The sequence below is a fragment of the Ornithorhynchus anatinus genome, chromosome X3 (assembly GCF_004115215.2).
Source record: "Ornithorhynchus anatinus isolate Pmale09 chromosome X3, mOrnAna1.pri.v4, whole genome shotgun sequence".
NCBI lineage: Eukaryota > Metazoa > Chordata > Mammalia > Monotremata > Ornithorhynchidae > Ornithorhynchus > Ornithorhynchus anatinus.
The window spans coordinates 3,478,449-3,545,399 of record NC_041751.1 but is presented as its reverse complement, the minus strand read 5'-3'; the positions used below and the strand labels follow the sequence as shown (position 1 = coordinate 3,545,399).

The 66,951-nt window shown below is 47.5% G+C and overlaps 1 protein-coding gene across 1 annotated transcript; it reads right to left on the bottom strand.

Annotated features, from left to right (window-relative positions):
* Nucleotides 1–6,231: 6,231 nt before the first annotated feature.
* Nucleotides 6,232–32,589, bottom strand: MOCOS (molybdenum cofactor sulfurase). Its single transcript, XM_029054058.2, has 16 exons — nucleotides 31,846–32,589; nucleotides 31,280–31,507; nucleotides 28,974–29,063; nucleotides 26,364–26,430; nucleotides 19,644–20,285; nucleotides 18,279–18,355; nucleotides 16,771–16,970; nucleotides 16,455–16,571; nucleotides 15,074–15,517; nucleotides 13,837–13,999; nucleotides 12,628–12,709; nucleotides 11,509–11,633; nucleotides 9,689–9,794; nucleotides 8,939–9,077; nucleotides 7,411–7,515; nucleotides 6,232–6,489 (listed from the first exon to the last, which is right to left on the bottom strand). The coding sequence occupies exons 2-16, from the start codon at nucleotides 31,470–31,472 to the stop codon at nucleotides 6,265–6,267; spliced, it is 2,775 nt and encodes a 924-aa protein (XP_028909891.1). The 5' UTR covers nucleotides 31,473–31,507; nucleotides 31,846–32,589; the 3' UTR covers nucleotides 6,232–6,264.
* Between the last annotated feature and the right edge of the window lie 34,362 nt (nucleotides 32,590–66,951).

Below are 66,951 nucleotides of genomic sequence, written 5' to 3'. Positions count from 1 at the left end.
CCAACCCTCCGCCAGCATTATCCTGCCGATGCCACGGCACTTAGACACGTCTACGGACACACCTGGGTTCCAGACACATCTTAGACCCATCTGGGAGACAGGGGATGTGCGTTCTAATCCTGGCTCTGCCATATGTCTGCTGTGTGACCTTGGACAAATCACTTCACTTCTCTGGGCCTCAGTGGCCTCATCTGTAAAATGGGGATGAAGACTGGGAGACCCCTATGGTTCGGGGTCCGACCTGATTACCTTGTATCGACCCCAGTTCTAACATAGTAAACACATAGTAAGCGCTTAACAAATACCACAGTTATCATGTGGTTTCAGCTCTGGGATCGAGCCCTCTTCTGCCCCTCCTCCCCTCCTCATCGCCCCAACTCCCTCCCTCTGCTCTACCCCCCTCCCCACAGCCCTTGAATATATGTACGTATTTTTCTATTCATTTTATTCATGATGTATCTATACCTATAATTCTATTTATTTATTTGGATGTTATTGATGCCTACTTGTTTTGTTGCCTGTCTCCCCTCTTCTAGACTGTGAACCCGTTGTTGGACTGTCTCTATCTGTTACCAAATTGTACTTTCCAAGTGCTCCGCACACAATAAGCACTCAATAAATACGACTGAGTGAACGAATCTAAGGTGGAGACCCAAAAGGTTTAGGAAGGGGAAGTGCGATTCCTTCTTACCTGGTCTGCTTCTAGCCCCGGCTCTGATTCCCAACTCTTCAGAGTGAAGAGATGCAGCAAGAATGGTGGGAAGCAATGGACCTTCCGCGTTGACGCTCCCCTCACCTGTTTCCCCTCTCCACCTGCAGAGTCTTTTCAACGCTAGACAGAAGAAGCCCCGTCCCCAGCTGAGGAGCAGAGAACCTTGAGAATTTGGCCACATTTGTCTCAGCTTCTATACTCTTGTTGATGTGGGGGAGGGTAAGATGAACAAACTCAATCCAGGTGTAGCTTTCCAATGAACTATCTAAAATAAAGATATCTTGACTGTGTATGACGCTTTTACTTTTCCAGAGGGTGTTTTTCCTCCTTCCCTGAGATAGCGCAGGAAAGGGAGGCACAGAGTGGTTAAGAGACTTGTCCTTGGACACACAGCAGTCAGTGGCAGACTGCCTCCCACCCCTGACTCCCAGTCATGCTCCTTCTCCTAGACCAAGCTGTTTCCCAAAAGAGACCTGAGGAAAGACAAATGAGATTAAACCTTTTAACTCAACCAAGCGTCCCTAATTCCTGCAACCACTGCAATCCAAGAGGACTCCTTCCTTTCCTCTTCTTGGTGAGGTTGGAATCAAACCAAGCTCATTTTGGGTAGGAAAGCGTCTGCTATATTGTATACTTTCCCAAGCTCTTAGGACAGTGCTCACCACACATTAGCGCTCAATAAATATGACCGACTAAATGACTACTAAATCGATAAATAATCCATTCCTGTCCATGCCTCAAACTCTGTACTCCTGAATTTCTGACATCCTCTCACTGTTTCCCACCCCTTCAATTCTGCTGTAGATAAGAGTAGAAGGAGAATCTGCCAGGGTTTGATTTTTGTTATTCATTTCCTTTGTCATATTATTTCACGTTCTCATAATCATAACTCCATGATGATATGTCAGCCCAAGAGTTTTATATGATGATTTTAAACTGTTTTACCACCGAACGGTCTTCTCCTCATCGGATGGCAGAGTTGGCTTTTATGTGACTTAGGAGTAAAGGACACTTCATGCCTGAGTCATGTCCAGAGATCTTAAAAGACCCCAGACCTTCCTGTGCGATCATATCATTCCAGGAAATGGACCCATCAATTACTGGCAAAGTGCTTTAATCCCAATATGATATAGTCAATAATGCTTTGCATCTGTATTTTGTTTGCTTGCATTATTGATGAAAATTAAAGGCTAGAATTCCTTCTTTTGCTCTTTTAGTTGGTTGTGTGTGTCTGTGGATCTGTGTGTGTGGATCTGTGAGTTTGTGTGTAGGTCCGTGACTGTGTGAGTGAAGACGTCCTTCGTGTCTGAAGGTGAGGCTGCTGATGGTGAAATTTTTCATTTTTGGGAGGGCATGCTGAGACCTTAAGAAATATCTGATTTCATCCACAGATCATTGGTTTGTGCAATGAAACCTGCATTGAATTATTAAAGAAAAATAGTAAACCTTTATAATTGCCCTAAATCAATCACTAATGCTTCTTTTGGTTTTGGAAACTCTTTTTCTTGTTCTGCCCTCCTCCCTCATCTCCAAATGACTGAATGAAACTAAGCCTGGATGAAAGCAAGGAACAACTTCATTCCTTTGGAGGTAAAAATTTTGAAAATTACCCTCAATTCCCCCTCACCACCTCCGCACTGCAACATTCTTTTAGGGTACATGAGCCATTAAGGCAATAGAAGTGACCTGGATTTTACTCTTATATATTTTAATGGTATTTGTTAAGCATTTACTATGTAGCAAGCACTGTTTAAGTGCTGGGGCAGATACAACATAAGTTGGGACACAGTCCAGGTCCCACATGGGGCTCACAGTCTTAATCCCCATTTTATAGATGAGGTAAATGAGGCACAAAGAAGTGATTTGCCCAAGGACACATAGGCCGGATGTCCTTTTCCTGACCTCCTTGACCAAGAGTTGTCTCCTAGCTGCCCACCCTCTCCCCCGCCCCCCTCTTGCAGCTCTCAGACCCTAGTACATCAACATTCAGACCCAGCTTCCCAGACAGCTGCTCTCTGCTGCGGCTGACCAGAGTCCGAGCTGCCCTCCTCTGGTGATCACTTCCATCATCCTCTGCATCAGTCCATCCCCACAGATTTCTGGCCGCATCATCAGAGGGCCAGAGGGGCTAGAGAGAGTTCTCGTCCTTCCTGCTTTCTTCCCAGACCATTATTCTGGGACCCAGAGCTCACCTCTCCCTAATTCAGCTTTGCTTAACGGTCGTTTCAGCTCAACCCTCGAATGCATCTCGAGGAAGTTTGCATCCTAGAAGTCTGCTTGCAAGTCTGCTGTCAGTGTGGATCTCTGGGCCTTAGGCATCAAACTAGCACCTGTTCTGCACCCCTCTAGACCAAAGCAGCATGGCTTAATGGACAGAGCATGGGTCTGAGAGTCAGAGGGACCTGGGTTCTAGTCCCGGCTCTGCTGCGTGTCTGCTGGGCAAATCACTTTTCTGTGCAGTAAATCATCTGTAAAGTGGGGATTAAGAGTGTGAGCCTCATGGGGGATGGAAACTGTGTCCAACCTGATTAGCACGTATGTACTCCAGTGCTTAGAACAGTGCTTGGCACGTAGTAAATGCTTAACAAGTACCGTAATTATTATTATTATGCTTATTGTGGGCAGGGAAGGTTTCTGTTATAGTCTTATATTGTACTGAAACTAAAGCGCTTAAAACAGTGCTCTGCACACAGTAAATATTCAATAAATACAACTGATTGACTGATTGATTAGGGTTTGCGGATAGGAGAGCGAAGACGTAAAACATTTTTAATTCAGAGGCCTTTCATCCAAAGAAATACATTAGCGTTTGCCATCTAGTGGAACATTAAGGAAACTGAAATGGAGTGAGTACTTTCATTATGTCGCCAAACGACTGCTGATTCATTCATTCAGTAGTATTTACTGAGCGCTTACTATGTGCAGAGCACTGTACTAAGCGCTTGGATTGTTCGATTCGGCAAGAGAGACAATCCCTGCCCAATGACGGGCTCCCCTGACCGATAAGTGAAAAAGCAATCAGCTTTTTTTTTCAGGTGTGCGGGTGTTGACTTTGGTCACGTGAAACGTCGTGGGTTTGTTCCTAGGATTTTCAACTCCAGTTAAGATGGCAGCACCACCCTAGTTACAGAATAGCAGAGGAGGCGTGAGCAAAACTCTTCCTCATTTCGGCAAACGTTACATATGAGCTTTTTTCTAACCAAAGGAGACATGAAACGGAAACTGCGTCGTGTTTATCTTAATCAAAGTTTAGTATTGTCAAGTTTAGTATTGTCTACGTGATGCCTAATAATGGCATAGCGACATACACCAAAGACTGGATACAGATGAATTATAGCTACAGAAAACCTTATCTTCTGCTCCCAAATCGCTCCTTGGTCATAGCTCTTCGTTGAAGTTACTGTCCTCTTAGTACAGTACTCTGCTTTGCACACAGTGGGCCCTCAATAAATACGATTAAATGAATGAATGCACACAGGAAGCGCTCAGTAAATACCCCAGGGATCCTGGCTGCTAACTTTCTTATATCACTCAAGTGTGTAGCGCAGTACTTTGCTTACTGTAGTTGCTTAATAAATGGCATTGATCTCTTGATAGCAATCTCTCTCTAGACCCAAGGAGAAACCAGGGACACTTCACCCAACAGACCAGTCTTTTTCTGCCAAAGGAGAACTTGTAGGAGGTGTGAGGTGAATCTGTGGTTGTTTAAAGCCTCATCCTAAGAGAGTGGTGAGAGGAGGGGGGTGGGGAGTCACTGCCCTGGAAGAAGAGTGGCAGTGGCAGGAAGGATGGATGGAAAGACCTGTCCCAAAAGATCTTGATACGGATGGATTGGAGAAACCCAATTTGTGGTTCGGGGGAGAGGGGAGGAGGGTCCCAAGCTATCGGTCTCCGTGGATCCTGCCCCTCCCCACAAACCCTCCAGGATGGCTCTCGCTTTCCAAACCTTGCTTTCACTCCTTAAGACATGTACACACACGTTCACACGTATTTTCCTCCAGAAAATGGCATCTCTCTGTATTTTCCCTCTAGACCGTAAGCTCGTCGTGGGCAGGGAATGTGCCTGTTCATTTTCATATTGCACTCTCCCAAGCTCTTGGTATGGTGCTCATTTCACGGTAAGCGTCAATAAATATGATCGACTGACTTTTCCAAGTTCAGCCATTTTTCAGTTTTAAAACAGCCTATTTCCAGCCTTTGCACTGGGTCACATCAATCAATCGATCGTGCTCCTGAGATGTTCACGCAAGAGGAATTACAATTAATTGAGAACTAGCAAGTGCATCAAAAGGTGATTTAATTTACCCTTTAGGCAATTAAAGGACTATCGGGGCTCCCCCCAACCCCACGCTTTCTCTTCCCTCTCCCTCCTTCCCTCTTGTCAACCCACCTTTATTTGACCCCAGGTGGAAAAGGACCCTTGGAAATTTGGCCCCTTTAGCTTAATGTGGGCAGGAAATGTCTGTTTATTGTTGTTTTGTACTCTCGCAAGTGTCTAGTACAGTTCTCTGCCCACATTAAGCACTCAATACTTATGATTGACCAGTTATAATCCCTCAGTAGGCATTCTCAGACTCGGGCAGCACCTGAGTTTTGGAAATGGATAAGGAGGGTGATATCACTCTCCGAATCCTCAAGGAAAGGGTGAGTGCTAGTGGAAATCCTTGAGGCACGGAGAACGACCCTGAACCATTAGGATCTTAGGGATTCGGTTTTCAAGGGGAAAAAAAATATCCAGATAATTTTGAAATTTATAGATCTATAGTTCAAGTGGAGCTTCTGTAACCTAGATTTTTGCAACCAACAAAATGGTGAAATCAGTTGAAGAAATCCCTTGATTGTATGAAGTTCCATCCCCACTGCCTCCAGCACCTTCTCTTCTTGACGGGAGTCAATTAGGCTCTCGGTTAATGCATTTCTGCAGGCACAAATGTACCTAGCAACTCTACTATATCCTTCTCTCCCAGAAGCTTAGGAAAAGGCTATGCATATGCAGTTAAGTGCTCAATAAATATAACTGATTGATTGATGTAAAAACTGGTCGTGCAGTGTTCTGAAGCACCCCGCTTTTTAGCTGCTTGCCAGAGGGGAGTCGCTTCAGTCGGCAGCAATTCTCAGGACCTCTCAAGTACAAAAGCTTTCTTAAAGCCTTTACTAGCCAGCCATTGAACTCAGAAAATGGCAAGCAGCATATCTAAGGAGAGAGAACGGGCCCGGAGTCAGAAGGTCCTGGGTTCTAATCCTGGCTCCGCGACTCGTCTTCTGCGGAACCCGGGGCAAGTCCACTTCTCTGAGCCTCAGTTATCTCATCTGTAAAATGGGGATTAAAACTGCGAGCCCCACAGGGGGCAGGGACTGTGTCCAACCTGATTATCTATACAAGTGCTTAGTGCCTGGGACATAGTAAGCACTTATAATAATAATTATTATTACAGTATTTGTTAAGTGCTTACTATGTGCCAGGTACTGTACTAAGTACTGCAAAATACATTTAAAAAAAAAGAAGAATACAACGCTTATTGGAGTCGGTTCTCCAGAAAACATGGCAGTGGTTACTTTACAGGTCCGGGGTAGGAGGAAGCCGGTACGGGATGAGAGAGTCTGTTTTGTCCCGTCAATCCTGCCCAGGTGTTATCCTGGCACCTTCTGTTCACACCCTGGTCAACCGTGAGTTTTCTCTCCTCCTTCAACACAGGGAGCACTGGAGTTCCCACAGTCAAGAGACAAGGAGAAGACACATCTAAAGAGTGTTGCATCAGGTATATTCCAAAATTAACCTGGAAAGCAAAGAGAAATGAGCCGGATTAAATTCAAGAACAATGCTCTCAACCTCTGAGGGCCCGGACTTCAAATGGACCGGAGGGTAGGCGTTCAATCTACCCTATTGATTTATCGATAGAGACGCGAGATCTGTAGAAGCTCAGATCTGACCCGGTAGAGAGTCGATCTATGCTGATGAAACCGTTTCACCTCATCTGATGGAACATAATTCCGGCTACCTGGGTTCTAATGCCGGTTCTGTTAATTGTTTGCCGTGTGTGGCCCAGGACAAGTCACTTAACTTTTTTGTGCTTCAGTTTCTTCAACTGTAAAACAGGGATTAAATATCTGTTCTCCTTTCTACTTAGATTGTGAACTTCGTATAGGCCAGGGACTGTGTCCAATTTTTAACTTTCATCTACCCCAGCGCTTAGAACAGTCCTTGACACATAGTAAGCACTTAATAAAATAATAATGATAGTAATAATAACAACAGCAATTCTCCGGATGGCCGTGGTGGAGGGGCTTCATCAAAATAGAGGGCTAGCTACACTGACAACTCTTAAGCTTGTCCTTTCGACTGCAAACTCGTTGTGGGCAGGGACTGTGTCTACCAACTCTGATGGATTATACTTTCTGCAATGCTTAGAATAGCGCTCAATACACAGTAAGCACAGGGGGCGCTGGCTGGGGAGATCGGAGTCAAGAGGTGTCTGCTACAGTTCAGGTGGAAGAGAACCACAGCCCTGGCTCTGGCTATATGGGGATAAGGAAGATGTGTGGAAAAGAAAAAAAGAGGTGTTACTTCAAGCAGTCCCTTCTAGACTGAAAGCCTGTTGTTGTGCTGCACTCTCCCAAGTGCTTAGTTCAGTGCTCCGTAAGCGCTCAGTAAATACGATCGACTGATAAAGATTCTAGGCTTTTAGAGTCCCACTTACCTTTCTATCCCGACTGGCAGACAGAGTCTGGAAAATATCTTTGTTTCGCTCTCCGGTTCCTTGATCAATACAAATCATTTGGCACCTGTGACATGGGCCCACAACCTAAAGCAAGGGGAGAAGCGACGGGATGAAATTGGTCCACGCTATTGGTGGTGCAAAGTCCTCAGTCTTGAATTCAATCAATTGCTTTTATCGAGTGCTCTACTGTTTGCAGAACAACAAAATGAGCTCTCGGGGGAGTACGATTATAACAACAGTCACATTCTGTTTCCGATCAACCAATCAGTATATTTAGAGAAGCAGCGCGGCTCAGTGGAAAGAGCCCGGGCTTGGGAGTCAGAGGTCATGGGTTCGAATCCCGGCTCTGCCACTTGTCAGCTGTGGGACTGTTTGCCAAGTCATTTCACTTCTCTGGGCCTCAGTGACCTCATCTGTAAAATGGGGATTAAGACTATGAGCCTCACTTGGGACAACCTGATGACCCTGTATCTCCCCCAGCGCTTAGAACAGTGCTCTGCATGTAGTAAGTGCTTAACAAATACCAACATTATTATTATTATTTATTGAGAGCTACTGGGTGCACAGCACTGTACTAAGCGCTTGGGATTGTACAACACAATAGAGTTAGTAGACCTGATCCCTGCCCACAAGGAGCTTATAGTCTATGGAGCTTAAAGTCATTGGAATGATATTGCAAACTTTCCCCTTTTTTGCATTCCAAAAGATTAAAGCCCATGATCCTTTTAGACAGGTCAGAGAGATCTCTATTGCTCTTAAGGTGTCTGCTGTGTGGCCTTGGGCGAGTCATTTTACTTCTCTGTGCCTCAGTTACTTCATCTGTAAAATGGGGAAAAATGAGGATTGTGACCGTGAGCCCCACATGGGACAGGGCCTGAGTCCAACCGGATTTTGGTTGGTGGATACAACCTACCTAGTGGTACAGTGGCTAGCGCATAGTAAGTGCTTAATAATTACCACAAGTATTTATTATTGTTATTGTTAAGGTCAGAGATTCACCCTATTTCTGTGGAAAAGGATTCCTTGGAAGGGCTCAAGTTTTTTCAGGTAGAAATCCCGACGCACAGAAAATACGTTTTTCCTACTTCGAAATGATAATAATAATTGCGTTATTTATTAAGCACTTACCATGGGCCAAGCACTGTACTAAGCTCTGGGATAGGCACACGATAACCAGGTTTAGCATATTCCCTTTCTCCCATCAGGCTCGCAGTCTCAGTAGGAGGGAGAACAGTCATTTAGCCTCCATTTACGGAGGAGGAAACTGAGGCAGCGAATCAGGTGCCCAAGGTCACACTGCAAGGAGGGGCAGAGCTGATATGAGAACCCAGGTCTTCTGACTTCCAGGCCCGTGGTTTTTCCACTAGACGGTAAATTCGTTGTGGGCAGGGAGCGTGTCTGCTAATTCTGTTGTACTGAGCTCTCCCAAGTGCAGTGCTCTGCACATAATAAACGCTCAATAAATACAATTGATTGATTGATTGATTAAGGAAGGACTGTACCATACCTCTAAACGCAGGGTGTCAATGCCAACCTCTGTCCACATCTCTTCTTCAAAAGCCTCAGTTCCATCGACAACAATGTTGGCCCGGAAGCGAGGGATGAGTTCCTTTATTTCAAACAAGTCTTCGACCTGGTTCTCCACGCTGCACAAGATAAACCAGAAGGAGAAATGTACAAATTGCCCTGTAGTAATTAGGACCATCCCCAGAGGCCCAGATTAGAGTTTACAGTGTGCAAAACACACAACCGAGCACGGGCTGAAACCTGGAAATTAATTCAGAACCTGTGTCTGACCCTCAAGTGACCCCAAACGAAAGACAGGCTCATAGAGGTGGTAACTGCAATATATAGCCAAACTGGAAGACAAAAAAATAATAATAATTACGGTATTTTTTACGCACTATGTGCCAGGCACTGTTCTAAACGCCAGTGTGGATACCAGCAAATAATAATAATGATTAGGGTATTTATTAAGGGCTTATTATGTTCCACATACTGTTCTAAGCACTGGGGTAGATACAAGGTAGTCAGAGGGTCCACGTGAGCCCCCAGTCTCAATCCCCATATTACCGATGAGGTAACGGAGGCTCAGAGAAGTGAAGTCGCTTGCCCAAGGTCACACAGCCGACACGCGGTGGAGCCGGGATTAGAACTCCCGACCTTCTGACTCCCAGGTCCGTGCTCTATCCACTAGGCCCCTACCCTACACGCTGAGTGATGATCCGGTAGAGGGGCGGGACGGGGAATCGCTTACCTGTTGTTTAACTGCTGCCGAAGTTCCAAAATACTTGCGGTGTTTATCAAGAGATACTGAGCTTGATTTACCAGGGAAAGCGAGGCCGCCGGGGCAGACGACAGTTCTAAAACAATCCAGTAACTCCAAAGTTAGGCCAAATTCCATGGGCAGAAGGTGGATCCTACAGTTCTCTTGGCGAATTCCATTGTATCGCACTCTCGCAAGCGCTTAGTACAGTGCTGTGCACATAGTAAACGCTCAATAGCTACCACTGGTGGATCGACTGACTAAAGCCCCCCGAATTTGGACAGCAGCTGACCTCTCTCCTCTGGGATGGGAATAGTTGTTGGCCAGATGGACTTTAATTTCCTCTAGAGAAAATAATGCCTCAAAATAAGGGGCAGTTTGTCGTTTTAGAGTGGACTTCAGACCTTTCTAATCTTACTGTAATCCCATTGGCCTCTCCCGGGGTTTTAGTGAAACGTTCGGTACAATATACACCATCGATTCACCGTTTCTATCTCCATAGAGCTTCGATGGTTTTCATATTTATATAATTGTCTGTACTTTAATTATTTGCTCAGCTGTTTCCTCTCTAGGCTGTAAGCTCGTTGTGGGCAAGGAAGTATCAGTGCTTAGAACAGTGCTTTGCACATAGTAAGCACTTAACAAATGCCATAATTATTATTACTATTATCCGTTTATTGTTCTACTGTACTCTCCCAAGTGCTTTGCACACGGTGAAGCGCTCGATAAATACAAATGAATGAATGAATCCTGATGTATTTGAACTGCTGCCAGTTTTATCCTTGCTGTTCCTCTGAATTTCACTCTCCCATAAATCATTTGTTCACCCTTTGCCTCCCCCTTTAGAGTGTAAAGTATTTGAGGCCAGGGACTGTGGGAGACTGGATCAGTTATTGATCCTGTGGGACTCCCCCAAGCACTTAATACAGTGACTAGCAATCAATAGGTGCCTGATAAATGATATCGATTAGGAGAGGGACTCTCCTCTTTTTTTAATGGCATAAGTTCTTACTATGTGTCATGCACTGTTCTAAGCGCTGGGATAGATTCAAAGTAATCAGGTCAGACTCTGTCCCTTGTCCCACATATGAGACTCACAATCTAAGCAGGAGGGAGAACAGGTAAAAATCTCCATTTTACAGTTGAGGAAACTGAGATACAGAGAAACTGAATGACTTGCCCACTGTCACAGAGGAGATGAGTCGCTGGAGCCGGGATTCAAACCCAAGTCCTCTGTATTCTGGGCCCCTGTTCTTTCTACTAGGCCTCACTGCTTCTTAAGGATGTCTTCAAGAGAAGCTACGAAGCCCCGTGGCCTAATGGAAAGAACACAGAACCAGGCCAGTTTTGTCTCTTGCCTCCGGTGTGACCTATGGGAAGTCAAAAGTCACTTACAATCTCTGAGCCTCAGCTTCTTCATCTGTAAAATGGGGATGCATTCTCCCTCCCTCTAGATTGCGAGACGCCGTATTATCCTGTATCTACCCCAGCACTTAACACATAGCAAAGGCTTAAAAAATATGAAAAAAATGCTAATAGTGTTTATCGTTATTATTACTAGAGTTCTATTTATCTGGCATGGATTGATAGCCGTTCAGCCTAGTGCACTCTCCGGGGGCATATTTTTAGGGAAATAACTTTCAAGCAGTTACGGAAAGAAAGATGAACTGGGTTGCTCCACCACTGGAGCACATTTTCCCAATGAATTACTTTTTTGATGCCACGATCCTAATGTGTGAGGCTCACAACGCATAGTTCTATTTTCTGAGCCTGGGCTTTCATTTTCTCAGTCCTGGGATAATCAGATATACCTTTAACTTGTTTCTTATTTGCAGCTCTTTTGAAATCTGAACTCTGCTTGATCAAGCGGCACTGGCGCCCAAAGAACTCGGTTAACCAGTCTGCAATTTCTTCCCCACAGTCGTAAGTATTTACCCTGACAGGAGAGAGAGAGCAAAGAACACAGATTACTCATCATCTGTAACGGTTAAGGGAACTTTCCATTTCCAATGAAAACGTCGAGAACGGCTCACGGCCTCAATTGCTCAGAATTGTCAGGAAACTACTGCGTCGCTCAGACCTGTACTGAAAACACTGAAAAGCCGTACTGTACACCATCGGATACTGGGGAGGCTTTTACACGGTCAGTCTGGTGGGCGCTTGAATGGAATGGTATGGAATGATTCAGAAAAACATGGGAGGGGGCTCAGTGGGTGAAAGGAAAGTAACAGCTGAAAAATATGACAGGGACAAACACGGAGAAGGTACTAACAGACTGACAAGATAGGAAGTCGAAAATCTAAGGCTCAATCAATCATATTTATTAACGTTAATAATATTAAGGTTAAGGTTGTGAGTCCCACATGGGACACGAACTGGGTCCGACATTATCTCGCATCTATCCAGGTGTTTGGTAGAGTGCCTGGCACATGTGCGTGTTTAACAAATATCATTAAAACAATTGAGAAAGAGTTGCGGGGAGGGGGAGAGAAAGAAAAAAAGAGAGAGGGAGAGGCAGGCAGAGAGATAAAAAGAAGAAAAGGAAGAGAGAGAGGGCAAGAAGAGCACCCAATAAAATAGCTTTTTCCACCGACACTGAGCCTGGAGGGTCAGCTCTGAAAGGGGTCATGACTGCATCACGCAGAGTGGAGTTCCTCAGAGAAAAACTGGCCTCCTGGTTGCCTAGTAATCACTGCACCGGGGATGGAGCTACTCAAGGTCCCTTCCCAAACCACAGAGCAAAACTCCTTTCCTAGGCAAGTGAGCAGATGGGAGTCAGAAACTTTGTGGATCTTGGAGTATTCTTCCTCTAGAGCCTCATCACAGTAATAGCTCTTCCAGGCGTTCCTGGTGGGCCTTGGAGTTGTTCCTTAAATGACGGTAAATAGAGATGGACAGATTTTGTGTGTGGACCACCCAGAGTCTCTTACCTGTCTCCGCAGACTCTTCTTTGACAAATCTGATTCCCTACTCCACTCTCCCTCTCTAGAGGAACGGTGATCGGTTCCATCCCTTCAGGATTAAAAAGAAAAAAAGACAAATGAGCAGCTGAGTGCTCAGTACAGTGCTCTGCACACAGTAAGCTCTCGATAAATACCAATGATGAGGAGGATGATGATAGTTTCATCAATCAATATTATTTATTCATTGCTTCATTCAGTTGTATTTATTGAGCACTTACCATGTGCAAAGCACCATTCTAAGTGCTTGGAAGGGTATTTTTAAATGGGGTTTATTAAGCGCTTCCTATGTGTCAAGCACGGTACTAAGGCTGGGGTAGTCCCAAGATGATCAGGTCGGACACAATCCCTGTCCCTCACTGTGCTCACAATCTAAGTAGGAGGGAGTAGAATTCTCATCCCCATTCTACAGAAGAGGTAAATGAGACACAGAGAAGTGAAGTGATTTGCCCAAGGTCACACAGCAAACAAGTGGCAGAGGCAGGATAAGAACCCAAGTCCTCTGAGTCCCAGGGCCGTGTTCTTTCCACTAGGACACACTGCTATCCTCCATTGAATACCCACTGTGAGGAGGGCACTGTATTAAAATAATTATTTTGTGTCAAGCACTGTTCTCAGTGCTGGGGTCGATATAGGGTAATCAGGTTGTCCCACATGCAGCTCACGGTTTTAATCTCCATTTTAATAATAATAATAATAATAATGTTGGTATTTGTTAAGCGCTTACTATGTGCCGAGCACTGTTCTAAGCGCTGGGGTAGACATAGGGGAATCAGGTTGTCCCACATGGGGCTCACAGTCTTAATCCCCATTTTACAGATGAGGGAACTGAGGCACAGAGAAGTTAAGTGACTTGCCCACAGTCACACAGCCAACAAGTGGCAGAGCTGGGATTCGAACTCATGAGCCCTGACTCCAAAGCCCGTGCTCTTTCCACTGAGCCACGCTGCTTCTCATTTTACAGATGAGGTAACTGAGGTGCAGAGAAGTTGAGTGGCTTGCACAAGGTCACATAGCAGACAAGTGACGGAGCTGGGATTAGAACCCACGTCCTCTGACTCCCAAGCCCGGGCTCTTTCCATTATGCTTCTCTGAATTGTGTATTCGGAAGTAAAATACCCAGTTTCTTCCCTCAAGGAATTTCGAATCTGATGGGGAAGAAGGGCAGACTCATTTTACCTTCTGCTTTGAGGATCATGATGCCTTGCTTCAGGTCAATCGAAGGGCTTACGAGACAGAGCCGGGGATCCTGTTTCTGGCTCAGGCAAACTCCATTTTGGTTCACAATCATCCAAGAGCGATCATGCAGCAGTCCTCGATCTCCGACAGGCCACCGACTAACCTGAGGATCCCCAAAATGAAAATATGTCCCGATAGCACGTACATGTGTCCTTTGTATTCTTCCCTAGCAGCCAGAGACTTTTCATCAACGATTTTAAAGTCTAGATGATGTCTTCTTGTCTCTTCTCACTTTAAGGTTGAAGAAATCTACAGTGTTGGGGTTTTTTTAATGTTATCTGTTAAGCACTTTCTAGGTGTCAAGCACAGTTCTAAACTTTGGGGTAGACACAAGTTTATTGGGTTGGAAACAGTCCCTGACACAGCTAGGGCTCACGGTCTAAGTTAGAGAAAGGAGGATTTAATTCCCATTTTACAGATGAGGTTATTGAATTACAGACAAGTGAAGTGATTTACCCAAGGTTTTCCCTGGCCCTGCTCAAGTTTCTCACTCCCTGGTTTCTTTCACTGTTCTTTATTAATTAGCCTGTTTAGGGATCAATCTACTCTAATACCATGATCAGAGACACATTTAAAAATAACCCCTAGCTGTTGACGGGTTCAAGGAAAAAATCTGGCTGATGTGCAGGCTTAATTGCATTGATGTGCTCAGCGTAAATCCTCTTGGACAAGTAGAATAAAAAATTCCCACCTGAACTGGGAAAGATAAACAAGTAATAGCTTTCCCAGAAGTTGTTTCTTTCTAGGAGGCCTCGCCACAGTTTAGGCTTGCAGCAGGATCATTCTGAAGCATTTATTAATCAATGTAACCATGATAATAATAATAATAGGTATTTGTTAAGCGCTTACTATGTTCCAAGCACTGTACTAAGCACTGGGGTAGATAGATACAAGATAATTGGGTCGCACACAGTCCATGTCCCACAAAGGGCTCACAGTTTTAATCTCCATTTTACAGATGAGGGAACTGAGGCCCAGATAAGTGAAGTGACCTCCCCAAGGTCACCCAGCAGACAGGTGGTGGAGCCAGGATAAGAACCCAGGTCCTTCTCAATCCCGGGCCCCAGCTCTATCCATTAGGCCACGCTGCTTCCCTATTATCGAACCCCAGGGAAAGTTAATCTGGTCACACACTGCATAGAGTATGAAGAAGCGAAGAGAAGCGATCCCTCCATACCTCAAACGCAGCACAGGATTTGATCGGGTAAATATAAATGTTGGTGACAGTGACCGGTTTGAGCAGGCCCCCTCGTCTCATTATCGCTGCCTCTGAAGACGCCAGGCTGCCTCTCTCTGACTCCATCTTGAGGGTCCTCGTGTCACCGGCTGAACCGCTCCACAGCTCCGGATCTAACGGGAGATCTTTTCGGGAAACATCATTCGACTCTTTCCTGTCGGCACATACATTCAAGGCTAAAGATCCCTTTGACCCAGAAGTCAATTCTTGCAGGGTTGCTAGAGAGGGAGTAATCGCGTTGGATTTCAGCAGTCTAGTCACTAGGATGAACTTCAAAAAGGCTTGGGCATCGGCCAGCGTGGACATGTATCCGAACGATATTCTCACCGACCCCGTGGGCTGCCCGTCAATGATATCCATATTATCCCCGCAGACGTGGCCAGCCTGATGACAGATAAAAAGAAAATTCATCCGTGTTAAAAGATACTGAGGGAAGGACGGGTTGGAAAAGATCCCAAGGCCATAGTGGACCCTCAGCTCTCAGTCCATGGGGAGAAGTGAAGTGACTTGGCCAAGGCCACCCAGCAGACAAGCGGCGGAGCTGGGACTAGAACCCATGACCTGTAACTCCCAAGCCCGTGTTCTTGCCACTGGGCCACGCTGCTTCATAGGCACATGGACAACACTAGACAAAAGCAAAACAAAACCAGATTTTTCCAATGAAGGATTTGTTTTTCAACAGGGTTTGCTGTACTGACAAGTGCAAAAAAGAAGCAAATAGTCACTCATTTTTTCCCCAAATTAAACTAATTTTTATTTTAAATCTACCAGTGCAATAGCATCAACAAAGAGCCTGTTTGGACCTGCAGAATTGCCAGAAATAAGTAGTCAGTGTCCTCACCCCAAGATCCACACTTCCCCTTTCTGATCGATCGATTAATCAACTGTATTTACTGAATGTTCACTCTACACATTACACTCTTCTAAGGGCTTAGGAGAGCACCAAAGAATGGGTAGACATGATCTCTGTATTCAAGGCGCTTACAATCTAGTGGACCTCCATAGTAATAATAATAATGGCATTTAATAAGCTGCACGTGTCAAGCGCTGTCCTAAGCACTGGGGTAGAAGCGATTCACTGAGGTTGGACACAGGCCCTGGAACTCGCAGTCTAAGTAGGAGGGAGAACAGATATGGAAGCCCCATTCTGTAGATGAAGAAACCGAAGCACGGAGCAGTTAGTGACTTGCTCAAGGTCACACAGCAGGCAAGCGACAGAGCCGGGATTTTTAGAAGAACCCAGGTCCTCTGCCTCTCGGGCCACATTCCACCCGCTAAGATCTTCGGCATTTAACTGATCCATAGCTGGGTCCACACTCACCTGAAGATTTCTCTTGACGGTTTCGTTGCTTATCTCCAGATGCCGCTGGCAGGCTCCAGTGTTACAGAAACAGCCCGTCCGGACATGGATGTTGTGGAGACTGGCCATTTTATCCACCTGTGGATTCGAGATTGGAAAAAAAAGGACTTCAAGAACCAGAGGGTCTGTTTAAATCGTATTTCCAGTCAATCGTATTTATTGAGCGCCTACTCTGTGTAGAGCAGTGTACTAAGTGCTGGGGAGAGTATAACAGAACAACATAACAGATACATTCCCTGCCCACGAGGAGCTAACAGTCTAGCGATTACCTCATTACCTGGGAATAGCCAACGACGTGGCCGTTTTCGTCCAGAACGTTGAAATTGATGATGGGGCCCTGGGTAGCGGGATCGTCGAATTCTGTGTCACTGTAAATGCGAACCACGGGGGCTCCGTTGGGGTAGCGGAGGGAAGCCAAGACTGTGTAAGTGTAGCGAGTCAACGTGAACGTGTGCTGCTGAATCTTCTCCATCCCCCCTGCAATGCACGGAGGTGTTGGATCACAATCAGTCATTCAGTCGTATTTATTGAGCCCTGACTATGTGCAAAGCACTGTACCTAGTGCTTGGGAGAGTATTAAACAGACACATTCCCTGCCCACAGTGAGCTTGCAGTCTAGAGGAGGCTTAATAGAAGGAGGACCGTGGCCTAATCAGTGACGGTATTTGTTAAGCATTTACTACGTGTCAAGCACTGTTCTGAGCGCTGGGGTAGATACACGGTAATTAGGCTATCCCATGCGGGGCTCACAGTCTTAATCCCCATTTTACAGTTGAGGTAACTGAGACATAGAGAAGTGCAGTGACTCGTCCAAAGTCACACAGCTGCCAAGTGGCGGAGCCTGGATTTGAACCCACAACCTCTGACTCCAAAACCCGGGCTCTTTCCACTACGCCACGCTGCTTCTATTGGCCTAATGGAAAAAGCATGGACCTGGGAGGACCTGGGTTCTAATCCTGGCTCTGTCATGTGTCTGCTGGGGGACCTTGGGCAAGTCACTTCACCGGGCCTCAGTATCCACAGTGGTAAAATGGGGATTCAATACCCGTTCTCCCTCCGACTTAGATGGAGGGCCCCTCAGGGGCCAGGGACTGCATCCGACCTGATTTTCTTGTATCTACCCTGGTGCTTAGTACAGTCCTTGGCACATCTTAGGCTCTTAACAAATACTACCACAGTTAACTTCACCGTCAATGGTGTCTTCTTCAAATACAAAGGACAACTAATACAAAGAACAACTGTGTATTTGGGGAATATGCAGAAGAGGTATAATAAGACGTATAATCTTGGTCTTGGAGGAACTGCTGTTGCAGTAGGAAAGAAAGAGGGATAAACTAGTTTATGTGCAATAATTACATATGTGTGAGAGCAGGTATGAATATGGACCTGAATAGAACCTGAGACACACAACCAATCTCTCCATCACACACACGTGAGAGAAGCAAGTTGTACCGGTAATAATAATAATAGTAATGATCATGATGGTATCTGTTAGGCATTTAGTATGTGCCAGGCACTGTTCCAAGCACTGGGGTAGATAGAAGAAATCAGGTTGGACAGAATCCATGTCCCCACTGGGGTTCACAGTCTTAATCCCCATTTTTACAGACGAGGTAACTGAAGCCCAGAGAGGTTAAGTGGCTTCTCCAAGTTCACAAAGCAGCCGAGTGGCACAGCCAGGATTAGAACACAGGTCCTTCTGACTGTCGGGTAAGTGCTCTAACCACTAGGCAACACTGCTTCTCATCTGCTCCTCAATATAAATGTTAGAAGCCAGCCGCTCACCTGTGAGCATCTCCAGAGTGTCAAACCCGTGCTTCAGAGCTATGATATCAAGGAAAGAAATTGTGCCATCTTCAAATCTATGGGTGGAAAAAAAAAAAAGCAAAAGATAGGACTAAGTTAAACTGTTTAGATAAACCCCAAATTTGCATGGCAGTGTGGGTGGATTTGATTGCTGGAAAACAAAAACAAAGCTGGTTTGTTATTCCGCTCCTGCTCCTAATCCAATAGCTCAGGGGAAAGAGCCCGGGCTTGGGAGTCAGAGGTCATGGGTTCGAAGCCCGGCTCTGCCACTTGGCAGCTGTGTGACTGTAGGCAAGTCACTTCACTTCTCTGTGCCTCAGTTCCCTCATCTTTAAAATGGGGATTAACTGTGAGCCTCACGTGGGACAACCTGATGACCCTGTATCTCCCCCAGCGCTTAGAACAGTGCTCTGCACATAGTAAGCGCTTAACAAATACCAACATTATTATCATTATTATCTGATGTATTCCCAAATAATAACAGTAATAACAACAGAATTCGTTAAGTGCTTACTACGTGCCAGGTACTGTTCTAAGCGCTGGGGGAGATACAAGATAATCGGGCTGCACACAGTCCCAATCCCTCATTGGGCTCACAGTCTTAATCCCCATTTTACAGATGAGGGAACTGAGGCACAGAAAAGTGAAGTGTCTTTCCCAAAGTCACACAGCGGACAAGTGGTGGAACTGGGTTTAGAAGCCAAGTCCTCTCACTCCGAAGGCCCGTACTCTTTCCACTAGGACATGCTGCTTCCTTAATTCTGTGACACAAACTTTACCTGAGCCTTTAAAATGATGTTTTTAATAGACTCTGTTTCACTTCTTTTTTTTTTGAACTACGCCTTGCAGCCTCTCCCTAAGGATTTCATTTTTTCATAGTTCCCATTTCTAAAATTAGATGTCCTTATGTTGGCTTGGGGTTCTCTGTTCCCTTTTCCCTTCCTGCCTTCCACCCCCCACAAAAATATTAAATATAATCAAATTGTGGCTATTATTGCAGAATAAGCTTGTTCATAATTATCTCCTGTGCCAGATCCTGTCTATTCTGCTGAATTTAGTTGAGATGAGGGAAGCACTTATTCTGTTCAGAGCGCTGTACTAAGCACGCTTGGAGATGTTAGGAAATTATCAGGGAGAGAAAGGCAGGTAACAGTTCTGGACAGGGAGAGTATGACGTAACAGAGTTGGTAGACGTGTTCCGTGCCCACTATGAGTTTCTCTAGACCGTAAGTTTGTTGTGGGCAGGGAATGTGTCTGTTTATTGTTACTCTGTCTCAGTTCAGTGCTCCGCACACAGCAGGCACTCAATAAATACGATTGACTGAATGAATGAATAAACATTACCTTTCTGCTACTGATTGGTGAGGGACGTAAAAGTCTTCTCCGGCCAGGTAGGCGGAAGCTGTCCCTCCTCCAAAGTAAGTTTTCCTCAGGAAGGGAGCTATTCGGTTGTTCACCAGTAAAGCCCCTAAGCCCGTAGGGAATCCAAAGATCTTATAAAACGAGACGGTGATGAAGTCAGCCGGATGAGAGGTGAGGTCCAGCGGGGAAGTACTGACATAGCTGGCCGCATCCAGGAGCACAAACCATTCTCCTGGCTCGCTCATAGGAGACAGATTTCCCGCCTTCACCTCCCGGATCCAGGAGAGAGGATATCTGGTCCCTGAGAAATTACTCTGAGCCGGATAGCAAAAGAGGTGCCGAGTCTTGCAGCTAGGTTCTCTGGGACTTTCTCTCCTTTTCTCCGTCAACAGGATCTCCCTCGGATTCACGGGGGTGGAAACTACGTTTAAGGGGTAGGTGATGGCCCTTAGGCCGACCACGGAGGTGTGGCTGTCCGTCAGGTAACAGAATCGACTCCCGGGGAGCTCTGAGGTTGGGGGATTCCAGGGGAAGACTTCGCCCACCAGCTTCAACGCCGCTGTGCTCCCAGAGGTGAAAATGACAGTGTAGTCCTCCGCAGTCGTGTTGAAGTGTTCTAGTATCCTGAAAGTAAAGGGAACGGTTATTGAATCCACCGTCTGCTTGAGGATGTTCCCTTCCTCCTGATCGTGGCTTCGGTTTTCGCTACAAATCATTTACGTGGGAAGCGGTGGGGCCTAGTGGAAAGAGGCCGGGCCTGGGAGTCAGAAGACGTGGGTTCTAAACGCGGTTCTGCCACCTGTCTGCTGAGGGCAAGGCGCTTAATGTCTCTGTGCCTCAGTTACCTCACCTGGTTAGCCTGGGAACCCCACGTGGGACCGGGACCGCGTTCAATCTGTAGCTACCCCAGTGCTTAGTACAGTTCCTGGCATATAGTAAGCCCTTATGGAGTACCATAAAAATGAAGACAAAGCAAAATTACTTCCCTCAGTGCTTCACTAGCTGAAAACTTTATCACTAACAATAATAATATTAACACTCATAATCTTCGTATTTGTTTAGCGCTTACTACGTTCCAAGCACTGTACTAAGCCCTGGGGTAGATACGAGGTCAACAGGTCCCACCTGGGGCTCACGTTGTAAGTAATAGGGATAACACATATTGGATCCTCATTTTATAAATGAGGGAACTGAGGCCCCAAGAACCTAGCTGACTTGCGTAAGGTCACACGACAGGGAAATGGCAGAGGCAAGATCAGAACTCAGGTCCTCTGATTTTAATGGGTGAATTTAGGATTAATGATCTACAGATACGGCAAATGCAGTGCTCATCGGCGACTCCCAGTCCGAGAGCTCATTGAGATTGTTCCCTGGCTTCCAGACAATTGTATTTACTGAGCACCTTCTGTGAGCAGAACACTGGACACCGCCTGGGAGAGCACAAATAAGTGGAAGCTGCATCTCCTGCCCATGAGGAGTTTACAATCCAACAGACGTGAAACCATTTACAATAGAAGGCGGAAGGGCTCAAATAGTAGGGCGTGGAGACGGATAGACACAAAAGTGTGATGAGAGGTGAAAAGTCTAAAGGGCTGAGGTGGCAGTCGGGAGGGTGGGACATAGGAACCGAAAGGTTGACTGAGGAAAGCCTCCTGGATTTCAGAAAGACTGTGAAGACAGGAAGAGCCACGTGAAGGGGGAGACCGTTCCGGGCTAAAGGAAGGTTTTGAAATAGGGTTCAGAAAGGCGGGGGTTGAAAATAATAGTATTATTATCATTATGGTATTAGTTAAGTACTTTGTATCAAGCACTGTTCTAAACACTGGGGTCATCAGGTCGGATACAGTCCCTGTCCCAATCTAAGTACCAGCGAGGAAAGATACTGAATCCCTATTTTGCAGATGAGGAAACAGAGAGGTTAAGTGAGTTGACCAAAATCACACAAGAGATAAATGGCGGAGCAGGATTAGAACACGGGTCCCCTGACTCTCAGGTCTGTTTCCATAGGCTACACTGCTTCTGGGTACAGTGAGAACAAGGTTCAGTGAGTGAGTGAGTTTCCAACTGAAAACTACACCTAAACCACTTTTTGTCTTTTGTCTTCCCCTTTATGATCCTAAATGGAACGAACAGTTAACCTTCCAACTCAGGCTTTTAGGTGAATGAAAAATCTGCTCTTTTATCTGGGAATTTTATAATTTCCCGTTATCTTTAAGTAGACTTTTTGTACCCGATTAAAGGCAGCTGCCAACCAACCCCCACGACCCCAGAGAAAGGGCAAGTGGATTAGATTAAAGTGCCCTGACCGTACTGGTTCAGAGTTCAGAAATTGTAATTCTAGCCTCTTCCATTTCCTCTCGGCATCTCGGAACCCTTCTGGGGTGGTTGATGATTCCATCTGGGATATTCCCAAATGGATTTTGGAGATAGAAAACTTCAGTTTTCCACATGAGCTATCTATTTAGTTTACTTAAAAAACACCCCAGTGCCACAGTAAGGATATGTCAGCATTTTGCAAAAATAAGTGCAGATTGCCAACGTCATTCAATTTACCCTTCCTTCCCTCTGTCAAATACCCAGTGCCACTGAAAAGGGAGGAGCAGTGGGGTGTAGTGGACAGCACTCAGGCCTGGGATCTTTGTGGTGGATTGTTTGCCTTAAAAAGAAGAGTTAGGATGATTGGTGGAGGGTTTGGGGGTGAGGGGTTGTGCTCACAGCACTTCTGAGGTTGCTCTAGGAAATGAACGGGTTCTCTTCTCTCCGAGAGAAAAAACACACTGGATCCTAAGGGGTTGCCTGGCTCTTAGGTTTCCTCTAAGGGGTAGGATAAAAGTTTTGGACCACAGTGCTTCTCTATTCTAGTGCTTAGTATAGTGCTCTGCACACAGTACTTCCATGTACTCCTCATGTACACGGGAATACAATCCCATGGAATTGTGCATAACCGTGCGAGATGGGGGAATTCTGGGTATTTTTCACGTTTTTCTAATTCCTCAGTTAATAATGTTGGTATTCGTTGAGCGCTTACCACGTGCAGAGCACTGTTCTAAGCGCTGGGGTAGATACAGGGGAATGAGGTTGTCCCAAGTGAGGCTCACAGTCTTCATCCCCGTTTTACAGATGAGGGAACTGAGGCGCAGAGAAGTGAAGTGACTCGCCCACAGTCACACAGCTGACAGGGGGCAGAGTCGGGATCCGAACCCATGACCTCTGACTCCCAAGCCCGGGCTCTTTCCACTGAGCCACGCTGCTGCTCGCAGTTGGATCTGGATCAGTTCATAGGATGGGAGACTTGGCAAGTTATTTCAAAAATGAAAGGGAAACTTCCATTTTGTCTTCTGAAAGTAACGGCTAAGGACCTACTGTGGTAATAAATATTTATCAGTCACCAAGCATTTACTATCCAACGTGTGACAGGGACTGCGTCCAACCCGATTTGCTTGGATCCACCCTAGAGCTTAGAACAGTGCCTGGTATATAAGTGCTTAACAAATACCATTATTACTAATAATAGTCATTTGTAAATTACACACACACACACACACAAACACAGAACTGCCTAAGCTAACTGAAAAAAATGGGACCTGGTAAAAATATTTTCTTCCAAATGTGACATTTCAAATCTTGATGTGTCTTAGGACACTTCAGGTGACTCTCAAGCGGCAAGGAGAGGGAGGTGCTAAACCTCCTGAAGTCCCTGCTCTAACGACAGTTGGCCCATTTGTGATAACTTCAAGCCAGGCTGATCTTCATAGCTCAGGGAGATGAAGCCCACAGACTTCACAATGAGCTTGGGCCAAAAAGCAGGGGAAATGGGGGTCATTCAGAGATGATAAATTCATCGGCAGGTTTGCTCCCTCTGCACTAGCAGAGGAAAGGACAGGAAGCAATACAGCCCGCTTAAGGATGCGAACCCCGTTTTACGCCAGACTTCGGAGGAGCCAGAGATTTCACAATCGCATTGGGTTTATGCCACTGGCCCAACCTTGCTGCTTTTTCGTGACCCAGTGTCCCCTGTAGCACCATTATATGACTAGATTTATGATAATAATAATAACGATATCTGTTAAGCGCCTACTCTGTGCCAAGCACGATTCTAAGCGCTGGGGTAGATACATGATAATCAGGTTGTCCCACACGGGGCACACGGTCTTAATCCCCATTTTACAGATGAGGTAACTGAGGCACAGAGGAGTTAAGGGACTTGCCCGAGGTTACACAGCAGACAAGTGGCAGTGCCAGGATTAGAACTCACGCCCTCTGACTCCCAAGCCCGTGCTCTTGCCACATTGCTTCAACTCTTGCCTCCATTCAAAGGCTCTGAGTTAACTGTTCTGGATGTAAATCGGGTGGTATCTACCCCGGTGCTCAGTACAGTGCTTGGTACATAGTAAGTGCTGAACAAGCACCATAATTACTATCATTATGATTAGTAATCAATAGCATTAATTAGGCAAGCTTTTTTGAAAAATGGTATATGATGAGCCCTTTTGTATATGTTTAATTATATACGTTTTTTATATGCTGAGGCGGTGTTGTACACGCACGATCATCAGGTTAGATACAGTCTCTGTGTCACAGTCTAAATTGGAGGGATGAGGATTTAACCCACATCTTATAAGTGATGTAACAGGCAGAGAGAAGTAAAGTGACTTACTCTTACTGAGTGCAGAGCCCTGTACTAAGCACTTGGGCGAGCACAATACAACAGAGTTAGTAGATATAGTCCCCGTCCACCAGGAGCTCACAGGGACTAAACAGTCACGCTCCTCAGACACCAGCAAGTTTGCGAGTGTGATTTTGGAACTAAACGATCTGGTAATGAAGGACCTCAGGCTCACGGAACCTCAGCGGCCTCGGGTAAATTTTATACTCAGCCCGTATCATTCCTGCAGCCCCGAATGATAAGTGGAGGGAAGCTAACTCTGAATGGGCCCTATTAAAATCTGGCCAGGCAATTTTTCCACCTGCCAGTCCACGACACTGGCATACTAGAGGATTCGGCTTCCGAAGTCCATCCTGTTATCTGAAGCCCATTTTGGATCTAGCTGTTCTCTTTAAAGGAGGGGCCTCTGTTAATGAATTGCCATGAAGGTGGGGACTCTGGTTTTGCTTTGAGGGCAGGAAAGGCGTTTAAGCAACGCTGTTGTAATGTACTCTCTCCCAAGCACTTACTACAGTGCTCCGCACACAGTAATCGCTCAACAGACGTCACTGAATGATTCTCCCCCCCCTCGTCCACCATCTTTTTCTTGTTCGTCTGCCCCCCCTCATTTTGTTCTCTTTCCACTGTTATCAGGTTGGAATGGCCATCTGAACCCCAGCACGGTGGAGGCAGGGCATGAAATCCCTGCCGTCGGGTCTGGATCAACCCTTTATGGGGTGTGGGGCTGAACCATCTGGAGGGGACTTTCATCCTTTCCCCCTCCCTGCCCTTACGCTCTCTCAGATGCACAAATCTCAGCTCCTGGGAAAAAACCAGAATCACCAGGCCTGCTCTTCTACTGAGAGGAAGGGGGGAGGTGGAGGGAGTGGCAGAAATTGGTATTTGTTAATGTTGGTATTTGTTAAGCGCTTACTATGTGCCGAGCACTGTTCTAAGCGCTGGGGTAGACATAGGGGAGTCAGGTTGTCCCACGTGGGGCTCACAGTCTTAATCCCCATTTTACAGATGAGGGAACTGAGGCGCAGAGAAGTTAAGTGACTTGCCCACAGTCACACAGCCGACAAGTGGCAGAGCTGGGATTCGAATGAGCCCTGACTCCAAAGCCCGTGCTCTTTCCACTGAGCCACGCTGCTTCTCCAATTGCTAATTGCTAATGGCTGTCTTTCTGATTTTCGTTTTGAATGTATCATCCCAGTAATAAGGCTACCAGAACTAAAGTCCTGGTCATCAGGTCCTGAAGACGTGAAGATGAAAGCGGGCCGTTCAAGTTCAAAGAGGTTTCAACCACTTTTTGGCCTAGTGGACAAGGAACTGGGAATAACAAGGACCTGGTTTCTAATCCCTGCTCCACTATTTGTCTGCTGGGTGACCTTGATTGAGTCACATAATGTCTCTGGGCCTCAGCTACCTCATCTGTAAAATAAGGATTAAGATCGTGAGCACCAGTGGGTTATGGACTGGGACCGATGTGATTAGCTTGTATCTACTCCAGCGCTTACTACAATGCCCGGCACATGGTAAGTGCTTAACAAATACCATAAAAGAAAAAACAAACAAACAAAAAACAACCCCCTCTAAGGATAAGACATTCCCGTGTTTTCATTTTCAGGTTTTCCAGGTCAGGCCCCTCCCAGGATTGTTTGGCAGGATGGTGATTGTCATGGGAATCAGAATGGACACACAATGATTTTAGAGTGGAACCCTGTGTCTTCTCTTTGAGTCAAGTCCAATTTATTATTACTTATTTGTTACGATTATTAATTATTATTGTTATTTATTTCCACAGTTACTATTATTAGTAGTAGTTGCTGTCACAGTTGTATTTTTTTGAGCAACCAGTGAATGCAATACATTAGACTAAATGCTAGGGGAGTACGACGGAAACTCGAGACACGTTTCCTGATACGGAAAGAGAATGCGTTTTTCAATAGAACGCGATACCTAAACTAAAGAGAAGAAGTCACTGCTACAAAATAAGAGAAATGGCAAAAAAAAGACGGTAGCCCATGGGAAATTTCAAATAAAGTTCTTCCTACCTGTATCGGACATGCTCAGTAGTGTCGAATGTTAACTTGCTGCTGAGGTTCTGGCTGTGAGGGTTGCCTAGGAGATAAAGATGTGACCGTCAATCGCTAATTAAAGACAAGTTCATTTGTGTACTCCCAACTATAATAACAATAATAATAATCGGGCTATTTCTTACACATTTACTAGTCAGTCAGTCATATTTACTGAGTGCTCACTGTACGGTGAGACATCGCTTGACCTCCCGGTGCTGTCGCAGCAAGCTCATCGTGGACAGAGAACGTATCTGTTATATTGCTATATTTTACTCTCCCAAGAGCTTAGTGCGGTGACCTGCACACAGTAAACGCTCAATCAATCCGACTGACTGGCACTTCCATCCATGCAGAGGACCCCCAAATCTACAGCACTTTAGTAGCACACTCTGCGCACCGTAAGCGCTCAATAAATACCACTGTCTGTCATTTCCGCCTTCGTAGAGGACCCCCAAATCTCGAGCGCCTTAGTACAGTGCTCTCCACCCAGTACGTGCTCAATAAATACCACTGACTGATTGGCATTTTCACCTAGGCAGAGGACCTCCCCCCAATCTAGAGCGCCTTAGTACAGTGCTCTGCACATAGTAAGCACTCAATAAATGCCACTGACATTTCTGGCAATGCAGAGGACCCCAAAATCTAGAGCTCCAGCGCCGCCTTCCAATTTTCCAGCCCAGCCTGCTCCTTTATCAAACCCAACATATGTAAACGCTCCTCAGCCACCCGCCCGCCCAAGCTCTCACTTCCACCCAATCCTCCCACCAACTCCATATCAGCAGCATACCCCTTCCCTCCCGGTTATCTACCTGCCCCTTCCCCCCGCCCTTCCCAACTCCCCGCTCAGAACCTTGGAATCCCTTGACTCCTGACACCCTCTGCCCATCCAAATGGACCCATTCTTCCTGGCCAACACACCCAGTGCTTAGAACAGCGCTTGGCACATAGTAAGCTCTTAACAAACACCATCATTATTATCATTATTCCCGGTGGTCCCGCCGCTAGCCCGGGTATAAGGTCTTTGACGTCTCTCAGGTGGAAATCTTTATCTTTAGACTGCGAGGCCCAAGCAGGACAGGGACTGTGTCCATTCCTCCTTACTTGCAATACCTGTGGTATTTGTTAAGTGTTTACGATGTACCAGGAACTGTACTAAGCGCTGGGGTAGACATAGCAAATCGGGTTGTACACAGTCCCCTCGTAGGACTTGGAAGGCACAGGAATGAGGGTGAGTTGAGTCTGTAACAATAATAATACTAATAATGATAGTCGTATGGGCTTACTATGTGCCAAGCAGTGTTCTAAACGCTGGGGTAGAAACAAATTAATCAGGTTGGACACAGTCCCTGTCCCACCTGGGGCTCACACTCTTAATCCCCATTTTAGAGGTGAGGTAACTGAGACCCAGAGAAGTTTTGTGGCTTGCCCACGGTCACACAGCAGACAGATGCGCCCCACCTGTCAGGCTGAGGTGCTGACCCAGGTTCACCAGGTAGGGTTAGAGCAGGGTCACATTCCTACCTCAGCTAAGTGTTGGTTGCACTTCTTGGGACCGACCTTAAACGTTACGTATCAGCCTTGTCTTACATGGAATTGTAGCTAAGATGCAGCTTTAAAAAATTCGCTGGGGAAGAACTCGGTGGCCTTGTGAGGGCAAGCCCCTGGAAGATGTCTGGGTCTGTGAGTGCCTGGTTGTGAGGGAGAAGCTGGATAAGAGAGGAGATTGTGAGCCCCTCAGGTCGGGGGCCATGTTGAACCCCTCCACTTTTTTCTAAGGTCTTTTTTAAGCATTTATCATGTGCCAGGCAATGTACTAAGCACGATACAAGCTAAGCAGGGTGCACACAGTCCATGTGTTCCACATGGGGCTCTCGGTCTTAATCCCTAATATACAGATGAGGTAAGTGAGGCCCAGAGACGTGATTTGCCCATGTTCACCCAGCAGACAAGTGGAAGAGCTGGGATCAGAACTCAGGTCCTTCTGACTCCCAAGCCCGGGCTCTATCCACTAGGCAATCCTGCTTCCCTAACTCATCCAACTTCAACCAACTTCTCTCCCTTCCATGGGGACAGCTTTTAGCGCTGAGCTCAGGGCAAACAAAATGCCCAGAGTTGGAGGGAGGAGGGCAGTATTCTAGACTGTAAGCTTAGAGGGAACGTGTTTGTTTATTATTGTATTGCATCCTCTCAAGAACTTACTACAGGGCTCGATTTGTACATTCCAAGTGCTTAGTACAATGCTCTGCACATAGTAAGCGCTCAATAAATACTATTGAATGAATGAATAAATATTACTAACTGACTGACTGAAATCAAAAGTGGAGCTTTCAAATATGGAAAATCTCAAAATATGACCAAGTTTCAGGGTAAAGAAATGACTGTAAAAATCACAAAATCAAAGGATATCATGACCATTTTTAGAAAAGGAGCCGGAAGCTCATTCGACCCATCAACTCCAGGAGGTGGAAAGCTGATGTCTCCATGGGGACTAGGGAGAGGCTAGTTTTTGAACCTTCTATCATAGTGGAGAACAAGGATGATTGTGTTGGTTTAAAATAAATCAGAAGAAAGCTCCTTGATCTTTACCATAAACATTTTCAGACAGATCTTTCATAAATCTTGTGAGTTGGCTTTGTGGAAACAGAGTCGCTCCTGCGTGATCCAGGTAAGTAGTTCCTAAAATAAAAAAAAAAAATAAAGAATTCATCAGGCAAATATTTTTGGCTTCCAAATTCTGATCTCATTAGCAGGTAAAAAAAATAGTACCTTCTTATTTGCTTCACACCAAACACTGCCCGCAAAAGCACTTTCTCAGAGTTAGGACTGGACTAAATTTTAGAATTCTATAGACTATATGATGCAATTTTACTAATTACATTATTTTTATGGCATTTATTAAGTGCTTACAAAGGCCAGGCACTGTACTAAGCACCGGGGTAGATACAAGCTAATCAGACTGGACACTGTGTGTGTCCTACAAGGGGCTCGACAGTCTTAATCCCCATTTTACAAGTGACGTGAGGCACAGGGAAGTGAGGTGACTTGCTCAAGGTCACCCAGCAGACAAGTGATGGAGGGGGGTTTAGAACCCAGGTCCTCCGACTCCCAGGACGGTGCTCTTTCCACTAGGCCAGAATGCTCCTCTAAAAGCGATGACCGACGAGGCTCGGTGCTGAGACTTCGGGAATGAGAATCTGTAGAGAGGAATTGATTATAGTGCTAGTGGCTTGCCCCGTCTCACTCCCTTCCTCTCATCCTTGGCAATCGTATTCTTACGGGGGCCCCGAGAGCCAGGAACGAGGCAGTGTTTTTGATGCCTTTTGTCCACATTAGCCAGCTACCGGCAGAATGGAAACACTACTTAGGTCTCCTGACAGCGCTTTCCACTGGACCTACGTTGAGGGAGATCTTGGCTTCCACAATTTCTTAAAATGCCGTGGCCATTTTACCAGCAGCGTGACCCAGAGGAAAAAGTATGGGCCTGGGTTCTAATCTTGGCTCCTGCACTTACCGACTAGGTGACCTTGGGAGAGTCACTGACTTTCTCTGTGCCTCGGTTACCTCATCTGTAAAACGGGCATTAAGAGCTCCAAGTGGGGCATGGACTGTGTCCAACCTTATTAGCTTGTATCTACCCCATTTTGTATCTGGAAAATGGTGATTCAATACCTGACTTCCCTTCTACTGAGACTGTGAGGTCCACGTGAGACCTGACAATCTTGTTTCTACCCCAGCTCTTAGTACAGGGCTTGGCACATGGTAAACTCTTAACAGATAGCATAATTACGATCATTATTCAGTTTCAAAACCGTCCATTTTGCATGTGACTGGCAAGATCATTCATTCATTCAATCGTATTTATTGAGCGTTTACTGTGTACATAGCACTGTACTGAGCACTTGGAAAGTACAATTCGGCAACAAATGGAGACGATCTCTATCCAACAACGGGCTCACGGTCTAGAAGGGGAGAGACAGACAACGAAACAAAACAGGTATGGAATGGACCCCCTCTCATACAGAGAAGTGGGGTAAAGGCAAAGTGAAAACGGAGAGGGAGGAAGAAGACCAGCCCTGTCCTTTTCAAGAAGAAGCCAACTAGAATTTCGAAATGGGGTGAACTGGTTTTGTTTGAATCACCGGATAAACAGGTTCTGTATAAAGGAAGGGTCAGGCTCCACTGTTTGTCATTTGACTGTACAGAAAAACCTAAGCAGAACAATCCAATAAACAATTTCACTGGCGACGGACCAAAGTCCAGAGGAACCCAATGGACTCTTCAAATGACCCGTTCGGTCCCCTCCCCCGCCCCCACCCCTCCCCAAGATCCAGCCAGGACCACTGACTTGCCTGAGGTCATACAGCAGATGAGTGGCGGGACCAGGATTAGAACCCGGATCCTTCTAACTCCAGCAGCACGGCGTAGTGGATAGAGGACGGGCCTGGGAGTCAGAAGGTCATGGGTTCCAACTCTGGCTCCACCACTTGTCGGCTGCGTGACCTGGGGCAAGTCGCTTCACTTCTCTGGGCCTCATCTGTAAAATGGGGATGAAGACTGGGATCCCCACGTGGGACAATCTGATTACCTTGCAACTATCCCACTGCTTAGAGCAGTGGCACAGAGTAAACGCTTATAACGAATACCATCATTATTATTGTTCCCTGGCCCTCAGTTCCCTCCTCTGTAAAATGGGGATGGAGACCGTGAGCCCCAAGGGGGACCGTGAACCCCACGGGGGATCTGCTTGTTTTCACCCTAGCGCTTAGTACAGCGTCTGACACATAGTAAGCATCTGTTAGATCCCATCCCAGACCCGGGCTCTATCCACCGGGGCAGGCTGCGCGTCCCCTTCCCTCCCGACACCCTCTACGCCCCTGCCTCGGTACCCTGACCTCGCAACCGGCCGAACTCTCGGTCTCGCATGTCCTCCAGGCTGTCCGGGCCCGGGTCGGGGCCGTGGTCGGGGTGGTAGCCGTAGGCGGGGGTGGGCACGGTGGAGGTCCGGAAGGCCCGGAAGGACAGCGGCGGCTCTGCCCACGACTCCGGCGGGTCGGTGGGGTCTTTGGCCGGGGGTGGCCCGGCCATACCCGGCTCCGGTCGTCCGGTGCGGGGCGAGGGTTCTGCGAGCACGGGCCGACGGATGGATGGAAGGACGGACGGATGGACGGACGGACGGACGGATGGATTAACGAACGGACGGACGGACGGATGGACAGACGGATGGATTAACGAACCGATGGACGGACGGATGGCTGGATGGACGGATGGATGGACGGATGAATGAACGGATGGATGGACGGACGGATGGAAGGATGGATGGATGGATGGAAGGATGAACTGATGGATGGATCGAAGGATGAACTGATGGACGGACGGATGGATGGATGGCTCGACGGATGGATGGATGGATGGACGGATGGATGGACGGACGGACGGACGGACGGACGGAAGGACGCACTGCTGGCCAGATGGATGGAAGGACGGACTGCTGCACGGATGGGAAGACGGAGCGCTTGCGGGAAAAGTGGGCGAGGACGAGGGCCGGCTTCTCTCCTCCTGCTCCTCCTCCTCCTCCTTCCGAGTTTGACAGGTTGTGGCGGAGCGAGCGGCTGCTTCCTCGACCAGATCCCCGGGCCCCGCCCCGGGCCCGTCCCAAAAGCCGTTCCAGATCCGCCCCAAACCCCGCTCCGCTACTCTGCTCCAAAATCCAGATCCACCGCCGGGCCCCCTTCCGCTCCCCTGCTCCAACCGGGCTCCAAACCCCGCCCCAAACCCCGCTCCGGACAAACAAGCCCCCAAACAGCTCCCCTCCTGCTCCAAAGCAGCTCCTCAGACTGCAACGGCCCTGCCCCAAAGCAGCTCCCTCAGACCGCACCGGTCCTGCCCCCAAACAGCAGCTCCTCCGACCGCTCAGACTGCCCTGGTCCTGCCCCCAAACTGTTCCCCAAACTACTCCGCTCCTGCACCCGACCCCAGTTCCAAACCGCTCCGCTCCTGCTCCCAAACCCCGCTCCCCAACAGCTCCCGTCCTGCTGCAAAACAGTTCCCGAAGCCCGTCCGGTCCTGCTCCCACCCGGGCCTGGGCCTGGGCCTGCTCCAAACCAGCTCCTAAAGTCGCTCCGACCCTGCCCCAGACGTTGCTCCAAACCCCTGGTCCGGTCCTGCTCCTGCCTCCAGACGCCTCCTCGCCGCCCCCACCCAAATTCCCTTCCTATTCCCTTGGGGTCCGGGGCCCCCCCCGTGGCCTCTACCGTATTATTTATAATACAGGCCCCCCCCTTCCCCACCAGGCCCTCCCCGGGACGCGTGGCGGATAACCCAGCGAAGCAGCGCGGCCCGGTAGCAAGAGCCCGGGGAGTCCGAAGACGTGGGGTGATAATGTCGGTATTTATTAAGCGCTTACGAGGTGCAGAGCACTGTTCTAAGCGCTGGGGTATACGAAGGGTTAGGTTGTCCCACGTGAGGCTCACAGGCTTCATCCCCCATTTTCCAGATGAGGTCACTGAGGCCCAGAGAAGTGAAGCGACTCGCCCACGGTCACACAGCCGCCCGGTGGCAGAGCCGGGCTTCGAACCCATGACCTCTGACTCCCAATCCTGTGCTCTTTCCACTCCCCCCTCCGCCCCTTGAAAATAAGAAAGCTGGGTGTTGTAAACTCAGTGTGGGCAGGGAAATTCTAAATTAATAATAACGTCGGTATTCGTTAAGCGCTTACGATGTGCCGAGCACCGTTCTAAGCGCTGGGGTAGACACGGGGGAATCGGGTGGTCCCACGTGGGGCTCACGGTCTTCATCCCCATTTTCCAGATGAGGTCACTGAGGCCCAGAGAAGTGAAGCGACCTGCCCACGGTCGCACAGCTGACCAGTGGCAGAGCCGGGAGTCGAACCCATGACCTCTGACTCCAAAGGCCGGGCTCTTTCCACTGAGCCACGCTGCCTCTCCGCTCTATTTATTGCTATTGTTCTTGTCCGTCCGTCTCCCCCGATTAGACCGTAGGCCCGTCAGAGGGCAGGGCCTGTCTCTATCTGTTCCCCATGTGTCCATTCCAAGCGCTTAGTACAGTGCTCTGCACATAGTAAGCGCTCCATAAAGACTATTGAATGAATGAAATCCCGGCTCCGCCACCTGTCAGCTGTGTGACTTTGGGCAAGTCACTTCACGGGAAGCGGCGTGGCTCAGTGGAAAGAGCCGGGGCTTGGGAGACAGCGGTCATGGGTTCGAATCCCGGCTCTGCCACTGGTCAGCTGGGTGACTGTGGGCGAGTCGCTTCACTTCTCTGGGCCTCAGTGACCTCAGCTGGAAAATGGGGATGAAGACCGGGAGCCTCACGTGGGACAACCCGATGACCCTGTATCTACCCCGGCGCTTAGAACAGTGCTCTGCACATAATAGGCGCTTAACAAATCTCAACATTATTACTTCTCGGTGCCTCAGTTATCACATCTGGAAAATGGGGATGAAGACCGGGAGCCTCACGTGGGACAACCCGATGACCCTGTATCTACCCCGGCGCTTAGAACAGTGCTCTGCACATAGTAGGCGCTTAACAAATACCAACATTATTATTATTATCTGCTGACTCTCGTACTCTCCCAAGAGCTCAGTACAGTGCTCTGCACATAGTAAAAGCTCAGTAAACACCAGTGATTGCTTGTCTGGCGTGGGACCCTGGGCAAGTCACTTCACCTCTCTGGGCCTCGGTGACCTCATCTGGAAAATGGGGATGAAGACTGGGAGCCCCACGTGGGACAACCTGATTACGTCGTATCTATCCCGGAGGCGCTCAGAACAGTGCTTGGCAGTGTGGCTCAGTGGAAAGAGCCCGGGCTTGGGAGTCCGAGGTCATGGGTTCGGATCCCGGCTCTACCGCTTATCAGCTGTGTGACCGTGGGCAAATCACTTCACTTCTCTGGGCCTCAGTTACATCATCTGGAAAAGGGGGATGAAGACTGGGAGCCTCACGTGGGACAACCTGATTCCCCTGTATCTCCCCCAGCGCTTAGAACAGGGCTCGGCACATAGTAAGCGCTTAACAAACACCAACATTATTATTATTGTCTGCTGACTCGTACTCTCCCAAGAGCTCAATACAGTGCTCTGCACATAGTAAAAGCTCAGTAAATACTATTGATTCATTGCTTGTCTGGCGTGGGATCCTGGGCAAGTCCCTTCACCTGTCTGGGCCTCGGTGACCTCATCTGGAAAATGGGGATGAAGACTGGGAGCCCCACGTGGGACAACCTGATTACGTCGTATCTATCCCGGAGGCGCTCAGAACAGTGCTTGGCACCTAGTAAGCGCTTAATAATAATAATAATAATAATAATAATAATAATGTTGGTATTTGTTAAGCGCTTACTAGGTGCAGAGCACTGTTCTAAGCGCTGGGGTAGACACAGGGGAATCGGGTCGTCCCACGTGGGGCTCACAGTCTTCATCCCCATTTGACAGATGAGATCACTGAAGCCCAGAGAAGTGAGGTGACTTGCCCAAGGTCACCCAGCAGACAAGTGGCAGAGCCGGGATTCGAACCCATGACCTCTGACTCCAAAGCCCGTGCTCTTTCCACTGAGCCACACTGCTTCTCTTATGCTTAACAGCTACCATCGTCATCCATATTATTATATTTCTGAAAAGGAGATTACCTGTATGCTTGGTTAATTACGGTAAGAGTTGCTGTCGCCTAGCTCAGCCCACACAGGGAAGTGACAGCCCTCTAGGAGACCCAAGACTCCTCCTCCATCAGCCCTCCTCCCCCTGCAGCCCCCGACCTGCGAGGACCCGGTGAATCAATCAATCATTTAATCAAGGGTATTTATTGAGCGCTTACTAGGTGCAGAGCACCGTACTGAGCGTTTGGGATCGTACACAGCGACGGAATCAGCAGACGTGCCCCCTGGTCCATTACGAATTTACAGTCCAGAAGAGGGTCTCCCCGGTGGAAAAAGGGGGAGAAAGAATTTGGACAGAGGGCCCGGGAGATCCTTGGAGAAGCAGCGGGACTTAGTGGATAGAGCCAGGGCCTGGGAGTCGGAAGGACTTGGGTTCTAATTCTCGCCCTGGCATATGTCTGCTGTGTGACCTTGGCTTCAGTGACCTCATCTGTAAAATGGGGAGTGAGACTGTGAGCCCCACGTGGGACAGGGACTGCGTCCAACCCGATTCGCTTGTACCCGCCCCGGCACTTAGTACGGTGCCCGGCACATTGTAAGCGCTTAACGAATACCTCAATTATTATTATAATTACGAGGGTCTCCCCCATGGAAAAATGGGGAGAAAGAATTTGGGCAGTGAACCCCAGAGGAACCCAAAGGGAGAAGCAGCGTGGCTTAGTGGATAGAGCATGGGCCTGGGTGTCAGAGGGACCTGAGTTCAAATCCCAGCTCCACCATTTGACTGCCGGGTGACCTGCTGTGTCACTTCTCTGGGCCTCAGTCACTTCACCTGTAGAATAGGGATTAAGACTGTGACGTGGGACAGGGACTTTATCCGACCTAAAAAGTCGTCTCTACCCTATCGCTTCGTACAGTGCCTGGCACATTGTAAGTGCTTAACACATAAATAAAACGAAAACCAACAATCCGTCTTAACCCAGGTAAAGAAGAACGGGTAGAGGGCAAGTATAAATACAGGTGCAAGGTTCTCGATTCTCCCTGCCTCCCTGCTTTGGAAAGTCCACCCTAGAAGGAAGAGGAGGGGGAATAAAACTTATTTAGGAAGTCAGTACCGGGTGCGAAGCACTGAACTAAATGCTGGGAAAGAAGTAGGACATGGGGAGGAGCCAGGGGCGGGGAAATCGATCACCTTGGGGCTTGGGCCTGTTGGAATCCAAGGACGGCCCAACTCGATTTTGTGGGAACCGATAATTCCTGGGCGGAAAGAGGAAGCAGACGGGAGCCTCTCTGTTGGGAAACCGGCTCCCTGTGCAACTGTCCTCAGGACAGCCCACGTGGTGGCAGCAGCTTCCCATGTTACAATATGACTTTTTAAAAACTGAATTAATAATACTAGTCACGGCATCTGTTAAGCGCTTACTGTTCTAAGCGCTGGGGTGGATACGAGGTAATCGCGTTGTCCCATGTGGGCCTCGCAGTCTTAATCCCCATTTTACAGATGAGGTCACGGAGGCCCAGAGAAGTGAAGCGACTTGCCCAAAGTCACCCAGCTGACAAGTGGAGGGGCCAGGATTAGAACCCACGACCTCTGACTCCCAAGCCTGGGCTCTTGCCACTAAGCCAGGCTGCTGTATTAGTACTTTGTGCATGTCCAGATGATAATAATAATAATAATAATAATAATAATAATGATAATAACGGCATTTAAGGGCTTACTATGTGCCAAGCTCTGCATTAAGCGCTGGGGAGATACAAGCATATCAGGTTAGACACAGTCCCTGTCCCCCATGGGGCTCACAGTCTCAATCCCCATTTTACAGATGAGGGAACTGAGGCCCGGAGAAGTGAAGTGACTTGCTCAACGTCACACAGCAAACAAGTTGCGGAGTTGGGATTAGAACCCATGACCTTCTGACTCCCAGGGCCATGCTCTATCCATTAAGTCCTGCTCAGAGTCATCTTCAATTATAAAGAAAGCTTTCTCTCTTTGTCTCTATCTCTTTCTCTCTCTCCCCCCAACACTCTCTCCTCATGTATATCTAACAGAGTACTATATAGCAGCGTTGGTAGCTATGTTCCCTGCCCCAAATGAATTTACGGTCTAGAGAGGGAGGCAGACATTTAATAAAAATAAATAACAGATCTACACATAAATTCGGAGGGTGTGGTGAATTTCAAGTGCTTAAAGGGAACAGATCCAACTTATCCATCTCCCTGTAATCCATCTGGCCGGAGAGTTAGTCCTCTTCTAGCAAGGAGGTCAGCCGGTCGGAAGAAGTTCTGAGCAGGGGTTCGATCGTTTCACCCTTCCTATAAATTAATGAATCTTCTCGCACCCGCTGTTTGCAGAGCCTTACGCTAAGTGCCGGGGAGACACTAGACTCAATCGGTGATATTTATTGAACGTGTGCCACTTGTCAGCTGTGTGACTTTGGGCAAGTCACTTAACTTCTCGGTGCCTCAGTTCCCTCATCTGGAAAATGGGGATGAAGACTGTGAGCCCCATGTGGGACAACCTGATTCCCCTATGTCTACCCCAGCGCTTAGAACAGTGGTCGGCACATAGTAAGCGCTTAACAAATACCAACATTATTACCATGTGCAAAGTAACATACTAAGTGCTCGGGAGTGTACAGTAGTACAATATATATGATTATGGTATTTGACTTACTACTACTCACTTACTACGTGCCGGGCACCGTTCTAAGCGGTATGGTGTGTATGAGATAATCAGATCAAACCCAGCCCCTATCCCACCTGGAGCTTACACTCTAAGTAAGAGGGAGAACAAGTATCGATTCCCCGTTTTAAAATTGAGGAAACTGAGCCACAGGCAAGTGAAGTGACTTACCTAAGATCACACAGTGTATATGCGTTCGGGTAGGTTAGAGGGGAAAGGGAAAGGGAAGGGGAAAGATATCTTCCCTAATTCTCATACAGAAACTTCTACATCACCTATCCCTGAACTATTTCCAGGTCTATTAATGACCTTCCTAAAAGGTGGTGACTAAAAGTGTCCATGGTATTACAGATATGCCTTATAAAAGCACATCTCCTCCAAGAGGCCATCCCCTACTAAGCCTTCGTATCCTCTTCTCCCACTGTCTTTCGTGTCGCCTGGGCACTTGGATTTTCAACCTTTAGATTCACCCCTCCTTCGGCCCCACAGCATTTTTTGTAGATATCCATAATTTATTTACTTCTCATAATGTCTGTATCCCCTTCCAGACCGTAATCTCGTTGTGGGCAGGGGACTTTCTGCCAACTCTGTTCTATTGTACTCTCCAAAGCGCTTAGTACAGTGCCCTGCTTACGTAAATGCTCAATAAATACCGTTGATTGATTTGCAGTTGAGGTCGTCAACAGAGAGCCTCCACGCCCACGAGCATCTCCGAGAGGAAAATCTCTCGCCCGCACTTGTAGCACGATCCAAAGGGGCTAGATGTAACCGAGAGAGAGATGAACAGATTTATGGATCATCTTATCCAACAACAACACCCCGAAGAATGGGAGAATTCTAGAACTCTCAGAAATCTGCCCCAAATTATCGCATGTTCTCACCGACCCAGAAACCAATAGCAAAGAAATGAAATTAAACAGCATAGCAGCGAGTGGAGACAACTGCCAGATGAATAACGAAACTGCATTGACATGCGTGATCTGTTACAATGTAATTGCTTCACATCTTATTTTGGGAGAGAGCAAGTTTAGGCATTTGATATTCTAATGGGTTTCAGCATATCATAATGCGTAGGACGTGTTGGCAATAACTGTTGGGACATTTCAAAACATAAGGAATGTCTCCTGGTGTGTATTAGCCGTAATCTCTCTCCAAAACATTAATTTTAATTTTAAAACAATAATTTTATTCCTGCATTAAGTGTTGTCCTTTTTTTTTTTTTTATTAAATCAACATTCCTTAGGCAAAGAGGCACACGATAGGGGCATATGGAGGACAGACATGGGGCATAGAAAGACATTTCTCTGCGGGCAGGGGGACTCCATTTATAATCTGTTGAGCTCTAGTCACCTGAGAATGTTAGTGTTGGGCTTGTGGAGGGATGCTAGTCAGAAAGCCTAACATCCTTCTAAAGCAGCTCTTGGGACTTTGAATTTTTTTAAAAAATGGCATTTGTTAAGTGCTTACAATATGCCAGGCACTGTACGAAACGCTGGGGTTGAGACGAGCTAATCGGGTTGAATACAGTCCATGTTCCACATGGGGCTCGCAATCTTTATCCCCATCTTACAGATGAGGGAACTGAGGCCGACAGAAGGGAAGGGACTTGCCCAAGGTCACACAGCGGATAAGTGGCAGAGCTAAAATTAGAAGCCAGCTCCTTCTGATTCTCAGGCCCGTGCTCTGAGCATGTGACTAATTTTCCTTCCGGAGGTTGTGGGCGGGACTGGAGGCAGCTACTTGCAGTTAATTGAATCTTGGCTTAATGAAAAACCTGACCTTTTTGACAGTTCACCCGTGTACTTACACCTGTGTATTCTTTCCCAGCTCTCAGTTCAGTCCCTGTAAGTCTGTAAATGAAGACCGTTACTGTTCATTCACCAGAGCCTTGACGCTCTAAATCTCCATCCCAAACTCAGCGGGCGTGATCCTGGCCTTTGAGAAGAGAAGCCACCCTTATTAGCTTCTCAAAACAGTGATTCGATTCCCAGAAGGCAATTCCACATATCCCTGGCACGGGTCCCCACAGAATGATCATCTGTCACTCTTTCTAGGATTTCGTGTCGGGAGGGGAGCGAATCTCACGTTTTTGGAAATCTATGGTTTAAGATGGGGGCGGGAAATAAAAGTACTTTCCGTCATGTCTTGGGAGATCCCAGACGATGAATCTCAGCGATCATGGAAACAGATAAGTATTTCTAGTAAGGGTGGTGCTCATAGAGGAAAATTCTTTCCTTCCCCAGTGGCCTGCATCTAGCAGACTCTGAAATTCCTAGAATTAGGAGACGTGGGCAAGAGGGTAGGGAGAGGGTAAGAGTGAAGAAGAGCCGTTCGGAAAACAAGGCGACCCCAAAAGATGGATGCGGGTGGGGACAGAGAATCCAAAGAGAGGGAGCGGGGGAAAAGTCAATGGAAGAGGCTGGTTCACTTCCAGCTTTCCTCTCTGCTTCTCTCTTTTCCCTCCGATTCTTCCCTTGGTTCCCCATTCTTGGGACACCAGTGAGTCCTTCAAAACCTTATTAAAAGCACATCTCCTCCAAGAGGCCTTTCCTGACTAAGTCCTGGTTCTTTCTTCTCCCACCCCCGTCTGCATCGTTCTTGCACCTGGATTTGCACCCTTTTTTCACCTCTCCTTCAGCTCCACAGCACTTGGGTACATATCTGTAATTTATTTGTTTATATTAACGTCTGTCTCTTCCTCTAGACTCTAAGTTCCTTGGGGAAAGGCAACATGTCTACCAACTCCATCATATTGTACTCTCCCAAGTGCTTATTACAGTGTTTTGCACACAGTAAGTGCTCAATAAATGCCACAGATTGATTAATTGATTGAGTCTATCAGAGGGCCAGGTCCTAAATGAGAACCATCAAGGGGACTTTCAGGAAGAGGAAATAAGAGCAGGGGGGCGGGGAATGAGTGGTGGAGGGGTCCTAGAGGAATTTAATTTCCCAGAAGGGGTAAATTTTGAAGGTGCTGCAAATCAGCTCCCTATTTTGCCAGAAAACACTGTATTTTGCAGGAACATCTATTGGTTAATTTCATTTGGATAGGTCTGCTCTGAATGGAAGAATATTTAAATTTTACCTTGGGTGAAAATAAAAAGCCTAAAATTTCAATGTCAGAAGACCACCGTAAGCATTTTGAAATCAAGGATTGGGTCTACAGACTCTGTCGTACTCTCCCAAGTGCATCACACAATGCCTTGCAGAGTGTAAACACTCTATACATATCTTCAATTGAAACCATAATGGTTCAGGGCAAGTTGAACATCTCTGGGGCTAATTTTCCTGCAGCTTTTCGGTTCTAAACAAAGACCAAAAAAAAAAAAAAAAACTATTTTCTATTGCCTGCCAATCTATTTTCTCTCCTATTGTAGAGGGGATGGAATCCAGTCTGAGCAGTTCTGTTAAGTCTGTGAGTCTGAGGAGTTAGGCAGATATTTTATTTTTGCTCATCTTGCCCTCAGTCATTTTCTAATCAGCATACTTTTTCTCCAGGCCAACTAGCAGACACTACTGAATCGACTCTACCCTGTTTTCGGGTCTACACCAAGAAAACAGGTTTGAGTCTAAATGGAGCTTTCAGAACCAAGTCCTGTTTTAGCCAAGAGATAGACTGAACGAGCAGAGGAAGACCGCGCTATTTGGAACCAAAACTCTGTCGAGATTTTTTTGATCTGTGTTTAGAACGGCAAAAGAGCAGGAAAATCAGCCCCACAGATGTTCACCTTGCCTTGAGAAGGCGACCCCAAAAGATGGATGCGGGTGGGGACAGAGAATCCAAAGAGAGGGAGCGGGGGAAAAGTCACTGAAAGAGGCTGGTTCACTTCCAGCTTTCCTCTCTGCTTCTCTCTTTTCCCTCCGATTCTTCCCTTGGTGCCCTATTCTCGGGACACCAGTGAGTCCTTCAAAACCTTATTAAAAGCACATCTCCTCCAAGAGGCCTTTCCTGACTAAGCCAGGAAAAAGCATGGGCTTGGGAGTCAGGAGACCTAGGTTCAAAGAAACCTGCCACGTGACCTTGGGCAACTCACTTCTCAGGGCCTTAGTTTCTGCATTGTGAAATGAGGATAAGTTGCCAGTTCTCCCTCCCCTTTAGACTTCATGCGGGACAAGAACTGTGTCCCACTCCCACCTGCTTATATTTCATTTAGCCGTGACACATAGGAAACACTTAAATCCTACAATCATTATTACTGCCTTTTTCTTCCCCGGGGTTGATAGGACACTGAGGCCTGGGTCCCCCATTAGAGTCGCCAGGGGAACTTTGCAGAAGAGAAACAGAGTCAGATAGAGAGTGGACGTGAGTAAGTAGGATTGGCCAGTCTAAAATGACCTTCCAATTTAGAAGCACCCAATTCTGGAAGTGCATTCTAAAGGCAGCTTTGATTTGGATTCTGAGTAGTTGCCTACCTGCAACACATCAGAAGTGGCATGGCCTAGTGTCTCATTCAGTCATATTTCCCGAGCACTTCCTGTGTGCAGAGCACTGTACTAAGCGCTTGAGAGAGTCCAGTAGAACACTGTACCAAACACAATCCCTTCCCACAGCAAACTCACAGTCCAGAGGCCTTGGCATCCAAATACCAGCCCACCGGGCATCAATTGTCAATCACACAGACCCACTAGCCCATGACGAAGGAAGTTCCAGGCCGGCCCTCCTGCTTAGCATTCACAAGCGCAATCTTAGGGTTCTCAAGGCAACCCCGGCTCAACGAGGACTAAAAAGCAGTTATCGATCGGCCATCTGTTTCAATTAAGAACGCTCCAGCTCCTGAGATGCTTTTTCTTTTTTCCAACTGCAGCTCGCCCGTTCTAGGCACGATAAATGTGTCCTAAATTAGTCCCTAGATCTAGTCCTCTAGGCAGTCCAGCGATCGGTGCGGGCTAGGCGATTTATGTGTCATTTTGAACATTTTGTTTCCATTAATAAAGTCAAGAAATAACTCTCGAGTGGAGCGTTATGCTGTTTTTCCATCGGAGGGAAGGATCAAGAATATTCTTCAAACCGTATAAGAGCATGTCAGCTAGCTTACCTGCATATGGATACATTTAAGTTTTGCGAGGACTAGACATTTCTTCACATTTCATGTGAGTTACTATGGCAGCAACACTATTTAGTCTGATTCCTTTCAACATTAAACTTATGTGGCGGGAAGATTTTTTTTCAGGCGCAACGAAGCCCCGACGAACAACCCAAGCCTCCTAAGTCCTTGAAGCCTGATATTATAAGGACCGAGAAATCTCATTCCGTATTTATCATTTTAGGGGCCCGATAGTTTCTGACGGTGAACACTCGTAGTGTGTCTACATGGGCAGAAGATAACTGGCACGGAGTCGAAAAGGAAACTTCCTCACGGATTCCGACCAGCTGTGGCCAAGGTTTCAATCCTACCTGCTTGGGATAATAATAATGATAATGTTGGTATTTGTTAAGCGCTTACTATGTGCAGAGCACTGTTCTAAGTGCTGGGGTAGATACAGGGTAGTCAGATTGTCCCACGTGGGGCTCACATTTTTTAATCTCCTTTTTTACAGATGAGGTAACTGAGGCAGAGGGAAGTGAAGTGACTTGCCCAAGGTCACACAGCAGACAAGTGGCGGAGTCGGGATTAGAACCCTCGACCTCTGACTCCCAAGCCCAGGCTCTTTCCACTAAACCACGCTGCTTCTCGTGATGGCTAGTCATGATAGCTCTCACCAGAGTTCACCCTGCATTCAATCTTTCATTTATCCCAGCGTATTTACTGAGCACTTACTGTGTAAAAAGCACTAAAATAAGCTCTTGGGAGAGCACAATCCAACAATAAACAGACACATTCCCCGCCCAAAACGAGTTCACAGTCTTAGCCCGCGCCTCGGAGTCTGTGAAGAAAGGACTGTGGAAGAGACTTGCTCTTGATACTGCTCAGTGATGATTCCTCATTCATTTATTCATTCGATAATATTTTTTAAGCTCTTACTGTGTGCAGAACACTGTACTACACAGTTGGGAGAGGGCAATATAACAATAAACAGACACATTCCCTGCCCACAATGAACTTATGGTCTAGAGGGGGAGACAGACAGTTAATATAAATAAATTATAGATACGAACATAAGTGCTGTGGGGCTGGGAGGGGAGATGAATAAAGAAGCAGTCAGGGTGACACAGAAGACCTGGATTCTAACCTGGCCCTACCACTCGCCAGCCCTGTGACCTTGGCCGAGTCATTTAACTTTTCTGTACCTTAGTTTCCTTATCTATAAAGGTAGACTGTAAGCTCGTTGTGGGCAGGGAATCTGTCTGTTTATTATATTGAACTCTCCCAAGTGCTTAGAACAGTGCTCTGCGCACAGTAAGCACTCAATAAGTATGACTGACTGTAAAATGAAGATTAAGACAGTGAGCTCCATGGGGGACAGAGACTGTGTCTCTGTCTACCTCTCCGCAGCTAAAGCCTCTTTTCCCCCCATCTCCCTCTGCTCCTCCCCCTCTCCCTTCCCATCCCCTCAGCACTGTACTCGTCTGCTCGACTGTATATATTTTCATTACCCTATTTATTTTGTTACTGAAATGTACATCGCCTTAATTCTATTTATCTGCTATTGTTTTCATGAGATGTTCATCCCCTCGATTCTATTTATTGCTATTGTTCTCGTCCGTCCGTCTCCCCCGATTAGACCGTGAGCCCGTCAAAGGGCAGGGACTGGCTCTATCTGTTACCGATTTGTCCATTCCAAGCGGTTAGTACAGTGCTCTGCACATAAGAAGCGCTCAATAAATACTATTGAATGAATGAATGAATGAATGGTTAGCGTGCATGTACCCCAGTGCTTAGTACAGTGCCTGACGCCTGGCGAGCACTTAACAAATGCCATTAAAAAATAATATCTGCTCTTAAGGAATTCACCATCTAGCAGGGTAAAGAATGCAGTTGATCAATGCTCCAATAATTATTCAGCGGAAAGTGAAACTTGCTAGGTAGTCAATCATATTTATTGAGTGTTTACTATGTACTGTACTAAGCGCTTGGGCAAGTTACTTCACTTCTCTGGACGGTTCGGTTCCATCATCTGTAAAATGAAGATTAAGAATGTAAGCCCTATACGGGACAGGGACTCTGTCCAGCTTGATTATCTTCGATCTACCTCAGTGCTTAGAGAAGCAGCGTGGCTCAGTGGAAAGAGCCCGGGCTTGGGAGTCAGAGGTCATGGGTTCGAATCCCACTCTGCCACTTAGCTGTGTGACTGTGGGCAAGTCACTTCACTTCTCTGTGCCTCAGTTACCTCATCTGTAAAATGGGGATTAAAACTGTGAGCCCCACCTGGGACAACCTGATCACCCTGTATCTCCCCCAGCGCTTAGAACAGTGCTCTGCACACAGTAAGCGCTTAACAAATACCAACATTATTATTAGTACAGGGACTGGCGCATAGAAAGTGCTTAACAAAAAACATTAAAAAAAAAGTGGAAGATCTGTAGACTGTAAGTTCTTATGGACAGGGTACGTGTCTGCCAGTTCGGTTGTACTGCACTCTCCCAAGCGCTCAGGACAGTGCGGGGCACGTAGTAAGCGCTCAATAAATAGGACTGATTGATTGATTGATCTGTTGGTGCTGCCGAAGCCAGATAAGTCTATGCGTGTCAGGTGCCCAAAAGGCTTCTGGAAATTTATAGCCAAGAAGTGTACCAGCCCTCATCACCCTAGGCCAACAGGGTGTGCCACCTCCCTCAGAGATGGAGAGTAAAGAAAGTCAAAAAACGAATCTAAAAAAGTGAACTAATTATCAATCGGTCGTATTTTTCAGCCCTTACGATGTGCAAACCACTTTTACTTTACTAAGCTCTTGGAAGAGCACAACATAACAGAGTTGGTAGACACAGGCCCTGCCCTCAACGAGCTCGAATGGAAGAATTTATGTGAATCTGCACAATTTTTATAAAGTGAAAAAATCTGTGCGGCTGGAAGGATGGAGTCTAAAGGTTTTAACGGCAGTTTCTAATGAAAACTGACTACAAGTCTCTAGGAGGGAAAGTCACTTCACTTCGCTGGGCTTCAGTTACCTCCTCTGTAAAATGGGGATTAAGACCGTGAGCCCCATGTGGGACAGGGACTGTGACCAACCTGATCATCTTGAGTCGACCCCAGCACTTAGTACAGTGCTTGGATCATAGTAAGGGCTTAATAAATACCACAGTTATTATTATTATTATTACATATTATTATTACTAGTTTTGTGCCTATTACCCACAACACTCCTTAAGAGGGAGGGAAAAAATATCTTAATTGCAAACGTGTGATGAAGGGCTCAGATCGATCAATCACCCCTGAAGACGGACATCTCAGAGTCAGGCTCGGCTGTTCTTTCAAACCATCGGTCTAGCGGGTGGCATCCTCCAAGAAGGCCAACTGATGGTTTGACATCTCCTGGAAGAGGATCAAAAAACAAAATTAAAAAGTAGAGCGTTTCCATTATAGAAAACCACAGTATGTCCATACCCAGAATACTGTCCACACTCAATCCCCCCTCCCCGTCCCACATAACTTAATAATGTTGGTATTTGTTAAGCGCTTACTATGTGCAGAGCACTGTTCTAAGCGCTGGGGTAGACACAGGGGAATCAGGTTGTCCCACGTGGGGCTCACAGTCTTAATCCCCATTTTACAGATGAGGGAACTGAGGCAGAGAGAAGTGAAGTGACGCGCCCACGGTCACACAGCTGACAAGTGGCAGAGCCGGGATTCGAACATGGGTATATATGTGCGTATTTGTTATTCTATTTATTAATGATCTGTATACATCTATATCTATTTATTTCTATTAATGCTTCTGATGCCCGTTTACTTGCTTTGATGTCTGTCTCCCCATTTCTAGACTGTGAGCCTGTTGTTGGCTAGGGATTGTCTCTATTTGTTGCTGAATTGTACTTTCCAAGTGCTTAGTACTGTTGCTCTGCATATAGTAAGTACTCCATACATATGATCGAATGAATGGACATGTTCCCTGAACTCAAGGAGCTTACAGCTTACTTGGCCTTGGGCCAAGGCCACACTGCAGACAAGTGGTGAAGCCTGGATTAGAACCATGTCTGTTTACTTGTTTTGATGTCTGTCTCCCCCCTTCTTGACTGTGAGCCCGTTGTGGGCAGCGATTGTCTCTATCTGCTGCTGAATTTTACTTTCCAAGCGTTTAGTACGGTGCTCTGCATACAGTAAGCGCTCAGTAAATATGATTAAATGAATGACTCCCAAGCCCGTGCTCTTTCCACTAGGCCGGCCGGGAACAAGTCTGCCAACTCTGTTAGATTGGGTTCCCCCAAGCATTTAGGACAGTGCTCTGCAGGCAGTAAAACACTCAATAAATACGATTGATAGATTGGCTAATCGTTGCCAACTTCACAGCCCTATCTTGTCTACTAGACTGTGAACCCTCTGAGAGCCAGAGACCATGTCTTATTTGTCTTTTGTTGTAGTTTTCCCAGCACTTAGTCGAGTGCTTTGCACCCAGTTGGTGCTCAATAAATAACAATGAATGAATGCATAAATGAACGGAAGAACGAATGAACGAACGAGCAGGTGGTAAGCATATGGAATTTGTTCCCAGAGGAAGTTGTGCAGGCCAAGACGGCCATATGTTCGAGATGGATTTGGGTAGATTCGTGGATCAGAAATCCATAATGGGTTATTTGAGGAAATGTTAGAAATGAGTAGCCTTATGTTCTACTGGTTGGAGTACGACCCCGCGAGTCAGAGTTACCTGGTTTCTAATCCCGGCTCCGGCACTTGTCTGCTGTGTGACCTTTGACAAGTCACTTCCTTTCTCTGTGCCTCCGTCGCTTCATCCGTAAAATGGAGATTGAGACAGTGATTAAGCAGGGCCGTGTCCTGGATCCACTCTATCCAACAGAGTGGATAGACACGTTCCCTGCCCGCAGCGAGCTTACGGTCTAGAAGGAGAGCCAGATATTAATATAAATAATTCACAGATACGTACATCGGTTCCGTGAGACTGAGGGTGGAATGAATACCAAATGCTCAAAGGATACAGATCCAAGGGCAATATAATAATTGTGATATTTGTTAATAATAGTAGTAATCATAATAGCAATAATGATGTTATTTGTTAAGCACTTACAGTGTGCCAGGTGCTCTACTAAACTCTAGGGTGGGTACAAGCAAATCGAGTTGGACCCAGCTCCTGTCCCATTTGGGGCTCACAGTCGCAAGCCTCATTTTACAGATGAGGCAACTCAGGTACAGAGAGGTGAAGTGACTTGCCCAAGGCCATACAGCAGACAGCTGGCGGGAGCTGCGATTATTCATTCATTCAGTAGTATTTACTGAGCGCTTGCTATGTGCGGAGCACTGTACTAAGCGCTCGGAATGTACAATTCGGCAACAGACAGAGACGATCCCTGCCCATCGACGGGTTTACAGTCTAATCGGGGGAGACGGTCGGACGAAAACAAGACAACTTAATCGCGATAAATAGAATCAAGGGGATGGGCACCTCATTAACAAAATAAATAGGGTAATAAGAATATATACAAATGAGCACAGTGCTGAGGGGAGGGGAAGGGAGGGGGGGAGGAGCAGAAGGAAAGGGGGGAAAGGGGGTTTAGCTGAGGGGAGGTGAAGGGGGAGCAGAGAGGGAACGGAGGGAAAAGGGGAAGCTCAGTCTGGGAAGGATTAGAACCCATGACCTTCTGACTCCCAGGCCCATGCTCTAAAATACGCAGGTTGATTATTTACCACCTTTTGCAAATTCTTCACTCCTCCCAAGCTAGCCTACTCATTCTTTCCTCACTCGCAACTCTTATATTTAACACACTGCTCACACCTCTCCTCTTTATGCTACTACTCCCTCCCTCCTCAAATTTGCCAAACCTCACTCCTCACCTTCTTCAAAGCCCCCTTAAAAAATAATTTTCTCTCAGAGGATTTCTGTCTCACCACTCTTCTTCTTGGTCGGGCCAACCATTCATGTTGCATAGTTGTTTATTTAATGATAAATTGTTTTTTTAGCCTTGTTTCTGTTTTCTTCCTCCTTTATCTGTTGTGTATGTCAGTTTGGATTTCCTCATCTTTCTCGTAATCAAGAGGACGGATAATAGTCTTTTTATGGCAATTATGATCCAAGCTCTGCACTAATGCTGCGGTAGAGAGAGGATCATCAGATCAGACACGGTCATTCATTCATTCATTCATTCAATCCAATTTACTGAGCACTTACTGTGTGCAGAGTATCTTAGGTTCAAAACACTGTACTAAACACTTGGGAGAATACAACATAACAAAAAACGGGCACTTTCTCTGCCCACAACAAGCTTACAGTCCCTGCCTCTCAGGGAGGAGAGAGAATATCTATTTAATCCCCATTTTACAGATGAGGAAACTGAGGCAAAAAGACGTTAAGTGACTTTCCCAAATTCACACAGCAGGCTAGTGGTGGAGCCGGGATTAGAACTCAGGTTATGAGTTACTCGTAGGCTGGGACCTCGGTTTGGATTTCTATAGCACTTTCTCAAGCATTAGGTACAGTGCACCGTCTTTACTTGCTATAAGCGGTTAGTACGGTGCTCTGCACATAGTAAGTGCTCAATAAATACAATTGAATGAATGAATGAACATATCACGGACGATAATAATGATGGGATTGTCGGTCTTCCCATCATTCTTGTCGTCCCACCCCCACACACGGATAAAATCTCACTGTCTGGGGTTTCAACTTTGAACCCAAAGCGCCGCTATATATACATTTTTATATCCGTTTCCTTGTCTCGTTTTGTAGCCTCAGAATCCCCTTCCTGCCTCTACTGCTATGTCTGTAATTATCAAGAGCATTTTAATACGTCTCCAGTGCAGACAACAGATAGCTATCTAATTAGTACATCATGAAATGCTTTACGAGAGAATTTGGCACTCACTTATCTGGCTTTCATTCCTTGCCAGAAAGAACTTCTCCCCTGCAACTGTGGAGTCTGCCAGAGGAAGGGCTACTTTGAAGACATTTTTTTTTTCCTTTTTATTTTGTAACATTAAAGCGGTTTTTTTTTCACGTTACCCCAGTTTTGAGTTTAATTTTGCCTCCAAGGGCTTATCCCTGACTTGAAATTAATTTCATATTAATGTGCCCACCCACTTGTCTGCTTCCTGAATGGCAGTAGGGAGCAAATGGACATTTATGGATTGGAGAGGAGAGAGAGGCCTTTATTTCCTTCTGTGTGTCTAGTTTGTTTAATTTCATTCTATCTCCTTGGTTCCCTTTCTCATCTCTCTTTCCATCACTACTAGTTCCAGGGCAGGGTTGCCACCTCCTGTTGAGAGAGAGGAATTCAAGAGGAAACGTGAGAGGACAGACTTTTATACACTCCACGGTACTTAATCAATCAATCAATAGTATTTATTGTTTGTGGGCAGAGCAACGTATTAAGCTCTTGGGGGGGAGGGCACAATATAATACAGATGGACGACGCATGGCTTAGCGGAAAGAGCACGGGCTTGGGAGTCAGAGGACGTGGGTTCTAATCCTGGATCTACCACTCGTCCGCCGTCTACCAGGTTCCGCTGGGACCTTGGGCAAGCCACTTAACTTCTCTGTGCCACAGTTGCCTCATCTGTAAAATGGGGATGAAGACTGTGAGCCCCACGCGGGACGAGCTGATTACCTTGTATCTACTCCAGTGCTTAGAACGGTGCTTGGCACACAGTAAGTGCTTAACAAATAGCATCGTTATTATTATCACTGCCCTAAAGGAGTTTATATAGTCGAGTGTATGGACGGGTTTGGGGAGTGGAGGGAAACAGACTTTAATGGCAGGGAAAATGGCAGAGTAGAAGGATGCATTTAAGGGTTACGGGGCTGGCGTTCACGTACTGAATGAATGGGTGGGGTGAGTATCAAAGAGAAGCAGGATGACCCACAGGAAAGAGAATGGACCTGGGACCTGGGTGCTAATCCCAGCTCCACCGCCTGTCTACTGCGTGACCTTAGGCAAGTCACTTCATTTCTCTGGGCCTCTGCCTCATCTGTAAAATGGGGATTAAGACTGTGAGCCCCATGTGGGACGTGGACTGTATCCAGTCTGATTATCATGTATCTACCCCAACGTTTAGTACAGTGGCTGGTACACAGTAAGTGCTTAACAAATACCATTGAATACCATTCATTTGTTCACTCGCTCATTCATTTGTTCATTCATTCATTCATTCATTCATTCATTCATTCATTCATTCATTCATTCCAGCATCAGTAGACTTGACTCACAGTCTAATGCTACTGGTCCAACTAGATCCACAACTTTGCTCCAGGCACCTGCGGGTCAATTAAACTATGGAAAGGCAGGCACTCGACAGGCCCTTAGCTCAGAAACTCTCAGGAAGATTCACCCTGAATCCTCCATTAGTCCCTGAGTTCAGAGAGGAGGAAACGACGGGATTCTGAGGTTTTCTGTGGTAATACCTCAATGCCAAAATCTTTGATGGGGTGGGAACAAGCCAATGAAAACACCCAGAAGCTGAGCATTAGATTTTTTTTTAAGCACCGTATTCCCTTGTTTATCTCTTTCCCTTCCCATCCTCCCCCCGAACTATATTGAAAAAATAAAAACAAGTAGGTACTTTCCTACTCTGGTCAGATATTAAAAGGAAATTAAGCAAGCATCCTAAATGTTTTTTTCAAACGGCAAAATATTGACTACAGATTTGGGATGGTAGGTTTAGGAGAGCAATCATATTAAAAAAAAGGGAATAAATATAACCAGACTGATTTTTTTTTAAGTGAGATGAAGCAAAGACACAGGGCTCACTCCCACCCTGATCAATCAATCTGTGGTATTTATGGAGTGCTTATTGTGTGCAGAACAATTTACCAAGCATTTGGGGAAGCACAATACAATAATAATGACAACTATGGTATTTGCCAAGGGCTTACAATGTGCCAGGCAGCGTACTAAGCGGAGGGCTGAATTCAAGCATCTCCGTTTGGACACAGTCCCTGTCCCACTTGGGACTCACAGTCTCAGTCCCCATTTTCCAGATGAGGGAACTGAGGCATAGAGAAGTGAAAAGACTTGCCCAAGGTGACAGAGCAGACCAGTCGCGGAGCTGGGATTAGAACCCATGACCTTCTGAATCTCAGGCCCGTGCTCTATCCACTACACCATGCTGCTTCTCTGACAGAGTTGAGGGACAGAGTTGGTAGAGATGTTACCCGCTCACAGTGGGCTTTCAGTTTTAAAAGGGGAGGTAAACATATACATACATTATATAGAGCTTAGTGGAAAGAGAACAGACTTGGGAGTCAGAGGTCATGAGTTCTAATCCCACCTCTGCCACTTAGCTGTGTGACTTTGGGCAAGTCACTTCACTTCTTTGTGCCTCACTCACCTCATCTGTAAAATGGGGATGAAGCCTATGATCCCCACGTGGGACAACCCGATTACCTTTCATCTACTCCGGCGCTTAGAACAGTGCTTGGCACATAGTAAGCGCTTAACAAATGCCATTATTATTATTATAAAAATATTCAAATATGATCGGTGAGCATTTACCTGGCAGAAAGAATATGAGCCTTAACCCGATCACCTCTGAGTCAAAAAAATCGAAGCCAAAGGGGTGTCTGCAAGACCTCATGAGCAGTTTGGCATTCTGCCATCTGAAACCCTTCCCTTGTCTTCTGAAACAGCAATCCATTCAATTGTATTTCATTCAATCGTATTTACTGAGCGATTATTCTGTGCAGGGCATTGTACTAAGTACCTGGAAAGCACATTTAGCAATAAAGAGAGAGACAATCCCTGCCCACAAGTAGGATGTGTTCGGGAGAGATCAGCAGGACAGTATTTCATAACTGCTGAACACCAATCTGATTCAGGTGGAGGTCTCAGATGGAGTATTTTAATCGGGCTGAGTACAGGTGGGCAGACAGGGTCTCCTAAAGTACAGGCCGGGAAGCTAAAGAAAGAAACGTTGCCAGCTCTCTGCAAACTGCTCCCCACGACCTAACCGGCTAGCCAGTGTCCAGTAGATCAATCGTCTTTCCTGAGGGCTTACGGTGTGCAGAACACTGGACTAAGCACTTGGGAGAATAGAATGTAACAGCGTTGGTAGACACGTTATGAGTCTTCTCCAGGAGATTACTGGAGAAGAAGTTGTGAAATAAATGCCCTGTCCTATTCAAATAATTCTCCAGAGCACTTAGTGCAGTGCTCTGGCACACAGTGAGCGCTCAGTAAATATGACTGAAGGCGAGAGACATTGTGTTTCTAGTAAGCGCTTGGCAAATATCATAATTATTATTATTGTTGCATTGTGCTTCCCCAAGTGCTTGGTACACTGTTCTGCACACAGTAATAATAATAATAATGTTGGTATTTGTTAAGCGCTTACTATGTGCCGAGCACTGTTCTAAGCGCTGGGGTAGACATAGGGGAATCAGGTTGTCCCACGTGGGGCTCACAGTAAGCACTCCATAAGGGGAGTGGGAGTGGGAGACAGGTGGGAATTAAATTTCGTTTGGGGCACAGCTGGGGGCTTGGCCTGTGACCCCTCTCTGGCTCTTCCAAGTGGTCCTTGCAGGGCCCTTCCTGGGCACCTGGAAGCAGAGGAGGGAATAATTGGCCACATCCGGGGGGGCTCCTTGTCCCAGAACATTCAGCCGCGGGCTGCTCTCTGTCCCTGGTCCCCTGAGCCTCGGACTGTCCCCCTCCCCCGCCCCTCCCCCCCCCCCCCCCAGAGCAGCACAGGTGTCTCGCATATGTCTCACACCTCGTGCCCCGGGAAAATCACTTGCCCAGGGAAGGGAGGACGAAGGAAAAGGGAGGAGGGAAGGGGGGGGAGGATGAAGGGGAGCAGGATGGAGGGGGCAGGATGGAGGGGGGCAAGAAGAAGAGAAGAAAGGGCATCAAAAGGAAATAGATGCAGAGGTGAGGGAAGGAAGATTGATAAGGAAAATTGCTCCTAGCCCAGCATCTCGTGAACCTCCAGTTAACCCACGAGGTCTCCAAAGGGCACCTTTACTCCATACATAACAATCAGTGGTTAAAGCAGAACAGAAAAGCATTGTGAGATCTCTTTCACCCGCAGGCAGCCCCCTCTTTACCCACCATATTATTAAGGATGGGGGACAGGTTGGCTGGAGTTAGGGTTGGGGTTGTGTGGTGTTTTTCAAGTGGCAAAAGTGGAAGTTAAGAATGAAAAAGGGGTCAATAAAAAAAAAAAGAAAAAAAAAGGAAGAACAACAGAGAAGTCACAGTCGTGTGCACAGAACATTTTATGAAAAATTCCTCCTGAGAGTGTCCCGTGGGAGACCCTAGTGCCTCACTCCCAGGTATAGTAAATAACAACAATGGTAATAATAATAATATTTTAAAAAGTCTAAAGGTGCCCCATTTGGCCATTTATATGTTTTGGTGCTGCGAGGCTACTGTGGATTTGTATTCCTGGACAGGGTCGGTGTAGTAGCCGGTTTCCCCCCTTCCCCATCCACCTTCCCCCCATTCTCCCCCCCCCATCCACCTTTCCCTCTCCCCTTCATCCTTCCCCCCTTCATCCTCCTCTCTCTCCCCCCTTATCATTCAAAAATATTTATTGAGCACTTACTATGTGCAGAACACTGTACTCCCCCTTCATTTTCCTCTCCTTTCCCCATCCTTTCCCTCTTCCTATCCTTACCCCTTCAGCCTCCTCTCCCTCCCTATCCTTCCCCCTCCATTTCCCCCTCCCCCACTCTCCTTCTCCCCTCCCCCTTCATCCTCTTCTCCCTCCTGCCCCTCCACCCTTCCCCCCTTCATCCTCCTCCCCCCCTTCCCTCCTCCCTTTTCCTTCGCCCTCCCTTCCCCGGGCACGTGATTTTCCCGGAGCACGAGGTGTGAGACATATGCGAGACACCTGTGCTGCTCTGGGGGGCGGGGGGAAGGGGGGACAGTCCGAGGCTGAATGTTCTGGGACAAGGAGCCCCCCGGATGCGGCCAATTATTTCCTCCTCTGCTTGCAAGTGCCCAGGAAGGGCCCTGCAAGGACCACTTGGAAGAGCCAGAGAGGGGTCACAGGCCAAGCCCCCAGCTGTGCCCCAAACGAAATTTAATTCCCACCTGTCTCCCCCTCCCATTTGTCCCTTCTCCTTCCCCTTCCTTTTACCCCCTGGGCCAAAGGGAGGGGTGGCTTCTGTGGGCATCATCCCCCTCCCCTCTTTGCTTTTCCACCTGCTGGGGTGACATCAGCCCTGGAAGAAATTGCGTTTTCTGTTCCAGTTGGAGACCAAGCCGGCGGGTGTAGCTGCCAACAGCCAGCCGGGAACCAAAGGTCGAAGGAGGCCCAGACCAGACCAAACCAAAGATGGGGGGCTGGGGATAAAGTTGGGGTTCTGGAGGGGCTTGGACCCCCGTGACCGGGTAGGTCCGTGGGGGTCCTTTCACTGGAGACTAAGCCCCCCCTTCCCCTGCGACCTCGTCATCCCTCTGGGGTTCGAGTTTGCAGGCCCAGAGCCAGTCCTTTCCAATTCTCACTTCATCAAAGAAACGACAAAACTCTGTCAGCAACGTCTGAGCCCGTTCAGAGCCACCGACTGGATTCCCATTTGCAGTATCAGGTATGTCTGATCATTTTGCCAAAAGGCTTCGCCGTCTGCCTAGCTGCAAATGTTGAAATTTGAAATTAAAACGGGGCGGGGTGCGGGGGGGGGGGGAGAGGTAAGCTGTCCCAGACCGGGGGAATTAGCTGGAGATTGAAATAAGCTTTCAGCGTCTGGCTGGGTGCTGATAAACATGCCAGTAAGCAGATTTTCAGCAGCTCTATCATGGACCCCCAAGCCCCCTCTCGAGATTAATTTGTTCAGTTGTATTTATTGAGCATTTACTGTGCAGAATACTGTATTAAGCGCTTGGGAGAGGACAATAGAACAATAAACTGACACATTCAGTGCCCACGAGTTTACAGTCTTGAGATGAGCTTACAGTCTGGAGATGGCACACTCGTATTAATTTGTCTTTCATTCATTCAATCTTATTTATTCAGTGCTTACTGAATGCAGAGCGCTGTACTAAGCGCTTAGAAAGCACAATTCGGTAACAGATAGAGACAATCCCTACCCAGCAATGGGCTTACAGTCTAGAAGGGGGAGACAGGCAACAAAACAAGTAGACAGGTTGTTGGCAGCTGATTGAGCTGTTCCTCTCCCTCTGCCTTTCCCTCCTTCCCCGCTTGGGCCGAACTGTGCCCACCTTTTGCCCCCTGTTCCCCCATACCCCCCATCATCTCCTTCAGCTCTCTCCATCTGGTACCTTGGCCCCACCCCAACTCATTTCAGCACCCCAGGGGCCGGGGGGATTTGCGGAGTCGGGCTAGCAATTCACCTCTCTTCGGTTCCAGCACCAGCGGGCACCCCTGGATCCTCCCTAACTCGCCTTCTCCCATTCATTCGTTCATTCTGTCGTATTTGTTGAGCACTCACTGCTCAGCAAATACTCAGTGCTCATTGCTGAACAGAGCACTGCACTTAAACGCTTGGGAGAGGACAATACAATAAACAGACACATTCCCTGCCCGCAACGAGCTTACAGTCAGTTCACCTTCTCCCCAGCTCGGAGAAGGTAGCGGAAGGACTTTTCTCTGTGGCTCAGTTACCTCATCTGTAAAATGGGGATGAAGACTGTGAGTCCCTTATGGGACTTGGACTGTGTCCAACCTGATTTGCCTGTATCTACCCCAGGGTTTAGTACAGGGCTTGGCACAGAGTAAGCGGTTAACAAATAGCATAAACCCCCCCCCCAAAAAAAAAACAAAACAACCCAACAACAACAAAAAACTCAGAGCACTAAGGAAAACGCTAAAAACCGGTATAGCAGCTGACCAAACAATTGACCTGCAGAGGTCTCCTCGGGGCTATAAAAAAAAATGATGGCATCTGTTAAGCGCTTACTATGTGCAAAGCATTGTTCTAAGCACTGGAGAGGATACAAGGAAAGAGAGCTTTGGAGCTGCGCAGGAAAAGAGCAAGAATAAGACTCCCACTGATAAAAAAAGACCCACATTCTCTGTCTCTGGATTTTTATCTGCTCCCTCCAAATCTGCCTAAAAAAAATAACAGAAGCTGTTTTGATACCAGTTGAGAGATGTTGCCAAAGACATCCTTCCCTGATTTCCTCCTGGGGCAACTTCGGATATTTCAGCATAAAAACCCTCGGAGTTTCCCGGCTATTTGGGTTGGAGGAGAAGAGCCCGTAAAACAGCGTGGTCCCGTGGAAAGAGCATGGGCCTGGGAATCGGAGGACCTGGGTTCTAATCCCAGATCCATCACACGTCTGCTGTAGGACCTTGGGCAAGTCACTTCCCTTCTCTGTGCCCCAGTTATCTGTAAAATGGCGATTAAGACTCTGCTGTGGGAAGTGAACCGTGTCCAACCTGATTGGCTTGTATCTACTCCAGTATTTAGTACAGTGTCTGGCACCTAGTAAGTGCTTAACAAATACCATTAAAAGAAATTGGCTCAAATTGAGGACATGGTTCACGGAGGTGGGTGTATGTGAGACTCCTGAGGTTACAGCAGAGTTCTGCAGGGTGTTCAGCGATGGACAAACAGAATGCTGAGGTGTCCAGTAAAGAGCAGCAGCAAATCCGCAGTAGGTGAGAAGAGACTTAAATGTTGAAGGGCCTCAGATTTCACTTGACAAATACCATTATTATTATTATGATGATGATGATGTTCTGGGTCAGGTCCACGCAGCATGGTGTAGTGGATAGAGCAGGGGCCTGGGAGTCAGAAGGTCATGCGTTCTAATCCCGGTTCTGCCACTTGTCTGCTGTGTGGCCTCGGGTAAGTCACTTCACTTCTCTGTGCCTAAGTTACCTCATCTGAAAAATGGGGATCGAGACTCTGAGCCCCACGTGGGACAGGGACTGCATCCAACTGAATTTGCTCGTATCCACACCGCTTTTAGTACAGTGCCTGGCACACAGTGAGCGCTTAATGAATACCATAATTAGTATTATTATTTCAGCTCTGCCCTCCCTGCCTCCCCCTTCCTCTCACCAAGAGTAGGGGTTCCTGGTCATCAGTTTTAAGGCACTAAATTAGCGATCTCAATCAGTTGTACTTATTGAACGCTTACTGTGTGCAGCGTAACGTGCCAAACGCTTGGGAGAGGACACTACTACAGAGTTGGTAGACCCGATCCCTGTCCATAAAGGAGCTAAAAGTCTCTCTCGTCGCTCCTCTCCCACTACATGAGGCTCCACACTTTGCTCCACTGTTATTTAGTGGACCTTGATTCTCTCTCTCTCCCTGTCAACCCCTTTCTCACCGTCCTCCCTCCTACCTGGAATTCCTTTTCCTTCATTTTGGCAGACCGCTGCCCTCCCTACCTTCAAAGCCCAACTAAAATCGCATCTCCTCCAGGAAGCCTTCCCTGGCTAATCTTTTGTCTGCTCACTGTATTCATTCATTCATTCAAAAGTATTTATTGAGCGCTTACTATGTGCAGAGCACTGTACTAAGCGCTTGGGATGTACTGATCGGCAACAGACAGAGACAGTCCCTGCCCATTGACGGGCTTACGGTCTAATCGGGGGAGACGGACAAAAACAATAGCAGTAAATCGAATCAAGGGGATGAACATCTCATTAGAACAATAGCAGTAAATAGAATCAAGGTGATGTACATCTCATTAACAAAATAAATAGGGTAATAAAAATATATGCAATTGAGCGGACGAGCACAGTGCTGAGGGGAGGGGAAAGGGGGGAAAAGAGGGCTTAGCTGAGGGGAGGTGGGGGGGTTGAGGGGGAGCAGAGGGAGCTGAGCACTGTACCTCTGCCACATGCCATTTTCGCATTCCCCTGACACCTATGTACTTGAGTCATACTTGTACATATATGCTATATAAAATTATATATATATATATATATGATTTTTATCTTATATATTATATAAACCTCCTCACTACTGGCTTTAAAGCTCTCCATCACCTTGCCTCACCTCCCTTCACTCCTTCTACATCCCAGCCTTACTATGTGCCAAGCACTGTTTAAAGTGCTGGGGGGAAAACAAGGTAATCAGGTTGTCCCACGTGGGGCTGATAGTATTAATGCCCATTTTACGCTACCCTTGGTGCTGCTAACCTTCTCAATGGGCCTCCATCTCCCCTGTCTCACCGATGGCTCGTGTTCTACCTCTGGCCCGGAATGCCCTCCCTCCTCAATTCCGCCAAGCGATCACTCTTCCCCACTTCAAAGCCCCGCTGAAGGCTCACCTCCTCCAAAAGGCCTTCCCAGACCAAGTCCCCCTTTTCCTCGACTCCCCCCTCTTCCGTCTCACCTCGACTCGCTCCCTTTGGTCTCCCCCGACCACCCCAATGCTCTTATGTATATACAATCTATCTATAATGCTATTTACTTATATTGATGCCTGTTTACTTGTTTTGATGTCTGTCTTCCCCCCGCCCCCAGACTGCAAGCCCATTGTGGGCAGGGATTGTCCATATTACTGTATTGTACTTTCCAAGTGCTTAGTACAGTGCTCTGCACACAGTAAGCACCGTGGGCTTGAATATGATTGAATGAATATGATTGAATATGAATATTCATATGATTGAGTGAATTGAATAAGTATAAATGAATGAATTCCCAATAAACTAATTTCCCAAGGTCCCAGGTGGCAGTGCCTAAGAACGTATACCTCTGCTTCCCTCCCAGCCCGATGCTCTTTCCTCCTTTTTTATAGAAAAAAATTAAGTTACTGCATCTTTTAGCCCAATAGGGGGGAAAAGAATTCATCATTTCACATTCTACAGATTCAAAAACAGCTGAAAGAATTTTTCCCAAACTTTCCCCCGAAATGCACTTTTGGAAAAGGATCAAACAGAATTTTTTCAGCCAAAAAGCTGGATTTTTCTGAAAGCTAGAAGTGATGGGGAACAGAAGGCTATAATGAAAACCATTTTCCACCCTCGAAGCGATCGTTGTCACGGAAGGACAAGCAGGAGAGCGCGTGTTCCAGGGTCGATCGTTCCCAAACGCGAAGCCTTCTCCGGAGCCCAGGCGGGGCCGGGGTGATGAGGACCGGCCTTCCCTCCCCCGCCACACCCCGTTCTGCAGGTTTGGAAAAATCACTGGTAGCTTCCCGGGAGTGATGGAAATGGGGAAGAATGTGGGCCAGCCACGACTAGGGTCCTTTACTCTGTCATCCTGAAATGAACGAACAGAAGCCCAAATGCTTTCTGGCCCCAAGCAGGAGGCTGCTGCGATAAGCGCTTACTGTGTGCCAAGCACTGTTTTAAGCACTGGGATGGATCCAAGTCATCAGGTTGTCCCACGTGGGGCTCACAGTCTTCATCCCCATTTTGCAGACGAGGTAACTGAGGCCCAGAGAAGTGAAGTGACTTGCCCACGGTCACCCAGCCGACGAGTGGCGGAGCTGGCATTAGAATCCATGACCTCCGACGCCTAAGCCCGTGCTCTTTCCCCTTAGGCCGTCTTAGTTGTTTGGGACAGAACTGGAGAGAGAGAGAAACAGATCCGATACCGACTCTTCGGTCCTTTACCCGGGTGGCCGTCATTTGATCTATTTCGACCCCTCTCCCCCATCCTCCCTCTAGCCTGGAACTCCTTCCCCAAGAGTATGGGCTTGGAAGTCATGGGTTCTAATCCCAACTCTGCCCCTTGCCAGCTGTGTGACTTCGGGCAAATCACTTGACTTCTCTGTGCCTCAGTTACCTCCTCTGTAAAATGGGGATTAAGACCGCGAGCCCCACGTGGGACAACCTGATAATGTTGCCTTTGCCCCAGCACTTAGAACAGTGCTTGGCACATAGCAAGCGCTTAACAAATACCATCATTGTTATTATTATCATTATTATTTTTCCACCAGAGCACTACTGTCCCCACCTTCAAAGCCTTATTAAGGTCACATCTCATGTACATATCTGTAATTTATGTATTTATATTAATGTCTGTCTCCCCCTCTAGACTTTAAGCTCATTACGGGCAGGGACTGTGTCTGTTTATTGTTCTATTGTACACTCCCACGTGCTAAGTACAGAGCTTTGCACACAGTAAGCTCTCAATAAATACGGTCGAATGAATGAATATCTCCATCGAGAGGCCTGTCCCGATGAAAGCCCTCTTCTCCCCGGCTCCCTCTCCCTTCTGCGTTACCTACGCACTTGGATCTGTGACCTGTGGACGTAATAACGATGATATTTGTTAAGCGCTTACTACGTCTCAAGCACCGTTCTAAGCCCCGGGGTAAATGCAAGGGAATCAGATCGTCCCCCGTGGGACTCACAGTTGCCATCCCCATTTTACAGATAATAATAATAGTAATATTGGTATTTGTTATGCGCTTGCTATGTGCAGAGCACTGTTCTGAGCGCTGGGGAAGATATAGGGTAATCGGGTTGTCCCACGTGAGGCTCACGGTTAGTCCCCATTTTACAGATGAGGTCACTGAGGCCCAGAGAAGTGAAGTGACTCGCCCACAGTCACACAGCTGACGAGTGGCAGAGCCGGGAGTCGAACCCATGACCTCTGACTCCGAAGCCCGGGCTCTTTCCACTGAGCCACGCTGCTGAGGTACCTGAGGCCCAGAGAAGTGAAGTGACTCTCCCAAGGTCACACAGCAGACAAGCGGTGGAGCCGGGATTAGGACCCAGGTCCTTCTGACTCCCAGGCCCAGGTGTTATCTTTTCTTTGGCCTCCTCTGGCCTCACGGGGTGTTTCCGGAGCGGGCAGAGGAGTTAGTTGGCCTCGGGGGCCCCTCTCCTTTCGACCCCAGCCAAGGTGAATAATCCCCTCTTAACTGACCGCGGCTCCACAGGATCCACTCTTCGCTCCTCTGACCGTCGTCGAGCCCTCTGCGGCGACGCGTGATGCTCTCAGACACGAAAACCTCCTCGCTTGGCATGGCCAGCGTAAAGCGTTCTTTGACCGAGCTTTCTCTTAATTCGAAATACAGAACCTGGCTGGAAACTCCAGGCTGATGGATGAGAGAGAGAACAGGCCTCGGGTGAACTCTTGGAGCAGATGAGCGAATAATTGCGGGGCTCTTACAACCCTAACCAAACTCGCACACAAGAATAAATTGGGCCTATGTACCGTGCTCCAGTCACCCACGGCAGAAACCCGCTCTCCTTCCGAGACCTTGCTGTGGTGCAGACGAACTAAGCCTGAACATTTCCTTAGCTCCTACCCCGCGGCTCTTCGGTCAGACGGGGCCCGGGGTACTCACACTTTTGGGTAGTGCTTTTACAAAGGGAGAACTTTCTCTCTCTTGCTAGGAAGCAGGGTGGTTTAGTGGCTAGAACACAGGCCTGGGAGTCAGAGGACCTGCATTCTAATCCTGACTCCTCCGCCTGTCTGCTCTGTGACTTTGGGCAAATCACTTCTCTGTGCCTCAACTTCCCTTAAGCGCCAAATGGGGATTCTATGCCTGTTCTCCCTCCTACTTAAAATGCGAGCCCCATGTGGGACCTGATTATCTTGTATCTGGCCCAGTGTTTAGTACAGTGCTTGGCATCCAGTGAGTGCTTAATACCCCAGCTATTATCATCTTTTTCCTCCCCTTGAAGGAACTTGCTCCGGATTTCTGACCCATACTTACGAAATCCTGCCTTCCTCCCTCTATCCACAGGAGGGAAGAGCAGAAGTAGCGAGTCAGATATAAAAAGCAAAGCAGAGCAGTCTAGTGGGTAGAGCCACGGGTCTGGGAGTCAGAAGGACCTGGGTTCTAATCCCAGCTCTGCCACTTACCTGCTGTGTGACCTAGGGCTTGTCACTTAACTTGTGCCTCAGTTTCCTCCCCTGTAAAACAAGGATTAAGACTGCGAGCCTCATGTGGGACATGGACTGTGGCCACCCTGATTATCTTGTATCAGTGATTAGGGCGGGGCCTGGCACCTAACGTACACCGTTTAAGAAAAAACAGAATAAAACCCCATGAAATTCAACTTTGGATGGGCATAGCCCCATCCACAGTGATGTCTGCTGAAGGAGGCAGTTTGGCCTTGTGGAATGAACCAGGGGGCCGGAAGAACAGATTCTAATCCCTGATCTGTCACTGCCTGCTGTGGAGCCTTGGGCAGATCTCTTAACTTTTCTGTGCGTCAGTTTTCTCATCTGTAAAATGGGGATAAAATTCCGGTCTCCCTCTCTATTAGGAGTTCTTCTGGGACAGGAACTGTACCTTATCCAATTATCTTGTATTTATCATACAAGTTGGTACAAAGAAAGCACTTGTTCTATGATGAGACCCCATTATTCCTGAGGTGCCAAGAAAGTATGGGAATAGGGAAGTTTAGTTTACCACTAAACCGCCCTAAGTCCTGCTCCTTAGGCTCACTCTTTCCTTTCTACCACTAGGAAGAGAAGCAGTGTTGCTCAGTGGACAGAGCAAGGGTCCGGGAGACAGAAGACCTGGGTTCCAATCCCGGCTCTGCTCTGCACTTGTCTGCTCTGTGATCTTGGGCAAGCCACTTGACTGCTCTGTGCCTCAGTGTCCTCAACCGTAAAATGGGGATTAAATCCTACTCCCTCGTACTTAGACTGTGAGCCCCAAGTAGGGTAGGGACTGTGTCCAGCCGGATAACCTCGTATCTATCCCAGTGTTTAGAACAGTGCTTGGCACCTAGTAAGTACTTAGCCTATACCAAAATAATAAGAAGAAGATGATTCCTGAGTGATGGACTATCTGATCCCACCCTAAATGGACCATTATTTTCCTGACTCATATATATTTGTTTTAATGGTATTTGCTAAGCACTTGTGAGGTGCCAGGCATTGTACTAAGCACTGGGGTCGGTACGCTATTTGAACGGCACCCATCACCTGTGCAGGTCTGGAGTTGGTTGAGGGCTTGCTGTTCCCTCGGGGGCCTACCTCAGTCGGAGCTTGACCTCTTTCATCCTCCACAGAGGGAGGCATTCATGCATTTAACAGTATTTATTGAGCGCTTACTATGTGCAGAGCACTGCACTAAGCGCTTGGAATGTACAGTTTGGCAACAGATAGAGACAATCCCTGCCCGGTGATGAGCTTACGGTCTAATCGAGGGAGACAGATGGACAAAAACAAGACAACATAATCACGATAAATTGAATCAAGGGGATGTACACCTCCTTAACGAAGGCACTGATGTTTATTTCAGTGAATTAAGTGTTTTACTGAAAAGACCATGACTATAAACCAAAAAAAAAACCCCCAACCCCCCCCCCCCAAAAAAAAAAAACACCTCAGGAAAGAGCATACCAACTTTTGGAACATTATTCAATCACACTGATGTAAACATCTCACCTCGCACACAGGTTGATCAAACTACAACTCGCAAACTGCACACAGCTCTTCTGAGCTAAAGTACGGCGAGCTCCGCCGTTCTTGGCCAGAGCTGCTGGCCTACAGCCAATCAATCGTATTTACTGAGCGCTTATTGTCTACAGAGCACTGTACTAAGCTCTTGGGAGAGTATAAGAGTGGGTAGACATGTTCCCCACCTATGATGAGCTTGTAGCTTAGAGGGGCCACCCCGCACCCCAAAAAGGCTGCTGGAGGTGGTGGAGGTCCCCCGAAGGCCCAGTAGCCCAATTCCATCGCGGGGTCAGAATTCAGGACCACTTGGTCTCCTGGGCAGTCAGTCACTGAATCAGGCCTCTCAAGTCACTCAGATAGTCCCCCCACCTCAATCCCCACCCCCACAGCACTTCCATACGTACCCGCCCCTGTGTCCCTTATCTGTAATTTATTTTAATATCTGTCTCCCCTCTTAGACTGTAAGTTCCTTGAAGGAAGGGAATAAATACATCAACCAATTCTGTGATGTTGTACTCTCCCAAGCTCAATAAATACCACTGATTGCCTCCCAGTGGTGTGGCTTTCATCCTCGGGCAGTTTTTTTGTGGGGTTTTTTTTTAATGATACGTGTTAATAATAATGTTGGTATTTGTTCAGCGCTTCCTATGTGCAGAACACTGTTCTAAGCGCTGGGGTAGATCCAAGGCAATCAGGTTGTCCCACGTGAGGCTCACAGTCTTCATCCGCATTTTACAGATGAGGCGACTGAGGCACCGAGATGTGAAGTGACTCGCCTAAAGTCACCCAAGCGACAGGTGGCGGAGCCGGGATTAGAACCCATGACCTCTGATGGGTTTCTGCCCGAGGACTGGAGAACGTATCTGCTCAAGTGTGGTGGTTTAACTCATCGATTGTATTTATTGAGTGCTTACCGTGTGCAGGGCATCCTCCAGACTGTCGGCTCGCTGTGGGCGGGGATCGTGCCTACCAGTTCCGTTATAGCCTACTCTCCCAAGCGCCCTGCAAACAGTAAGCACTCGATAAATATGATCGATTGATAGGCGAGGCAGTGCTAGAAAGCAAAGGCAGCATCGGTTGGTGGTTTGTCAGACTGGAGATGGGAGAGAATGAGAAAGAAGTAGGCAGAACAACTCGAGTAATTTGGGCCTGGGTTATGTCCAGCGAGGTGAATCGTGCTGAGATCAACCCTGGGTGGTTGAAAGCCTTTTACTCTTCCTCCTGCTTCCCACCGGTTCGCCCTGTTCCGTTGTTCGGAAGGTGGGAAAAGCTGGGCGGGCAATCGGAAAGACCGCTTTCTCGACTAACCGGTCTCTGGTTTATGATACCTGTCAAGGGCTTACTGTATGCCAGGCATTGTACTAAGCGCTAGAGTAGACGCAAGCTAATTCGGTTGGACGTAGACCTTGTCCCACGTGGGACTGACAGTCTTAATCATCATTTCACAGATGAGGTAACGGACCCAGAGAAGTGAAGCGACTTGCCCAGGGTCACACAGACAGGTGGAGGAGCCGGGATTAAAACCCAAGTCCGTCTGACATCCAGGCCCGTGCTCTCTCCACCAGGCCGTGCTGCTTCTCTAACTTCTGCGTCTAATTTCAGCAGAGAACCCTTTGCGGTGTGTTCTTTTGACATCCTTTTCTTAGGTTAGGTAAAATCACCCTCTGGGGTTGGCCAGGGGCCATCTGGGTTTCTTTCATGACAGTGGCCACCCTACCTTCGGCGGTGGAGTGAAGGCCGGTTGTCTGCTTTGTGACCTCGAGCAAGTTACCCGACTTCTCTGAGCCTCAGGTTCCTCATCTGTACAATGGAGATCCATTACGCGTTCTCCCTCCCCTCAAGATTGGGCACCGAGGGGATCCTCCAGGCTGTGAGGTCTCTGCGGTCAGGGATCGTCCTACAGGCGCTTAGGACGGCGCTCTGCGCGCAGCGCCGGCTCAACGAAAAGCATCGATCGATTAGCCGACAGAGGGAGCTTTGTCTGAGCCCGTCTTATGGGTTAGCCTGTCCCAGGCGAGCGTCCGTGGAGGAGACATTCCTGCGGCCGGTAGGAGATGGCGCTGGAAGTCACGAGCCCCTCAGCGGGGAGGTGCTAGCCTGCCCGGTCTTCGGCTTGGCTCCCTTCAGCCAGCGTCGAGCTCTCCGGCTTCCGATCTGCAATCAATTGCACGCAGGCTGTCAAGGGCCGCACGCCCCGGAGACTCCCCGAGAGATTCCGCAGAGACTTGCAGCTGATGTCAGAGACCGTTTTTCAAGCGCGTTTGGAAAAATCACACCCCGGGAGCATTCTTTCCCCCCATTCCCCGGCTCCATTGTTTCCCAGGTCTTGGACGAGGTTCAGGGAAATTCCGGTCACGCGGCCCGGCGGGCCGATGTGGCAGGATTCAGCATTCGGGTCCCCGGGATGAGCGGGAAGCCGCAGTCCTGCCCGCTCGTCGTCCGCTTGGGTTATCTCGGGTCGGGGACGGAAGGGGGAAGGGGCAGATGCGGCCTCCGAGGGTCCGGAGGGCGGGAGGAGAAGCAGAATCGGGTTTCCGAGAGAGACCGTGAAAACCGTAGAGGTTGGAAAGGCGAGATACGTGTCGGCAAATAGCTGATTCTTTCGAAGTCCGACTAGGAAAGAATCTGTGTTTCACCGTTGACGTCGGAACGCGTTAAACGCTGGGGACCTGGGACAGAGGACAGAGGACTTTCCAGTGCTTTTCATGTGGTCGAGGAGACGTACGTATCGAACGGTGCCCCCCGCAAACAGATCGGTGCAGGCGCTGGAGCGCGGGGGGGCCTCGGTACAGGGAATGGGGTCTGAGTGAGAAACTCAGGGTTTACGCTGAAACACGGGGATGGTCAAATCCTTGATGCACCATCTAGAGGGAAGACTGTACTTTTCCGAACACTCACTAAAGTGCCCTGAACAGAGTAAGTGCTTAAAAAATAATTTTGGCCGACTGACTTTGATTCTCTCCACCAATTTGCAAGCTGCTAAAGAGA

Excerpts from the sequence above, each read along its gene's own strand:
- MOCOS (XM_029054058.2), bottom strand. The coding sequence starts at position 31,472 with ATGGCCGGGCCACCCCCGGCCAAAGACCCCACCGACCCGCCGGAGTCG. Across the intron at positions 16,572-16,770 it reads ACGTCGTTGGCTATTCCCAG|GTGGATAAAATGGCCAGTCT; the intron begins GTAATGAGGTAA and ends TCGAATCCACAG. Across the intron at positions 9,795-11,508 it reads AAATAAGAAACAAGTTAAAG|AACTGTCGTCTGCCCCGGCG; the intron begins GTATATCTGATT and ends GGATTGTTTTAG.